This window comes from Telopea speciosissima, chromosome 8 (assembly GCF_018873765.1).
Source record: "Telopea speciosissima isolate NSW1024214 ecotype Mountain lineage chromosome 8, Tspe_v1, whole genome shotgun sequence".
Classification (NCBI taxonomy): domain Eukaryota; kingdom Viridiplantae; phylum Streptophyta; class Magnoliopsida; order Proteales; family Proteaceae; genus Telopea; species Telopea speciosissima.
The window spans coordinates 27,796,201-27,868,289 of NC_057923.1; the positions used below are offsets into that span (position 1 = coordinate 27,796,201).

The 72,089-nt window shown below is 42.3% G+C and overlaps 1 protein-coding gene across 1 annotated transcript; it reads left to right on the plus strand.

The window, feature by feature from the left end:
• The first annotated feature begins 24,477 nt into the window (after positions 1–24,477).
• On the plus strand, positions 24,478–37,613 carry LOC122671817 (serine-threonine kinase receptor-associated protein-like). The gene is made up of 7 exons (XM_043869264.1): positions 24,478–25,073; positions 25,472–25,607; positions 26,930–27,011; positions 27,567–27,742; positions 36,492–36,629; positions 36,717–36,856; positions 37,165–37,613. Exons 1-7 carry the CDS (start codon positions 24,956–24,958, stop codon positions 37,425–37,427), a joined length of 1,053 nt encoding a protein of 350 aa, XP_043725199.1. The 5' UTR covers positions 24,478–24,955; the 3' UTR covers positions 37,428–37,613.
• The last annotated feature ends 34,476 nt before the right edge of the window (positions 37,614–72,089 follow it).

Sequence of the window (72,089 nt, forward strand, 5' to 3'; positions counted from 1 at the left end):
CCATGGATGTTGGGAGAGTTCTCCCAATTGCCTAGTGTGCCTCTTGGACCTATCACCCCTGGGAGGTGATCTCCTAGGGCTTTGCTCCCGCCTCTGCTCCTGCCTACAATGATGGGTGATCGCCTTCTACCTGAGGTATTCGCGAAAGAGTCGTTGGTCGTCAAGGATCTAACGATGCAGGTCATTAATCTAACCCACAGTGGCTGGTGCATTAAGATCAGGTATTAGCTCTACGGGGGCTTCAATGGCTGCTTCCGGGTTAAGGTTGTCCACCCCCATTTGTTGGTTCTTTGGGATCTCCTCCTCATGAGAGACACTATCATTGAGCCTGTGATGTGAACTCTCTGGAGGAGGTGATCCGTTCCCCTCCCTTGGGGCATTATTGGTGGAGGGAGCGGTCTTCTTGCGTGCCATGATTGATCAGGTATGGAAATAAGCTAGTAGATACTATGGCTACAATTGTTCCCACAGACGGCGCCAATCTGTTGCGTCAAGAAATCGCTCAACGGTCCTTCGAGTGTCGTAACCTATAAAAGACCCTGGGGTGACAAAGAAGAACCGGTGTGGTTCTGGCCTAGGACTCTCCGATGCCTAAACTAGATCTCTCTGAGCAAATAGATGAATAGTAGTATTCAATATGAGTTAAGATGTCCCTCTGATGGGGTTGTGTATCTTGCCTTTTATAGTAGTGTATGGCAGTGTGGAGAGTCCCAGTTGATGTAAAGTGTTTTCCATAGGTGATAGAGTCCCTGAGTAGCAGGGCTTATCCTTGATAGGTTGTCTTCCCGTGAGATGTGGTGTCATGGTAGACCTGGTAGTCGTCTTCCTGAGAGACGTGGTGTCCTTGATAGACTTGGTAGTTGTCTTCCTGTAAGAAGTAGCGTCCTGATAGACTTGGTGTCCTTGTGGATAGACCTCATCTATGTGGTAGATGGGGTTTCTGGTGCATGAGTCCGTTCAAACTACGTGACTAAATAGGCGGCAGCCTAGAGTCCTTGGTGATGCGATCTGTGCCTTGTTGATGGCAGTGGTGACTGTCGTGTTCAAGGGAGACTTGCCCGGGGATGACGTGTTCGGGGAAGCCGTGCCCGGGGATGACATGTTCAGAGAAGGGATCCGCACCCAAGGGGGTTGGTGCCCAGGGAGGTCCACGCCCCCAAGGGGGTGTGCGCCCAAGGGTGGCCATGCCTATGGGTGTTGGTGGATGGTGCTTCACTGACTCTGTCTTAGCCCACTCTTCTGGGTCATGCCACGTGGTGATCTCCGATTGGTTGGTATGAATTTGGGTTCATCACAACACAAACTATCTAAGTCAATCACTTTCAACCTTCACCCCTATAGGTGTTTTGGCTTTTAGGACCCTAAAAGGATCACTTCAAGGTCCAACAAGACCACCAAGGCATAGTCTAAGAATTAGTTCTTAGGATTCACGGGTTTGGAATCACTTTTGGACTTTCCAATTCTAGGATGAGGTCACAAGTCCCTTAGGACAGCAAGGAGGTTTTGAGGGCATCAAGGGTAGACCTTGGCACCTTGATAGGTCAAATAATTAATATATTCAGGGGGCACTTTAGGTGGTAATTAACCCCTATTAAAATTTATTAAGTCTTACATAAGCAGCCACAATGTTGGCGAGGTTACCTGATTAGAGTTATGTTCTAAAGTTGCTGTCAAAACACATTAGCTAAGTTTAGGCCCATTTTTTAGGGTCTTTTATTTGGATTGGGTCCACGGTTCCTTCATATAAAATTTATCCCTTTGAGTCTATTTTACAACGCAACTTGAATTGCATCAATACGATATGTATAGACAAAATTATGGCCAAAATACTGAGTAGTGGTCATGCTGTAAACTGCGGACGGATTCACGAACGGATCCACTTGTGTGAGTCCGCTCGTGCATCCGTTCAAACCCTGAGACACACCCAAGACACACCCGAGGGGGTGGATCCACAGGCGGATGCATGATTGTGAGTCCGCCACTGAGTCTGTTCGCTGCAGGAATGAGTTTTTCAACTCCGAACTTCATCCAAATTGATCTCCAAGGCCCCCAATTGCTTCAAGGGCTTGTAGGGATGGTTCCTAAAGTTAATTAGTGTCCTAATAACCCTAATGACACAATGCATTAAGTCATCTATGGTCTATATCCAATTCCTCATCCCAAACTTGGGTTTTAGGGTGAAATCCCTAGGTTTTCATGGCTTGGATTGAATGGCACTTCAAAGAGAAGTGTAAGGGTTGGCAAAGGCATCCCAAAGGGACTACAATCATCTCTCCAACAAGAGCATTGGGTCCCAAGTGCAACCCAAGCTAATCCCAACCTCAAGATTCAAAACCCTAAGCTAGTAAATAAAGAAATGGAGAGGGAGAGTTGGAAGATTCACTCACCTCCAAAGGAGAAGCAAAACCCAAGGCTAGGTGAGTCCCCTTGACCTGCTTCCTCTTCTTCTTCCTTCCCTTTTCTCCTCTGCTTCCCACGTTTTGTTCTTTGGAGAAATGAGGAAAAGCTTAAGAGCTTCCTCCTCTATTTGCCCTCTTAAGGCTAAAATAAACAACAAAATGTAAACTCCCTAAACTACCCTTACCTTTATTCCCTTTCCCCTACAACAAGCCATGGTCCAACTATTGGGCCACGATTAAACCCATGGTCCTTGAACCAATCCAACTTCTCAAACCTAAAAAGAACCTATTGGCTATAAAACCAAATGGGCCTTAGGGCCAGTTTGGTTGGCAGCCCAAATCTCCAAAATCCCTTTTAACTCAAGGTGGGCCTTAGGGCCAATTTTGCTAAGGTTCTTAGGTCCAATTAGTTAGGGTATGTTTGGCTTAACTTAAGGCCCAAAATGTGTTTTAGTCTAGGTCTTATTTGGCTAGGGTCTCTTAGTTATAACTTAAGGCCTATTTGGGTAGGGTAGCTTAAAAGTTCGTTTAACAAGAAACACATCTAAAGCTAGTTTTAGAATAAAACATGGGCCCTAAGGTCCGTTTGGTTTCTCATTAAAACCTCAAGTACTAAGGTCTTAAGCCTTGTTTGGCTTGGTCCAATTAAAAGATAAACCATTATTTGTTTTAGTTAAGCCTTGTGGCCCCCACGACATAGCACAATCAACATTTAAAGGTCAAGGGTGGGGTCCACCATATTCGGGGGGATAGCCTTGAGGTTCGGGACAAAGGACGTAGGCCCCACATGGGAAAACACATAAAACTAGCATGACAGCATGGATGGATTATCGGTCGGATTCACCAGCAGTGGATCCGTTCGTGGTTCAGTAGGGGATGTGGGGCCTTGACCCGCACTTCAAGGACTTTAAGGGGAGTATGTATACCAAAAATTTAGGGTTCAAAGCTTACCCATTGTGTGGTCCAATCACCCAACAAGGTGTGAATCCAATCCTTGAATTTAAGTTTTCCCTTTGACTACTACGGTCCAAGGTCATAGGTGTTGACCGTTGGCATCGTGGCGACACTCATCAGTAAAAATTCAATTTGACCCAGGATATTAGGGTGTATCTTAGGCGCAGGTGTAACATTCCCCCAACCTTATAAGAAATTTCGTCCTCAAAATTTGACGTGTCTAGGGTTCCAAATTGATGAGGATACTCCGACTGCCTTTCGTCTTCTCATCACCCAGATGCTCCTTGATCAAAACGCTTACACCATAGTACCTTCACAATGAGACGGTATGGTTGTGGAGACTGAGCTTGTTGCACCCCAGTTTCTCTTCAGGTCCTCACCATAGGTCAAGATGGCAACAAGTTTAGGTTGTTCCCAAATCAAAACATTAGCTGAGTCTAGGATGTACCTCCTCAGTATCAATGTATGGAATACATCATGGACTCTTGTCAATTAAAGGTAATGCTAACCTTTACGCCTTTGGTTAGTGATCTTCTCAACTCTCATTCTTACCGAACCTCATCACCCATTTGATTGGCGATACCTGAAGTAACACATCGTCTCCTACGGCAAACTCCAAGTCCTCCCTTCCCATAGGGATATAACTCTTCATTGTCAAGTCCACAACAAGCTAATGTGACTCTCGAGTCAAGAGAAGCGTCGAGCTGGGAGTGTACTCTCTAGACATCCATACATGGAACACACCATAATTACCTGTCAAGGATGGTGACAGTACCAACCCATACACTTTAGCTTCACTCCTACTATTTCTCTTCTCGAATACATCTATTGACTTTAGTAACACTGCATTAGTAGGTCAGGCTTCTCTGATCTTCTCCATCAATAACGATTGCACCACTAAAGTTGTAAATGACCTAGCGGTACCTTCTATCAACAATCCAAAATCCTCTCTTTAATAAAATCCATCCTTACACCCTTACACCGGTGGCCTGAAATTCTCTGAGTTCAATTGATCTATGTTCAACATATCTAAGGCTCTGGGAGGATCGACTTCGAATAATCCTCGAGAATCAACAGATCTAACTATCTCTATATAACATGCTCAAAGTCTATATTCCTGAGGTTTTAGGTTGTAAGGTATAAGTCTGTACTAAGCTTTTTCTTACAAGGCTTTTGCTTTGAAGACTCTCACTTCTGATTCTCCAATACTTAACTCAACTTTAGAATGAATTGGAATATTGATGGAATCTCCTATTTGTTCACTCCCAATACGGAGGGAATGCATTGGTGACCCATTACTCCACTCATACCAATTGTTGAGTAAAGTCCTGTCAAATCCTTCAGTTCTAGTTTTCAAAGCCACTCAACCACACAAGACTACAAGACCAACTCCTGACAGAATATTCTACACCAACTTCCATCCCAAAAGCTGTTACCGACTTCTTTACCTCTAGTCTAGACTACCTTTTCTAACCATCCTTCGGTTGTGGGTGAACAGCCATATTAACTCTCCACTACACGCCTTACAGTCTTTCACCACCCCTCTGGAATTTAGACACACATTTGGGATCCTACAGGACAAGGTCCATGGACTAGGCTCATATACCAAGTCATTCCCAACATTTTTGATAGGGTTATCGACAAGTCCTAGGAATGGCACTCCCAAGTGACATGGGTGTCATAGGCTCACTCTAGAGCACTCAGGACCACTCCCAGTACTTCCAGTACGGTCACTAATGAGTTCTAAGAATAGCACTCCCAAAGGGACGCATGGGGCCGATGCTCAAACTCGATCGACTCACCTAAGTGATGCTCAAGGTCAGGCAAGATTTAAGAATCAGCTCTCCTGAGGTACACTCAGGGCCAATACCGAAATCTCCATCTAACAATCTTAAGCAGTACTCGGGGTCAGGCAAGATTTGAGAATCAGCTCTCATGAGGTCGCTCAGGGCCGATACTGAGATCTCCATCTGATACTCTTGAGTGGTACTCAGGCTCAGGCAAGATCCAAGCCGCTCTCCCAAGGATCGCTCAGGGCTGAGACCGAAATCTCCATCTAACACTCTCGAGTGGTACTCAGGCTCAGGTAAGATTTAAGAATCAACTCTCATGAGGTCGCTCAGGGCCAATATCGAGATCTCCATCTAATACTCTCAAGTGATACTTAGGCTTAGGCAAGATCCAAGCCGCTCTCCCAAGAATGGCTCAGGGCTGAGACCAAAATCTCCATCTGATACTCCTAAGTGATACTCAGGGTCGAACAAGGCCAAGGATAAGCACACCCAAGGGTATTCGGGGCCAATCTTAGCACTACAGATATCTCCCAAAGAAGCCCGGGCCAATCACTGAGGCCACGAGAAATAAAAGAAAAGAAAAGAACAACCCCCCCTTCTAATCGTTAGACTACGTAATAAGTCCTTTGGTGAGTCTCTCACCGACAATAAGCTACGTACTAAAGGATTCCTACAGCAACGTTTGGTAACTAAAATTGAGTTCAAAGTTCTAAAAAAAATAGAGCATAAGCATGTAATAGGTATGACCATATGCTACCTGACACAATGAACTTCATCTTAAAGTCATGTTAGCAATGTGAAGAAAATAATGCATGCCAGGCATTAGGAATAAGATACCTGTCACTACGCTCAATGGTGACTCTGTCTACTCTAGAATCATGGTGAGACGTTGCCTTGGGATCCACTGTCCTGCTGTGACTCCTCAGGATACAAGACATTCAGATGCGGCACGTACTCAACCTCATGGTATGGGCAATTCCTAATCATAGCCCCCGCTCGCTGCATCCGTAGCAAGTAATACTCGGATCACAAGCTTGAGGGGTATTGGTGGATCGTGATGATTGGTCATATGGAGTTGCATTCCATCTCTCGGGCTGCACCGGAGTTAAACCAGAGTAGGCCCCTTTAAAATTCTTATTGGGTCCCACGGGTTCCTATGGACTTGTAGGTCTCTTTTCGGATCTGGGCTGAATTACGTATTCCTCCTCTTGTCTGTCCTTCCCAGACGTATCAGGTACAGGGTGCGTATTGGGCATTGGAGGAGTCCCTGGTACAGCCTGTGCCCACTGCGCAGTGTGAAACTGTGCATTCAGACTAGCCATGAACTGTTGCTACTGATGTTGCACTGCAGTAGTTACCTCACTCATGAGTAGTTCTTGACGTTGCTGAAGGTCTTTTAGCATATCCAAGAACGTGTCCTTAAAAAATTCATCTTGGTGTCGTAGGATACTTCTTATCATATCATTCACTATAGTGGTGACATCATGAGCAGTGAGGGAGGGTTGTGTAGCAGGTGCAAGGGGTGGGTTGCCCTACACACCAGTGGTAGCAGGTTCCGAGGGAGGCACAGATGGTGGCACCTGCGATGGGAGCACTGGCTACCTTTCCCCTGCTATTGCTTGAAGCTGGCCATTCATGGTTTGCATGAATAAGCGTTGTTCTTGTTGCATAGCCCACTGATCCTGTAGCATATCTTGCAACATGTTCCCCAGCATTGCGGTAACCTCTGCATCATCTTGAACTGGAGGTGTCTCTAACAGAACCGCACCTGAGGAGTCCGCGGCCTCATCATGGGGAAGGGAGTGATTCCCACTAGAACGGGTACGGACCATTTTGAGTACCTACTCATTTATCTCCCACAACATAAATACACCAAAACATCAAAGCACAAAAGAAGAGTTTAAGTCATTGAGTTCCCACAAACACATGAATGCATAACAAGTCGCAAGTGATGGGAAAAACATAATATGAGTTAGAATTGGATTGGCCAAAGAAAGCTAGTTGAAAATTCCAAAGTTGGCTTGGACGATTGAAACGTAAGTTATAAATAGATCATACAATCGCCTGATCAACCATCCAAAATCTACATTCAAACACAGAGACTGGTAGTGATAGTAACATGGAATCCTAAGCTTAGGGTTTATAGTTCTTTTATGTTTTCTTATATTTTATGCTCTTTATATTATTTTAGTTCAAGTAGTAGTAGTTTATTTCTTTTCCCATTTATGTAAGAGAACAAGAAATTTAGATGAAATTATGACTGAATAGTTGTTTCTTCATTACTGTGCCTTGTTACTTTGTTTATTATCGATGTTATCAGCTTTCACTCCTAACTAGTCTTCTACTTAGGTTATGTACTCATCAACTTATTGTCTTGAAAGCTTTTAAGTTTTGAACCTAATTATGTAGAATAAATCAAGGGTCTTCGCTAGACTGTGCTTGGTGCAGAGCATCATGGCTCTGATACTATGCTATCACACCCCCATCCCAATAAAGGATAAAATACTATAAAAGGGGTATGATAGGATGCTTACTAACATCCTAACTACTACCAGGATCTCGATGCAATGGCTAAGTCACAGTCTTAAACTAATATTAAATTACAGTAATATCAGAATGCAGAAAGTAAAGGAATATTTTATTCCAAAAGATCATAATTGGGCGGAAAGATTACAGATACAAAGGATTCAAAGTCTACGTGATAGACAATTTAATGTTTTACATTTTAACCCAAAAGATTTATTAGAAACTGAAACAGTAGAAATACTACCAAATATATACAATACTCATGATGAACAAAATAAAAGATAAAAAAAGATATAATTGTGCCCAAATGGTACAGACCATGAGTGTATGCTATCATCAAGGTACAAAATCACGGGCTCCGATCTGTCCACATCAAAAGGATCATTAACATACATCACCTGCATACAGCTAAAAAGGGTTGCGCAACGGGGGTAAGCTCCACTGAGCCCAGTGAGGGGAAAGGGGAATGCACATACACACAATCACACATAGTCCATGATGCATGTAATGTTAAATATATTTTCAACCTAACAAACAGTCTAAGTCATGGTATATGCTACTGTGATAACTCGAAAGACACTGAGGGTCACTTAACCTATCGCCCTAGTGAAACCTCAATTATCACAAGGGAGCCTACGTCGGTAGAAGCCATCAGACCACCCAGTGGCAGACCCCGATAGCCATCACTACCCCTGACCTAGCCTCTCCCACCTCCACAGACATCAGGTGCTCAGACTATCCAACACATAAACCCTTATAGGCAAGGGTCTTAGCATAAGGGAGCATAAATCCTAGCCACAGATATATTACATGCAATTCCTATCGTCCCAAGAAGTATTCCGAGTGCATCAATGTTCCATTCCATCTAGTACCCAAATACCAGCACAGCACAATGCATACAGACCAGGATGGCAAGCAATGAATATCATAAGCATTTTGGGGGTTCCAGTACCGGCATACCCGGCATCGTAACTCGATATAATGAAATAAAGTAAACATATCCACATTTCATCAATTTGTATCCAACATAGTTTTATATGCAAGGATGCAACATATTTAGAATGGATGCAAGCATAAACACAATTATATGATCTATATGATTATATATATATAACAAGCCCAAACATCACCAAAAACCCAGTCACAGTTCGTTTGCTCGTCGTTCGGTGTATTCGGTAAGGTTTGTTTATGTGCATGCACTCCCGTATAGATTCTAAGGTCTGAGGAAGCGTGAGAACAGTGTTAGAAGTATATAGGTGGGTCCCTCGAAGGGTCCCAGTAGTTTAATTAAAGTTTGGTCAAGACAACAGGGGCGGATGCAGGAACAAAGGCAGCCAGGTGAGTCCGATCGTGGATCCGTTTAGGCCAAACCCTGAAAATATATGGAACGGACTCACGGGCAGATGTGGAACATGAATCCACTCGTGCATCCGTCCAAACCCTGAGACATTCCCAAGAGCAAACTGAGCTACGGGCGAATTTACCAAGTGGGTCCGCTCGTGGCTCCGCCCAAGGCTAAACAGCTAGGTTATACCGGACGGACTGACGGGCGGATACACGACAGTGGATCTGCTCGTGGCTCCGTCGACATTCCTTTAAAATTAGAGAGGATTTCCACCTTTAGCCCTTCATCCAAGGAACCATAGAGGTCCTAGGGTTGGGGAGGTGAGTCCAATCCTTCGTTGGAGGTCCTAAACATCTAGCCCTTTATAGGACTTAGAGGATTCAAGGGATTGGATCTAACTCTAAGGTTTTCCCCAAGTGTTACTATTCTTAAGTTTGACAAAATACAACACAAACTACCTAAGTCAATCACTTTCAACCTTCACCCCTATAGGTGTTTTGGCTTTTAGGATCCTAAAAGGATCACTTCAAGATCCAATAAGACCACCAAGGCCTAGTCTAAGCATTAGTTCTAGGGATTCACGGGTTTGGAATCACATTAGGACTTTCCAATTCTAGGATGAGGTCACAAGTCCCTTAGGACAGCAAAGAGGTTTTGAGGGCATCAAGGGTAGACCTTGGCACCTCAATAAGTCAAATAATTAATATATTTAGGGGGGCACTTTAGGTGGTAATTAACCCCTATTAAATTTATTAAGTCTTACACAAGCAGCCAAAATGTTGGCGAGGTTACCTGATTAGAATTATGTTCTAAAGTTGCTGTCAAAACACATTAGCTAAGTTTGGGCCCACTTTTGAGGGTCTTTTTATTTGGATTGGGTCCATAGTTCTTTGATATAAAATGTATCCCTTTGAGTTTATTTTATAACGCAACTTGAATTACGTCAATACGATATGTATAGACAAAGTTATAGCCAAAATACTGAGCAGGGGTCATATTATAAATTGCGGACGGATTCACGAACGGATCCACTTGTGTGAGTCTGCCCATGCATCCGTTCGAACCCTGAGACACACCCGAGACACACTCGAGGGGGTGGATCCATGGGCAGATGCACGATTGTGAGTCTGCCGCTGAGTCCATTCACAGCAGGAATGAGTTTTTTAACTCCGAACTTTATCCAAATTGATCCCCAAGGCCCCCAATGGCTTCAAGGGCTTGTAGGGATGGTTCCTAAAGTTAATTAGGGTCCTAATAACCCTAATGGCATAATGCATTAAGCCATCTGTGGTCTATATCCAATTCCTCAACCCAAACTTGGGTTTTAGGGTGAAATCCCTAGGTTTTCATGGCTTGGGTTGAATGGCACTTCAAAGAGAGGTGCAGGGGTAGGTAAAGTCCCAAAGGGACTACAATCATCTCTCCAACAAGAGCATTGGGTCCCAAGTGGAACCCAAGCTAATTCCAACCTCAAGATTCAAAACTCTAAGCTAGTAAATAAAGAAATGGAGAGGGAGAGTTGGAAGATTCACTCACCTCCAAAGGAGAAGCAAAACCCAAGGCTGGGTGAGCCCCCATGACCTCCTTCCTCTTCTTCTTCTTCTTCTTCCTTCCCTTTTCTCCTCTCCTTCCCTTGTTTTGTTCTTCGGAGAAATGAGAAAAAGCTTAAGGGCTTCCTCCTCTATTTACCCTCTTAAGGCTAAAATAAACAACAAAATGTAAACTCCCTAAACTACCCTTACCTTTATTCCCTTTCCCCTACAACAAGCCATGGTCCAACTATTGGGCTAAGATTAAACCCATGGTCCTTGAACCAACCCAACTTCTCAAACCTAAAAAGAACCTATTGGCTATAAAACCAAATGGGCCTTAGGGCTAGTTTGGTTGGCAGCCCAAATCTCCAAAATCCCTTTTAACTCAAGTTGGGCCTCAGGGCCAGTTTGGCTAAGGTTCTTAGGTCCAATTAGTTAGGGTATGTTTGGCTTAACTTAAGGCCCAAAATGTGTTTTAGTCTAGGTCTTATTTGGCTAGGGTCTCTTAGTTATAACTTAAGTCCTGTTTGGGTAGGGTAGCTTAAAAGTAAATTTAACAAGAAACACATCTAAAGCTAGTTTTAGAATAAAACATGGGCTCTAAGGTTCGTTTGGTTTCCCATTAAAACCTCAAGTACTAAGGTCTTATGCCTTGTTTGGCTTAGTCCAATTAAAAGATAAACCATTATTTGTTTTAGTTAAGCCTTGTGGGCCCCATGACATAGCACAATCAACATTTAAAGGTCAAAGGTGGGGTTCACCATGTTCGGGGCATAGCCCTGAGGTCCGGGACACAAGGATGTGGGTCCTACACGAGAAAACACATAAAACCAGCATGACAGCACAGACAGATTATCGGTCGGATTCACCAGTAGTGGATCCGTTTGTGGTTCCGTTTCTACTATCAAGGCCAAAATCAACAGTAGGGGATGTGGGGCCTTGACCCGTACTTCAAGGACTTCAAGGGGAGTATGTATACCAAAAGTTAGGGTTCAAAGCTTATCTATTATGTGGTCCAATCACCCAACAAGGTGTGAATCCAATTCTTGAGTTTAAGTTTTCCCTTTACTACTACGGTCCAAGGTCACAGGTGTTGACCATTGGCATCGTGGTGACACCCGTCAGCAAAAATTCAATTTAACCTAGGATATTAGGGTGTATCTTGGGCGCGGGTGTAACAGGTAAGGTCGACATCGAGTGGTTGTTGATGAACATCACTCAACATCAAGGAAAATGGCTCGATTGTCGATGTTTATTTTTTAAATGTCGAGGTAAGTTATATAGTAGGAATGCTCTGCTCGACAGTCAACAGGAATATATCGGTGTCAATGGAAGGTGGGGTCGATGTCGATTCGGGGTCTTTGAGTGTCGAACTGGATTTCAGTGTCGATAGGGAAGGTTTGGGCTATTTGGGTCAGGTGTTGTGTTGGGCCAAGCTTGTTCCAAGGGGTCTGGGTTAGGGCTAGCATTTCTAGGGGATCTTAGAGGGCTTGGAAGCTTTGATTTGGGCTTCGATAAGGGGGAATCGACGATCGGTAAACGGATTGGGGCAATGCACACTGACACTACATCCACAGATACAACAACTTTATACCTTGGAGGATGCTCATCATCGTCATGGGAAACCTCCAAGGAGGAGACAAAATGAGGTGTCTACACTAGCGCAACTCGGGTTTGTCATCACTAGCCGGCCATTAGTGTGTGAATGGTGGAGAGCCGGGGATGCTACCTATGGTGTTGCAGTAGCACCAAACCTGACTTATGATGTGATGTTAGGTGGAAAAGTAATCAATGCATTCATGCATCATGATATTTTTCATTCATATGTGTATGTGCTTACTTGTATGGTTTGATTACTCATTGGGCTCAGTGGAGCTCATTCCTTGAGGATACCCCTTTGTAGATGTGGATGCAGGTGTGATGGAGCCATGTGGCTCAGAGTACTTGGTTACTGAGGAGGGTAGTGAGGATTGGTGGACTCCTGAGGCTAAGGAGCACGTACCTGACTGTTATTTGTGAGATGTGTTCCTGATGAAGCATAAAACACCCCACCAATCAGAGGCTGCCACGTGGCCAACCTGAGGTCAATCTAAGAACCGAACTGAGTTGAGCAGGAAACCGGGTTGACTCGGTCTCCGATAGGTCACCTGACAGAGCCGAGCTCACACAAGTCAGCCGGGGCTGAGGCCGAGCTCACACAAGTCAGTCGGGGCTGGGGCCAAGCTCTGAGCCGAGCCCACACAAGTCAGCCATAAACTCCTGGCCGAGACCAACCTTACAGGCCAACCTCTTAGGCCGACCTCCCAGGCCGAGGTGACTACCAAGACCGACCTCCTAGGTCAACCTCCGAGGCCGAGCCCTCCTCCATAGAAGCTACCATAGCGCCCCACCGGGGATCGCGGGGCCACGTCAACACATCTCGAGAATCACGGGATGAGGATCGAGCCACGATCCCAGTGCAATACAAAATCACACTCTACATGGACTCTTACCTTAATAAGAGCCCGACCCCAAAAATAGCTCTCCACTCCGCTCTATGCGAGAGAGCCTTCTGAAAGAAGGACTCCTACCATACTAGGACTCTCCCAACCACCTCATCTCATCCTCACTCTATAAATACCCAGGTATGGAGCACCATTCCCCATCTCACTTTTTACTAGTTGTTACGCTATTGCACTGGTGATCTAACTTGAGCATCAGAGAGTCCTAGGCTGGAGCCACACCGGCCCTCTTGTGCTCATCACTTGGTCCTTGCAGGCTCATCCGTGGGCGAACCAAGCATCGGAGATTTTCGCACACAACAGATTTGGCACCGTCTATGGGAACGACATCAGCAGGTCAACGTCGTTTCTACCAATTTCATGAGCAGCAACAATGGTGCACACGAGATCAGGGCAGCATGGCTTGACTTCCCGTGCAGACGAGCTACAGCCTGTTGTGCCAGCAAGGCGATCATCGCCCCCTGAAGCCTCAAGATAGGGTGTGAACAGAAGACCCCCTCGGACAGGGGCTGCGCAACCCATCACGGGTGCCGCGGTTAATCCCATTCCCCCTACAGAGGGTGGAATTGGCGGAAGTGTGTTAGATATAGCTGCGGCTCACCGAGTACAGGCCGAGCCAAACTTGGGCGGGCAGGGCCTACCAGCACCGCCGCCCTTACCGGAGAGTTTGGACCCCGAAGCCCCGGCAAATAATCGGTAAGTTATGAACTTGCAGCTGCAGATGCTCCACACCAACATGATGTTGCGTACCTTCATGAACCAGATGGCCCGAGGCGGGCTAATGGGCCAACCACTGATCGTGTCCACTCCAGCCCCAGTCCACGCAGAGAGAAACTTGCAGCAAAATGGTGGCCGGCGTAGGGCCGAGCCTAGCCGAGCCGCATCCTCACACCCGTCTCGTCAGAAGACTCCTCCTCCGTGCCTTAGCAGAGGTGCTCGACGGGATGAGCAAGAGCATCACCGAAGCCCAGGAACAGGGCAAGAAATTGAACCAGCAGGCTCGATAGCGAGGAGGTTGGTATTCTCCGGATGGCTCGAAGAGGACGGGCAGTCGAGGAGAATCCAAGAACAGGGGAACGAGCCAAATGGGAGACGTCTTGCGAGACAAGGAGAAGTATCTCATCATAACCCCCGACGTCAAAGCTCGCCTCCCCAAGAAGAATAATAAGGGAGCCCCCGTGGGTCCAATTTCCAGGTGGAAAGAAGAACAAGGAGGGATGGTGCTGACCGAGCTGACCAGAATGGCCGACCACAACGGGAGGACCAAGCCTACTGACCTCGGGCTGAGGAGCCAAATGGTCGACCTAGGCCGAGCAAGCAAAACAATTTATACCGGGTGGATGAGCCGAATGGTCGAGCACCTAAAACCGAGCTGGAGAGGCGGCTACGAGACTTGGCAGAGCAAGTGGAGGGATTGAAAAAATAGGCGACCCCGGATGCCTATTCGCTGGTCGGGCGTCACCCTTATCCTCCTAAGATCATGACCGCGCCACTGTTGACCGGGTTCAAACCTCCTCCCTTCGACCTTTATGACGGGACGACCGACCTGACGGATCACATTAACTACTTTAATGCGATGATGACCATGTACGGGGGAACCGAGATTGTTTCTTGTCGGGCTTTCCCTGCATCCCTCAAGGGCGCGGTGACCTCATGGTTCTCCTGGTTGCCACCGAACTCCATAACAAGCTTCGCTCAACTTTGTCGAGCCTTCGTCACGCGCTTCCAGAGTAGTATGAAACACAAGAAGACAACGGCTAACCTCCTCAGCGTGAAGCAAAGGTCCAACGAGTCGATCCGAGCATTCGTCTCCCGCTTCAACAAGGAATCCTTAGACATCAAGGATTTAGATGAGGCCACGGCCCATACGACTATGAGCAACGGGCTCGCCGACATGGACCTCATCAAGGACTTGGCCCGGAAGCTGACCAGAAACCTGGCCGAGCTCTTAGAGAGGTGCAATGAATTTGTAAATATGGCCGAGGTTCTCCAGGCCCATAAGGGAAATGAAGGCCGGGCCGATAAGAAAAGGCCGACAACTGACGACCATAAGGAAGACAAACGGCCAAGGATGGATCACCGAGTTGAAAGATCGGATCGAGCTCGGAGCCCCGATTATACCCCACTGAATACCTCGCGCAAGGAGATTTTGATGCAAATACAGGACGGTGGGTACATCCGCTGGCCCCGACCAATGCAAGTGGGGTCATCTCAGAATCCCAACAAGTATTGTTAGTTCCACAAGGACACCGATCATGATACCGAGGATTGTTATCAGCTGAAAAGAGAAATCGAAGAGCTGATAAAAGCAGGCCACTTAAAACGATATGTCAAGGGAGGCCGTGAAGAGCGTGGGGATCGACGACCCAAAGATCGCGGCCAAAGAAGAGCCGAGCCGAGGCCCAAAAATAGGCGAATTGAGCGAGATGAAGATAAAGCCCAAGCTGAGAAGAAAGAGGACGGGTCCGGGCCGAGCAGTGACAAGGGAGCGCCCATATACACTATCCTCGGAGGGCCCGGACAAGAGACTACTCGAAAGGCTAAGGCAAAAGCACGATTCGACAGAGTTGCCGAGATGCCCACCAAGAAGCTCAAGCCAGCGGCGACGATCTCCTTCATCGAGGCCGACCTCGAAGGTATAAGTTTACCTCATGACGATGCTTTAGTGGTGCAGGTAGAAATTGCGAAGAGACCAGTCCATCGAGTATTGGTCCATACCGGCGCATCCGTGGACCTTATGTCGCTAGACGCGTACCGACAATTTGGCTTCGGCGACGAAGCGCTCAAGCCGAAAGGAACCTCACTTCACAGATTCTCGGGAGCTGCCACGACCATCAAGGGCTCAATCGACCTACTGGTCACGATTGGGCAAGCTCCATGCCAGGCGATGATCCAGGTCCAATTCATGGTAGTACAATCGATAGTGGCTTTCAACGCCATACTCGGCCGTCCTTCATTGACCGCTCTCCAAGCCATCATCTCCCCGACGCACTTGAAGATGAAGTTCCCCACCGAGAACGGTATCGATGAAGTCCGAGGCCACCAGAAGAAGGTGCGGGAGTGCTATGCTACTTTTGTCAAGCAAAATAAAGGCAATGTCCAAGGAATGGCAATGTCCGTCAAACACCTCCCCGAGGATCAGTGGGATGAGCTTATCGAGAGGAGAGGACGACCCGTGGAAGACCTGACCCCATTCCCCCTCAGCAAAGAGGACCGAGCAAAAGTGGTCCAGCTTGGATCATTGCTGAATGAAGATCAAAGGAATCAGCTCGGAACTTTCTTAAGGGCGAACACCGATGCCTTTGCTTGGTTGACTGCCGACATGTCAGGCATTCCCAGGCATATAGCTGAACACCGACTCCACATAGATCCAAGCCGAAAACCAATCTGACAGAAGAGAAGGACCTATGCCCTTGATCGACAAACTGCGATCAAAGAAGAGGTGGAGAAGCTCCGCCGATCAGGGTTCATCCGAGAAGAAAAATACTCGACCTGGCTAGCTAACGTGGTCATGGTCCCCAAGCCGAACGGGAAGTGGAGAATGTGTGTCGACTACACCGACCTCAACAAGGCTTGTCCAAAAGATGAGTACCCACTACCTCAGATCGACCTCTTGATCGACGCCATGGCCAGTCACGAGATGCTGAGTTTCATGGACACATATTCTGGTTACAACCAAATCATGATGCATGAGGAGGATGAGCCATACACGGCATTCCGAACTGACCAAGAAAATTTTTGCTACAAGGTCATGCCGTTCGAATTGAAAAACTCTGGAGCGACATACCAGTGGCTCGTGAACTATATATTCTGCGGGCAGATCAGAAGAAACATGGAAGTTTATGTGGACGATATGTTGGTGAAGAGCTTGAAGGCCAAACACCACTTGGCCGACCTAGAAGAAGCCTTTAACGTATTGAGGAAGAACCAAATGAAGCTGAACCCCGCCAAGTGTGCATTGGGCGTGACCTCAGGAAAATTCCTCAGCTTCATGGTCTCTGTCAGAGGCATCAAAGCAAATCCTGCAAAAATCAGGGCCATCCAAGAGATGAGCCCTCCAAGGACGATCATGTCGAGGTCGGGCGACAAGTGTCTGCCGTTCTTTAAGGCCCTCAAGAACATCCAGAACCCGAAGGACTTTATCTGGTCGGATGAATGCCAGCAAGCTTTTGAAGAGCTGAAGAAATACTTGGAGAGCCTGCCTCTTCTCAGCTGACCCGAGCCAAAAGAGGAGCTTCAAGTTTACTTAGCCGCTACCCCGGTAGCGGTCAGCGCGGTGTTGGTTAGGGAAGAAAGTTGAACTCAAAAACCCATATACTACATCAGCCACGTTCTTGTCGATGCCGAGACGAGATACTCCGGGTTCGAGAAAGTAGTATTTGCTCTTGTTACGGCCGTAAGGAAGCTAAGGCCGTACTTTTAAGCTCATCCGATCGCGGTACTGACCGACCAGCCACTCAAGAAGATATTACACAAACCTGACATTTCAGGATGACTGATCACCTGGGCAGTTGAGCTGAGTGAGTACGATATAAGCTATCATCCGAGGATGGCGATAAAGGGACAAGCCCTTACCGACTTCATCGCCGAATGCACAGGGCCCGACCTTGAAGTCGGGGAAGAAAAGACAGTAGAAGAGGCTAGGGCTACGATCGACCCGACCTGGACCATGAATGTCGACGGCTGAAGCAACTTTGGAGGAAGCGGGGCCGGCCTGATCTTGGTGAGCCCCGAGGGGTTTCTGATCCAATATGCCCTGAGGTTCAAGTTTCCCGCCTCGAATAATGAGGCCGAGTATGAAGCCCTCCTAGCCGGACTTCGAGTCAGCAAGGCAATGGGCGTAAAGTGGTTGAAGGTGCGAGGAGACTCCCAACTCGTGGTCAACCAGGTCAATGGAGATTATGAGATGAAAGACGAAAGGATGATAGCTTACCTGAGCCGAGCACGAGATCTGATTTCCAAACTTAAGCACTTTGAGATGACTCGAATACCGAGAAAAGAGAATGCCGCGGCTGACTCCTTGTCAAAGTTGGCCGAGGCCGACCTCCAATATCTGAGCCGATCAGTGTACATAGAGATCTTAGAGAAGCCATCCTTACAAGAAGAAAGCGTAAAGCACATTGAAGAGGATGGGCCGACCTAGTTAGACCCCATTGTCAACTACTTGGAGAATGACCTGCTCCCGGAGAACCGAGACGAAGTAAGAAAGGTCAAGATCTAAGCTGCCAAGTACACCATGATCGACGGAGTGCTCTACAAAAGAGCAATCTCGGCCCCTCTTCTTCGATGCCTTTGACCGAAGGGAGCCGAGTATGCCTTGGCCGAGGTGCATGAGGGAATATGCGGGAGTCACATGGGTGGCATAGCTCTCGCATACAAGATACTTCGATAAGGATTCTATTGGCCAAGAATGCAAGAAGAGGCCATGAGGTATGTGAAGACGTGCAAGAAGTGCTAGCTATTTGCACCAATCCCGAGCCAACCAGCAACAAAGCTGACCTCAATGCTAAGCCCAATCCCTTTCGCTATGTGGGGAATGGATATTCTCGGAGATTTCACCCCGGCATCGTGAAACAGGAAATACGTGGTAGTGGCGATCGATTACTTCACTAAATGGGTCGAGGCCGAGCCCCTTGCAATCATCACCGAGAAGAACATGGAGAAATTCTTTCGAGATAAGGTCATCTACCGGTTTGGGCTATCGAAAGTGCTCATCACAGATAATGGCATGCAATTCAATAACCCGGCCTTCCGAGAGTTCTGCGAACACTTCTACATTGACTTCCGACCTGTCTCAGTAGCTCATCCACAAGAAAATGGACAAGTAGAAGTGTCCAACCGAACATTACTCGTCGGCATTAAGAGAAGGTTAGATGAGGCCAAAGGAAGATGGGTGGAAGAGCTCCCAAGTGTCCTATGGGCATATAGGACGACAGTAAGAACACCAACCGGGGAGAGCCCTTTTCACCTCGCTTATGGGACCGAAGCCCTCGCCCCAGTCAAAATTATGGCATCGTCGTACCGAGTGCTCAACTTCGATGAGAAGACCTATGAAGATGGGCTGAGAGCCAACCTTGACTTCCTCGACAAAGTTTGAGAAAATGCCCTACTCCGAAACATGGCATACCAACAAAGGACGGCAAAGTACTATGACTCAAGAGTAAAAGAATGACACTTTCGTCAAGGGGACCTTGTCCTCAGAAAGCTCAGCGCATCCCAGCCAAGGCAGCAAGGAAAGTTAGCACCAAATTGGGAAGGCTCGTACATAGTCTCCAAGCAAATTCGCCCTGGGACGTATCGCTTGCAGACTCCGGGGGGCAAGAAGGTACCGAGACCTTGGAACTTGGAAAATTTGAAGAAATTTTTTCAGTAGCTTCCATAAGTATTCTGCTCGGCAAGGTTTTTGACGAGCATGTTTGTATTCGGCTTCAGCCCCAATGTTTGATTCAATTAAACAAAGTCTTTCTCCACCACTTAATGTATTTGCAAGCTCCTAAATCAAAGTCATAAGACCGGTCCTCATAGACCTGGCCGACCTCGAAGACTGACCCTCATAGGTCGGCAACCAAGTCGTAAGACCGGTCCTCATAGATCTGACCGACCTCAAAGATCGACCCTTAAAGGTTGGCAATCAAGTCGTAAGATCGGTCCTCATAGACCTGGTCGACCTAGAAGACCGACCCTCATAGGTCGATAACCAAGTCGTAAGACCGGTCCTCATAGATCTGGTCGGCCTCAAGGACCGACCCTCATAGGTCGGCAATCAAGTCACAAGACCAGCCCACAAAGGCTGGCCGACGTCTGAACCAACAAGAGCAAAGTCTCCCCTTGGTCGAGCTGGACAAAGTTTGAAACTAAGCTAAGGCATTACGCTCGGCCACGCAACCACTTATATGGTAGCCGGTCTGATATGACCGATGGGGACGGCGAATTAGTTAACCAAGGTGAAAATCACCCTAACCTCGGACATGGCATGGCCGAACCGACGACCCCATGAAGCATGGGTAAAAAACAGCCAAGTCCCTAAGCTCGGCTAGCGGAACGAGTCGTCAGTTTGGCCACAACATCAAATGAAACAATATACACAAGGAAAAGAAGGCTAAGAATGCCGAGCTAAAACACTTGGACAAATTATGACAAAAATAGATTCTCATTCAGTATAGGCTGACTGCTCGGTAGGGTTACAAGGTGGGCAGTTCGGCCCCCAAAAAAAAAAAATTTATTACATCTCAATCTCCTCGATAGTAGACTTGGAGGCGACCTCGGCAACATCCACGATGGCATGCTCGGCAAGGAGGTCTTGGGGCTCAACGTCAAAGACGAAGAGGTCAGCCTGCGTAGGTTCCTCAATGGGTAGAGCCTGGGTGACCTCGGCCCCCTCCTCATCTCCCAGCTCCCCGATAAAAGTAGTCGCATTGTCGTAAAAATGCGAGAGATTGAGATCGGGATAGGCCACCTTGATCTCGGCCAAGAGATCAGCCCGGCCTGCCTCAAAACCTTCGGCGTAAGGAGGCTTCCTGATCTCATGACACACATCAGTGTACTCCTTCGATTGGAGGTAGTCGCTGATCGCCTCGTCCCGAGCCAGGGCCAGGTCCTCCTTGGCCTTCTCCCTCACCTCGGTGAGCTGAGCCTGCAGAGCCCGAACCTTCTCCTTCTGCCTGATCACCTTGGCCGTAGAGCTCTCTACTTCGGCCTCGGTGGCAGTAAGCTACTCTTGAGTCTCCCGACGCCTCTGAACGGTATCCTGGGCATCCTGTTAAGCTTTTTTGTACTGGACACCCAAGGAGTGGTTCTCGGTCAAGAGTCGCTCAAAATGAAGCATGATCTCCACTGCCTTGGCGAAGCCCTGCAAGAAAGCATTAGAACAAAAGTCAGGTCAGGTTACACAGGTCGGACCTAATCACAAGAGCCGAGCAGGAAACTTACCATGTTGAAATCCTGAAACAGGGTGGAGAGGAGCTCGGGGTTAGACAGCGCCTCGAGCTTCTCCCTGTCAGCTGGGAGCCAACCTGCATCCAGCCATTCCTTGGCATGCGCAGTCGACATTAATGCCAAGTCCCCTGGGAAGAGGCGCAAGGTCGACCTCACCGGAATGTTGCTGGCCGAGGCCCTCCCCAAGACATATAGGGAGATGTTGGGGGGTGAAGCCACGGGCGGAAGGCCACCACTCGTCAGATTGGCGGGCTCCTCTCGCCTTTTCAGCCCTTCCCTTTCCTCGGAGACCTCGCTGGGCCCGTACTCTTCTCGGCCTCAAGGCCGACTATAGCGTCTGGCGGGCTTGGCAACACGGCCTTGCCCTTGGGGGCCTTGGAGGACTTACTCCAGGACTTCTTCTCAGCATTTTTCTTCCTTCGGTCCTCAATGGTCTCGGCCCTTAGCCGAGCTGTATCCATAGGGGGAATATGGCCGACCACTGCAAGAGAAACCAAACGTCAAAAACAAATTAAAAAAAGAAAAGAAGACTAAGTGAAGAGGTCAGCTTGGGTGGCAGAAACGGGCTCGGCTCGGGCTCCTACCAGGGGTCATGTGCCACCTTTGAAGAAACCCCTCGTCCTGAAGCTGAAGGACATCAAAGGGCGGACGCAGGGGGATCAAGTCAAGCGAGGTCAGCTCATTCTCGGTTAGGGGCAGTACCCTATTAACGTAGTTCAAGTTAATCTCCTTCCACTCGGTTCGAAGAGGGCTGTTTGGAATGGAAGCAAAGAAAAAATGAGGCTTCCAATACTTATTGAAGGTCGGCGGGCCAACCAAAAACTTGTGGCTGCCCAGGGCTGCACTCTTCCCAGATCGACGGCTGGAATAGTACCACCCCTTCTCTGGAGACTTCTTCAAGAAAAAGAGCCGAGAGAAAAGCGCCATGCTTACACCTCGGCCCATCTCGCAAAATAGGGCGTAGAAGCCGTACACGGCTAGCCAAGAGTTTGCCACCAGCTGACCGGGGGACAGGTGGAAGTGGTCCAAGATCTGGGCCACCAAGCTGAGGACAGGGAGCCTGAATGCGTACTTGAAAGGCATCTCGTACAAAGCCACCTCACCGGGCCTGATGAAGCAGGTCATCTCCCCGGGGTTGGGAGCTCGGAGCTGAATGTCCTCGGGGATAGCATAGGTCATCCTGAGATAGTCGAGGTTGGCATCGGTGATCGTGCTCGGGACGGTGCCGACACTCCCTTCCTCTGGAGCGGGGGCGTCAGTGGACGAGTTGACCGAACCAACCCCCACTTCTGAAGAATCACCCTCACTTAACTCCTCATCATCAGACGAGGACGATCCAGAGTTCTCAGCTCGGTCCCTGGCGATTGGTTGGGTGGTGAGGCCGGACTCCAGGAGCAACGGAGGCTCGGCAACCTCGGCCTGACGAGGCTCCACTACATCGGGCTCGTCCCAGGTTGAGCCCAACAAGTCTATGGTGGGAGAACGAGCTGGGGGCTCTCAGCTCGGACTCGCGCCCTCTGCCGCCCTGGCGAGCAGCTCGCCCATGTAACTACTACCAACTGACATATGGGGCAGAGAGGACTTACTGGTTGAAGAAGAGCTGAAGATGAGCTGAACACGAAGGAAGCACAGGCCGAGCTGATCACGAACCAGAAAGCACCGAGCGCTGCAGGGCTGAGAAATCCGAGCTTACCGAGAAGTCAATAACCTGGAGTAGTGAAGAATGAACAGTTAGGAGTCACCTATTTATAACTCTTGGGTTGAATTGATCCAACGGCCGAGGAGAGCTCAACATAATTCAATGGTCCAGATCAAAAGACGTTTCGAATTCCCGAGCCTACTATAATGACTCTACTGATGTGGCACTGACGCCCAACCATCGGATTGTGCAACGTCAAATCCACGGCAAAGAATAAGCTCGGCTAGGCCGCAAAAATCTTTCAAACAAGCAGACCTGAAAACTTCACTCATCAGTGCCAAGACGACCCCTGATGAGTGGGGGGGCCTGTGATGAGGCATAAAACACCCCGCCAATCAAAGGCTGCCACATGGCCGACCTGAGGTCAATCCAAGAACCGAACTGAGCTGAGCAGGAAATCGGGCCGACCCGGTCTCCGATAGGTCACTTGAAAGAGCCGAGCTCACACAAGTCAGTCGGGGCTAGGGCCGAGCTCTGAGCCGAGCCAACACAAGTCAGCCATAAACTCTTGGCCGAGACCAACCTTACAGGCCGACCTCTAAGGCCGACCTCCCAGGCCAAGGTGACTGCCAAGATCGACCTCCCAGGCCGACCTCCTAGGCCGACCTCCGAGGCCGAGCCCTCCTCCACAAAAGCTACCATAGCGCCCCACCGGGGATTGTGGGGCCACGTCAGCACATCCTGAGAATCACGGGATGAGGATCGAGCCACGATCCAAGCGCAATACAAAATCACACTCTACATGGACTCTTACCTTAATAAGAGCCCGACCCCGAAAATAGCTCTCCACTCCGCTCTACGCGAGAGAGCCCTCCGAAAGAAGGACTCCTACCATACTAGGACTCTCCCAACCGCCTCATCTCATCCTTACTCTATAAATACCCAGGTATGGAGCACCATTCCCCATCTCGCTTTTTACTAGCTGTTACGCTGTTGCACTGGTGATCTAACTTGAGCATTGGAGAGTCCTAGGCCGGAGCCACACCGGCCCTCTTGTGCTCATCACTTGGTCCTTGCAGGCTCATCCGTGGGCGAACCAAGCGGCGGAGATTTCCACACGCAACAATTCCAATGGGGGACAGTGATACTTGGCCGGGTGGCCTTATTTTGAGACTTATACTATTCTTTTGATTTCCTATCATGAATGATGTATTATTGGAACTATATGTAATATATAAAACCTGATAGGAAATGATTGTGATAACTTTTGGATAAACTGCAACAATTATTGTACTTATGATACAACTTAGCTTCTGCTACTTTGATAAGGATATTATACTATGTTGACTTTCCTTCTTGATTTATCATGTGTGGTGTGGATGAGTTAGCTTAAATTCGCATTAATGATCCTGGTGGGAGTGTGGAGTATAAGTGTACGCTTCAATCACATATTCCCGTGGTACATGGATCGGGGTGTGACATGAAGAATGGTGGTAGCTTCCCTTTGATAGATTGCCCTAGCATTTTTTATCCCAAATGATATCACTGTATATTAGTACATTTCCCATTGAGTGATAAAGGATATATTTTGCATGCATTGGGGAACAAACTTGAAACCCATTAGAGAAAATTACAATTGTCAAGCCCATTGGACCAATATGTGCAGCCTAAGGGACATTCTCTCACAAGAAATTTCAGTAACAACCGAATGCCCACCATCCTCTGCAATTTGTTCACTCATGCATGAGAAGACGTGTGTACGGGGAGTGTACGAAAATTGAATCATCCTTGGCATATAAAAGCCGGGATGCAGTATCAGTCCCTATGCGCCTGGCCCTTTTTAGTTCTTGGGATTTTTTTTTCCCCTGCTTCAATTCGTAATAATATATACATTTTTTGATCTTAGAAGAGTGGTTTTTTTTTTCTTTCTTGGATTTGTGTGTTCTCCAGACGGAGGGTTGGGGGGTGTGGAATTTGCAAAGGTGAAATCGATCAACATTCATTTCGATAAGCGTTTCTCACCTGTTAAATGCCGCCATTTCTCTGTATAAAATCATCTTTCTGTGCGAGACTTTGATCCGGATCACCAAGATTTAGGTTTTCTTCTTCATAATCTTTGCCCCTTTCTTCTGTTCTTCATCCAATAACTTGAGCAGATCGTTTATGGTTACATTCGATTTTTTGAGTGGATTGTAGAAGGTATCTTAGGGTTAAGACACTGAGGTGTTGAATTCTAGCAGTTCCGATAGGAATCAGGGTTTCTTACCGTTTCTTGATTTTGCATCAGAGCTAGTTAGTTTGGTTGGGTTTGAGTTATTTGGCTAGCGAAGGATGGATAAGAAAAAGGTGGCGGTGCCTCTTGTCTGCCATGGCCACTCGCGTCCGGTCGTCGATTTATTCTACAGTCCGATAACTCCTGACGGCTTTTTTCTCATCAGTGCGAGCAAGGGTAAGGCGGTTGTTTTTCGTGGTTTTTTTTTGGTGGGAGTGGTGCGTGGTTAATGTTTACCCTGACTTTAGTTGTCATTGTTTGTTGGATACGGTAGCTCTGTTTGTTTATATCCGTTATGCCATCATCCCTTTATTTCTCTGAGCTATGTGAATGAAAATTTAAGTAACAATTTTCCTCCACAAGCTATACTGACGCATGCCCATATGGCGATACCAGCTATGAGCTATAAACTAAGCTAAAGTTTATTCAGACCTAGTGTAGTTTTTTTTTTGGCAAATAATATTCAGACATAATATATGGAATCACCTTATTTTGAAGCTGATATGGATGTGCATTACACCTCTATACCAAAATGTTCTTTGTTGAGGTAGTAATATTGTCTTCTAATGGCTCAGATTCCAGTCCCATGCTGAGAAATGGAGAGACTGGAGATTGGATTGGTACCTTTGAAGGACATAAGGGTGCAGTGTGGAGTTGCTGCTTGGATACTAATGCTTTATGTGCAGCTTCGGGCTCTGCGGATTTTACTGCGTAACTTCTTTATTTTATGTTATCCTCATCTCAGAAGTTGCTAATGTTATTGCTCTGGGAAATGACATATACTTATGGATTTAACCTACCTCATATATTGGAGTATTGTTTGTGGATTCTAACACCTTTATACAGTGACGTAGCAGTTTGACCTTGCTTCTATGATTGTTCTGCTTCAACACATCAAAACTTAATGTGTTTAGAGATCCCTGTGCAATTGTTATTACCGTGATTTCTTTTCACATAGGGATAACAAATTTATAATTGAATTTCTTAAATTATTCGTCCATTTGCAAATCACCAAGGTGACCCATGGCCCCAGTAGATGAAAAATTGAAGGAGCATTGTTTATATGGTATAGATATTTGCAGGGGAGTCCTTTCAGTGCAGTGGTAAGGAGTGATATGATACCAATTAGAGGGATAGAAAGACCAAGAGGTAGACCAAAACTGACTTGGGAAGAACTGAAGAATTAGTGGGCAAAGATATCAATATCCTAGGTTTGGCAACTAGGATGCCTTAAATAGAGTTGAATGGCAGAAGAAAATTGATGTAGCCGACCCCATTTAGTTGGGAAAAGGCTTAATTGAGTTGAGTTGGGTAATAATAATTGTATGACAATAAATGGTTAAATTTTCTCTTCTATGTGTACGCCATATTAAGAAGATATTTGATAAGTATATCGTTGGTTTTTCATTCCACTGCCAAATGAGGTAGTATCTTTTGTGCCTATATTTTCAATAATATGCTAGAGAAGGGACATTGTTTAGCCGTTTCTTGCAAGATAGATCCTTCCATGCAACATTCATAGGTGGTTGAAAAGTTTAGAGTCCATTTAGGTGTAAAGCCTTTTTGTTGTACTGTATATACTGCTTCTCTGTTGTCGACAATTGCTTGCAGAGGATAAACATTATGCAAATTTCTTAACTAACGTATTGTTATTTGGCACTGGAGATAGTCCAGTGGTCAGATGGTGTTTTTTTTTTTTGTTTTTAAAAATGTTGACATTTTACTTGTTATTAGTTTTGAATATGCTTGGACTATTTATTATTGCTGCTATGTGTTTTGTTTAGGCTCCTCTTAGCCTATCTGCTGTAACCTTTTGAGGTTTTGGGATTTTTTCTCCTTTTTTTTCTTTCCCTCTGAATGACATTTACCTTCTAAAAAAATATTTGTGTTTGATATAGCTAGTGAATTCTAAAAGACTGTGTGTCCTTTTATTTATTGTTACAATACTCAATTTTAAATTGATGATTAATTGTGCATGAGTGCCATTCTGTATACAGTTATAGAATAATTAATTGCACCTTTTTAATCTACAGAAAAATATGGGATGCACTAACAGGTGACGAGTTGCACTCATTTGAACACAAGCACATTGTTCGTGCATGTTCATTCTCAGAAGTAAGTTGGGAATTTTTTTCCTTTTACTGTATTAACTTTATACTTCTTGTCTATGTTCTCATTGGGCTTGTTCAATCAATAATATACATTTCAAGTTTGCTCAATGGCATTATTAACTTGCATTTTGCATTTAGATTATACATTGAATAATTTTTGTTGTAAGGCGTTTCATTTGACGTCCAATGTGTGAAGCTTTTAGCTTTTTTATATGTGCAATTAATGTTTTAAGTTTACACCTATAGTTACTAATGTTTCTGAAGTGGCATACTATTTCATATAATATGGGATATATAATGTTTCATTCTCTACAATGATGGTGATCTCTTGTCTTTTCCAATTGATTTTATTTTTCTGGATAGTAAACCACACACATGTATTCTCTGACACTCCCAGCTCTGCGGGATTTGTAGAAATTATGTTCGGTAGTCCTTTGGAAGTTGTTAGTGGGGAGTTAGATGGATCGTTGCATGTCATTTCTCTCTGTTTCCACACCCACCCCATTTTATGCCATATGTCCTGTTCTTCTCATGTTGTCGTATTTACTCTTTATTGTAGGATACCCACCTGCTGCTTACTGGTGGGATTGAAAAAATCCTACGTATCTTTGATTTGAATCGTCCAGATGCACCTCCAAGAGAAGTTGACAATTCTCCTGGTTCAATCAGAACTGTAGCAATGCTTCATAGTGACCAGACAATATTAAGTTCATGTACAGACATGGGGGGCGTGAGGTATGCATTTGTCACTACTTGCAATTAAGTATTGTGGAGCTTATAGCTTATTGTGGTATTGATATTGCTTGAACCTTGACTTGGGCCATTCTCTGTGCTTTCTGTTCTTGTTGGCCAGAAGTGAGGTATAATCTCTGTACACAAAAATTTGCTTATTATATATCACCCTTTTTTTTATTTTTTATTTTTTTTATCTTTTTCATTTTGATGTGGCTTTGCTGAAAGCCTGACTTGCTCACAATCTGACACAAGTGCAGAGCCAAGATTTTCCTTTTTTTGTTTTTGTTTTAGGGGGGGGGGTTGGGAGGGAATCAATCAAAAGCATAGTTCCCCTCAGCTACTTTGTTGCCACTTTATGTTGGTCCAGTTTTTGGGTGACCGAGCCAAGTGAAACCTTCTTGTGACCCTTTTCCCATGTGATTGCTTGGTGCTTAAATTTATGGACCATACATGGCAGCCTAGTCATGTTGTGTAATCACTAAATGATTTTCATGATGTGGCAGAATAGAGCTCTGAAAATGGGTGTGACGTCAACATTTTGAAAATTGTTTGATAATGGTTTACAAATGTTATAACAATGTAACATTATATGGGGACATGTGTTTCATTTAGCCAGGCAAGGAAGCCTTGTTGAGTAACCTATTTTTAGCCACATGGAAGGATGATGGAGCTAATCCATCTAAGGTAGATGGGTCATTCTATGGATTGGCCATGTGTCAAATTCCTAAATCCATCTCAACCATCTAAGGATGATGTAGCTAATTCATTGAAGCTCCTGAGGAAAGTTGAGAGTTGGGAGAAAGCAATTTCTCTAAAAGCTTTATATAGCCTCATGCATGAAATGCTTTGAACCGAAGCTGATCAGATGAATAGAATGGTGACATGGATAATCCGTCTACTAATTGGAGTGCTAATAATGAAGACTAATCCCCAACCAGGGAAATTCCAGTGGCAGAGTAACTCAATATAATCATAGGAAATAGGGAAAGAACCAGAAACAGAAAATATCGGCAATTAGGGTTGAATAGTTCTGATTTGTCTCCAATTTCAGTCAAAGGTTCTGTCCTGTTTACAGATTCGACCTGCATAGTTCAATCAAGATCTGACGGCGGGGTTGGGAGATATGGAACAAGCCTACTGCAAATAAGTAAATTTGAAAGCAGCAGAACTGAAGCAATCGAGTGGTATTCTTATTTCTTAGGGATACAAACAGATAATCAATTGGCAGCAAAACAGGGATTATTAAAAGCTAGTTGAAAGGCCAGTAAACAGATTTAACAGAAATAAAAAAAACAGCAGCAGAAAATTGTACCAAAACCGATATGAAAAGAGTAGAATCTGTATACCTGCAGGCTGTGGCTTTGCTCAGACCTGAGTTCAGAAATTTAGTTGTCAATAACAGAGACTCAAGTGTTAATTTTGGAAGCTAACAGGTCAGCAGATATTGTGATATCCGTAACAAATCAGAGTAGCATGCGTAGACATTGCACCTAACAGAATAGGGGACAGATCCACCAAAGCATATGAAGAGAATTGATGCAATCCCGGGTCATACAACCCTGTTTTGGATCGCTATGGGCCCACTAGACTATTAGAAACCTCAAATTAAGAGTATAGGGCAATTCTGTATTTTACTTGAAATTCCGATCCAGCAAGTGGAGATAATGTAAGACTAAATTAGGTTAATTTAGTCCCAAGTAAACCCACAATACCAAAATAGAAACAAGGGCAGAATTAGAAGGTTTAGTAAATCAAACCAAATTAGCCACTGGAACTCAACCAAGCTTGGATCGAGTGATGTTTGTATGGAGTAGAAGCTCTGCTGAAAGTCTCACTGGAAACTGATGGTTGAATTGGAAGATATGGCAGCATCACAAAAGTAGAAACTATAGTTCTGCAGGCCAAACCATACACCAGTTGGGGCTCAAGTTTGGATCGAGTGTAGGGCCTATTGAGGAAAGGCTTTGCTGCAATTTTGGTGAAGTTCTGATGGATGGAAGTGAAGTTATGAAGGTGGAATAAAAATAGAAGGTTTGTGAATATGGAGGATTCTAACCAATGGAATGGGGTAGCAGTGGGGATCGAATGGAGAGGGTGGAGGTGTGGTGTTGTGCTTCAGAACCCAGCAGGGTTTGATGGAGGAATACGGAGATATCAAACTCAGATGTTGCAGCAGGAAATCCAAGTCTAAGAACAACAGCACCTGCACTCGAATGAGGAATCAGTAGAAGCAACAATCTTGGTTCTTGGTGTGGATGCAGCCTTCAAAAGGGAACTCCAGTACTTGAAGTAATCCAGCAGCAGGAAATCCAAGTCTAAGAACAACAGCACCTGCGTTCGAATGAGGAATCAGTAGCAGCAACAGTCTTGGTTGTTGGTGTGGATGCAGCCTTCAAAAGGGAACTCCAGTGCTTGAAGTAATCCAGCAGCAGGAAATCCAAGTCTAAGAACAACAGCACCTGCGTTCGAATGAGGAATCAGTAGCAGCAACAGTCTTGGTTGTTGGTGTGGATGCAGCCTTCAAAAGGGAACTCCAGTGCTTGAAGTAATCCAGCAGCAGGAAATCCAAGTCTAAGAACAACAGCACCTGCGTTCGAATGAGGAATCAGTAGCAGCAACAGTCTTGGTTGTTGCTGTGGATGCAGCCTTCAAAAGGGAACTCCAGTGCTTGAAGTAATCCAGCAGCAGGAAATCCAAGTCTAAGAACAACAGCACCTGCGTTCGAATGAGGAATCAGTAGCAGCAACAGTCTTGGTTGTTGGAGTGGATGCAGCCTTCAAAAGGGAACTCCAGTACTTGAAGTAATCCAGCAGCAGTAGCTGCACCAGGGAATCTCGAATGGTGATGGAGAGAATGGAGAACAAGAGAATTAGAAGCTAGGAGGGATAGGTGGATTAGGCTCTCTCAGGCAGGCTCCTTCAGCCCTTCAAGTCACAACCAATTGGACATGAGAATATTCGTTGCATTCAGGCAAAAATTCATTCATCAGTTAAATCGTGGGGAGGCTTCGACAGCCTTTACATGACGCAGACGTGAGGGTGTCAATTGGGACGGTTCCTGGTACTTGGGACGAGACGGTACCGGTACCGGTACCGGTACCAAAAGTGTCAATCCTAGTACCGTCCCATTTACTTAACGGGACCAAACCTAGATCCTAGTCCTGATTACTAGCGGGACGGGACGGTACCGGTTCCTAAACGGTTCTAGGCACTGTAGAAAAAGGAAGAAGTTTAATTGTTCCTAATGGAAAAATCCGATTGTGTTTTCCTCTTTGATTTTCCAAACAAAACCTTATTATCACACATGTTACTGTCACATGGTACTACTGAGTGGAAAAAAGAAAAACCTGGTACATGAAGTTGCTTGCAGGAAGAGAGAGTAGCACTGAACCAGGATTTTAAGAGGCGAGACTTCAAGAGCTGCGGCTGTCCTGTCCCTAATGCATCATAAATATAATTCTTATATCCTATTTTTTCTCCCAAAAAAAAAAAGATCTTATATATTTTTTCTTTTTTAAACGGTACTAGTATGTCCGGTACCATTCCGGTACCTTATTGGTATTTCGGTACTGGTACCGTTGGGAATCCCGTCCCAGAACCGTCCCGTCCCATTTATCATTCGGTACCAAAATCAGATACCAGTACCGTCCCATTTACTAATGGGACGGTCCGTTACCGGGTTTTAGCGGGACGGTATTGGGACGGTTCCCGGTTCCCGGTTCTGGTCCCAAATTGACACCCTTACATAGACATAATATTAGATCTGAAAAATAATGGATTAGATATGCAAAATAATAGATCAGATCTGAAATTAGAGGGTTAAAAAAAAAAGAATTAAAGAGGGGGAAAAGGTAACTGCAGGTGATGGAGAAGATGAAAGGTCAGATGAAGTGTAGGTTCAGTGGATTATGGTGTAGGTTCAAGAGAAAGAAGAAGAAGAAGATAGGTTGAAGTTAAAGGAGATAAGGGGAAGAAAATATGGGGGAGAGAAAAATGAGATTAGGGAGAGGGAAGGGATAGAAGGTGATCAAACACATCTACTGCTGACTTCCAATGAAATCCAATGTTCAATTCATTCTTCATACTAGACCAACCCGTAGGGCCAAGAACCAGCCTCAATTAAGCCCAGCCCTAGGTTAAGCTGGCCAGGGTTAGTTCCTGGGATATTATTGCTGGTGGGGAACATGAAGTTGACTCCAAAGAACCATCGGACCTGAGTTTAATTCTCTTGAAGTGTCTTTTAACATTCCAGCGTGTCTTTTCATTTTCCTAGGCTTAGTTAATGAGTTTTCTTTTTCTAGGTGCTTTAATTAGACTTTTCAGTTTTCAAGTTGGGTTTTTTAAGTTTTTATGTGGAGTCCAAAAGTTTGTGTTAAGTAATTAATTTCACCTGGTATTGGTTTCTAGGTAATTTAATGCTTTATTGAAGTTAGCTTCTAGGTGATTAATGTTGGAGTCCAAGAGTCATTTTTATTTTCTTTATATACTCATGTAATCCAACAACGAAAGGAAGATTTGAAGAATGGATTGGATATTGGATTTCATTGGAAATCAGCAAGTGTGTTTGATCACCTTCTATCCCTCTCCTCTCCTCAACGTCTTCTCTTCATTCTCTCCCCCTCTCAATCTCATTTTTTCTCCTCTCTCATGATACTCCCTGATGCAGATTTATCACCAAGAATAAGTCTAGGGTTGGGATATATATATGTTGGGCCTTTGATCCCAAGGGTTTTCTATGTAATAGGCCACGCCACTTTAAGGAGTCTAAACTAGGGGTATATAGGTTGCATACGGGATTAACCCAATATTTAATTTATTTTTATGTTTTTTAATTGAATCGGTTCAAATTGGTTGCATCCAATTGGGTCAATTTAAGTGATCATGTGACTTGGTTAAGTGGTCATGTGACAACTTAAGTGATCATGTGATGTAAGTTGGGCTGGATTAGGACTCTATAAGTCCAACCATGTTTTGAGTCTATTTCCTTTAGTATTCTAGTTTCCTAGTCAGTTTAAGTTATCTAATAAGTTAGGGATAGGGTTAGACCTTTCCATTTTAGTGTCTAAGTCTATTTCTGAGTCTTCTATATAAGTTTGTAAGGGAGGTCAGCATTGAATACGAATTTGATTAATAAAAATTAGCTTTATGCTTGCTGCCATTGCTGTTGCTCTTTGTGAGTGTATGTCCTTGTGGATCTCAAGGTGGATAGGGTGGGTGGACTCCTGCGACTCCTTGCATCGTGAAGATCGGGAGGTTTCTTCAAGTTATCAAGGTGCTGCCATTGTCTCTGCAATCTAGTAAGTTTGAATTTGCAATTTGATTTCAAACCTTTTTCTTCTAATATATCCAGCCATTCCCCTTCATTAGACCTAATCTACACCCCCCTCTATCCATCAAACCCTAACCTCCATTAAACCTGGAACTCCTACCTTAACTAGGACTCCTTCATAACTTCAGATTTGTTCATCAGTTTCAAACCAAACTTCCAGCATACATCCCCCACACTTCTCCCTACACTTGATCCTAAACCCAGCTCATAACTCCCATTCTATCCCCTCCATTCCTCCACTCCATTAAAACCCAAAACCTGCAACTCAGTTCTATCCAAAATTGCAGAATTTTAAAACTTTCCCAAATCTTATTATTTATATGCCATAAAAGCACCCTAGACCTGCACATTAAAACCCCATAAACTCCATTGCCATTGTCCAACCTTAACCTTAGTTTTGACCTAGATTTCTGAACCCTAACCTAATCGGCCAGCCCTTGTGTGTGACCCCATTACCCTGGCTCCTAGTGGGATTACCCCTACCTAGGACTACATTACTCCCTCTCATCCTCCCCCCTCGTCTCTTCTTCTCTCGTCATCCAAGATTAGAATCTGATCTTGAAACCTCGTCTTCTCCCTTTATTTTTAAATCTGATCTCTCTATTACAGATCTGAACCTTCCAACCTGCGCCAAAATAATGGATCAGATTTGAAATAAAAGGGTTAGAAAATAGAATTAAAGAGGGGGAAAAGGTAACCGCAGGTGATGGAGAAGATGAAAGATCAGATGAAGTGCAGGTTCAATGGATGATGGTGTAGGTTCAAGAGAAAGAAGAAGAAGAAGAAGAAGAAGATAAATTGAAGTTAAAGGAGACAAGGGGAAGAAAAGATGGAAGAGAAAGAAAAACGAGATTAGGGTGAGGGAAGGGATAGAAGGTGATCAAACACACCTGCTGATTTCCATTGAAATCCAATAAATCCAATATTCAATTCATTCTTCAAATCTTTCTTTCATTGTTGGATTATATGAGTATATAAAGAAAATAAAAATGACTCTTAAACTCAAGCATTAATCACTTAGAAGCTAACTCCAATACAGCTTACTAGATTAGAAAAAGAAAATGCTTGAGTTATCAAGGTGCTGCCATTGTCTTTTTCTAGATGTTTTAAAGTATCAAGGTGCTGCCATTACCTGGAAACTAATACCAAGTAAAATTAATTACTTGAAACAAACTTTTGGACTCCTACATAGAAACTTAAAAGCTCCAACTTGAAAACTGAAAAGTCTAATTAAAACATCTAGAAAAAGAAATCAACTCATTAACTAAGTCTAGGAAAATGAAAAGACACATTGGAATATTAAAAGATACTTTAAAAAAATTAAACTCAGGTTTTGTGGCTCTTTGGAGTCGACTTCATGGGCCCCACGAGCAATAATATCACAGGGACAAACCTTGGTCAGCTTAACCCATGGCTGGGATTAATTGAGGCTGGTTCTTGGCCCTATGGTTTGGGTCTAGTTCTGATGTGGACCAAAACAGCATGAGGGATCTTCTTCAGGCTTGATATTGCATCATCATAATATATAGAGCGCTATGCTTGCACCTCAAGTTACATGAAAATCGAAACTAATATTTTAGTAACTAGGATTCACTAGAATAGAAACTAATTTGCAGCAGCTGGATTCTTCTTCATGTGGACCCCACTTTATGTCCTTCACTGAAGTGGCTAAGTCATGGGCCCCACTGAGATTCGGCTAGCACTTGAAGTCAAATTTTTGTCAATAAAAATTGACTCTTATGCCCCCACGATCTGGGTTTGGGAGACTCAGCAACTCCCAGCTTTAATAGGCTAGTCCATCGATTGGTGAAGTTAACCAGCCCTTCTCCGATGAGTGCCCTTGACATATTTCTTGCCAAATAGCTTGGCATCTGCATCTGAAAAGAAATAGAGTTGAGGAAGTAACTGGAAGCAATTACTTAAGTGGTGGTATTTATGGAAAATACTAATAAGTATGGGAAGGAATAAAATAACTATGGACTGGATGAGTAATTATGTGAATTGGGATGATGGGGTTTCAGTTTATATCGCAAGGAGGTTGTCTCCAACCTCTCGATTGTGAACAGGGAATTGTCAAAAGCAAGAACTGTTAATTGGCCACAGATTAATTCAGGGATTCAAAACAGTATTCAAAGAGGAAATCTAAAGTAATTGAAGTAAACGAGGAAATCTGAAGTAATTGAAGTAAAATTAGTCAGAATCAACAGCATAAATCAGAAACTGATAGTAGAAATAGTATAACCGCAAGTTTTTAAATTGAATAGGTCTGATCTAAAACTTCTCAATGGAGAGATAGATAGGAAAAAGATATCGGGCTAGGAATCCCACCTAAGCCTCACCCAGAATCCACAGAAAAAAATACCAGCAAATCAACAGAACCCAATTTGAGAAACTGAATATGCTTATTCTCAAAATCTTGGGGAGTCCTGTAGGCCAGTACACTTATTTATAATATTCCAGAAATCAGGATTAACTTGTGAAAGGATAAGTCTATCCTAATCTGAAAAGAAAAAATCTAAATAGACCCGATAAGAACTCATCCAATCTAACAGCCAATGGGAAGCTCTAATCTGACCCCATCATAATAACAACATATGAAGAAAACACAACCAACCCAGAGCTAGAATAGAACATTCCTAATCCAGCCTAACTAAATATAGGCTTTACATGAAAAAAAATAAAAGCAAAGAAGTTGCTAGAAGACCCCACGATTTGGATTACTGATAGAATAAGGTTCATGATGTGATCAAGAATCTAGACAAAATCTGGAAACCTTCAGAAAACACTGGCTGTCATGTTAGTCACATATGATTTCTTCTTCCTCTGGTATTGCTTCTGGAACTTTGATTCTTCATCAAAGTGGGATCACGTGCTATGCATGCGCATGCCATTTTTTTTTGGGGGGGGGGTGTTGGGGAGGTTCATGAGGTCCAAGGGGAAAAAAAGACTTGAAGAGATCTTGATGAAGGGAGGAGGAGGAAGAGAAACGTGAGAGGGAAAGGGGGTCATGAAAGAGATGTGAGATGCTTTTGTTTGAGGTGTGCAAAATAAACAAGGGGCTTTTCTTTGATCATGGGTCCAACACCTCTTCTCTGATGTACCCCCTATTCGAGACTAGTGCATTGGTTTCATATGCTTATTTATTAATCTTTTTTTTTTTTTTTTTTTTTTATGTTTTTACTTTTAAGGATCTCTCGTCATGGGGGTTCACATCGCCCTTGCTCTTGTTTACGACTATGTATCTTTATTGTATTGCTTTTGCTTTTAAGAATGTCATATTGCATGTTCTTGTGTAAGTGTGAATGTATACTCTTTTCTGATTTTACCCCCAATAGTAAGCCTTTTGTACAGAGTCCTATTAGTGTTTACTGAGATCATTTAATGGGAAAAGTTTTTTGTATTTGTCCTGTTTACTTTACAGATTATGGGATGTAAGGAGTGGCAAAATTGTCCAGACACTTGAGACCAAATCCCCAGTCACCAGTGCAGAAGTCAGTCAGGATGGCCGTTATATCACTACTGCTGATGGCTCAACTGTTAAGTTTTGGGATGCAAACCAGTAAGTCAGGCTTATTAGTCTGCTATTCATTCCCTAGGTAGACTGTCTGCTTGAATAGTTTATGATATTTTTGCTGCTGAATGACAGTTTTGGACTGGTGAAGAGCTACAATATGCCATGTACGGTCGAATCTGCTTCACTTGAGCCGAAGCTTGGCAATAAATTCATTGCTGGGGGAGAAGACATGTGGATTCGTCTATTTGATTTCCATACCGGTGAAGAGATTGGTAGGTGTCCATTTTTGGCTGAAGAAACTAAAGCTACTGAACATAGTTGTTTAATTGGTTGGATTCATGACTGTTCATGTAGATTACCAGAACCTAGTTGTGCTTGCATTATTACTTGAATGGGTTACCCAAGTATTTCAGAAATAGCCCTGAAAAAATATTGCACAAAGTCATGTCACAGAGCAGTTCTTTTTTTTTTTTATGGTTTTCACTGCCAAGTGCCCTCTGTGCACATCCTAAATTGTGATCCTTCCATGGATACATCTTCTAGTTTCTTGTTGGCTCAAATCTTTACGTTGTCTATGCAGGGTGCAACAAGGGACACCATGGTCCTGTTCACTGTGTTCGTTTTGCTCCTGGAGGAGAATCCTATGCCTCAGGATCTGAAGATGGAACAATTAGAATATGGCAAACGGGGCCTGCAGCCCATGATGAGAGTGATGCCTTCTTGGCAAATGGGTCAACTGGTAAGGTGAAAGTGTCGGCTGATGAGGTTGCCCGCAAGATTGAGGGCTTTCACATTGTAAAAGAAGAGAAAGCTGAAGAAAAGGAAGAAGCAACGGATGCCTAACAAAACTGGGTATTTTGCTTTGTTTTGTTTGATTGATCGGTTGGTTGCATGCATATGGAATGTGTTTTGTTTCTCTCCGATAATTATCCTATCTTGAGAAAATAAACCAGCCCATTTTTTGTACAATTTCTCTTCGCTTGTTCTAGTGAATTTTTTTCATCCATTATAAGCTTCCGTTTCCTTCTAGCATTCTTGTCTTTTTTATCTTATACTGTAGAACTTGAGGCTGTGTTTGATATGCATTCTAGATCAATGTTGCATTCTCGGACGATATAAACAATTATTTTTATCATCTGAGAATACGAAATTGACCCAGAATGCATACCAAATTAAGTCCAACTGAAATGATATTAACAATTTCAAAAGTGATGCGAAGAATTTAGGGACTCATTCCCCGTTTTGTGGTAACCATGTAGGACCAATGGTTTTCATTGGCCTTACCCAGATTAGCACTTTGGACTTGGTTAAGCATAATCCTTCTCCAGTCCTAAACTCCTCACTAACTAAACGCAACCCTGTAACCTATGGGCTATCTCCACTCCGTGGCTCAGGGAAGAAAATTCCCCTGATGCTTACTTGTTTTGCTGCTCATCAATAAACTCTTTTCTTACCCAAAAAAAAAAAAAAAAAACACCCCTGCCACCTATGGAGGTTGAATGCAAAACTCATAACAGAGGAACCTGCTTTCTGGACCAAAAACATACTTTCCATTTTAATTCCTTGCAATCTGCTGTTTACAACAACCACCATTACCCAGCTTTATCTCAACCAAATGGAATTGGCTGCATGGATCCCTTCCCTCCAATCAGCTCTATTCGAGGTCATACTTGATACAAGGTTAAAGCTATGTATGTCTTTCTTCACTTCTCATAGGATTATTTTAGGCCTGTCTTGGCTCTTTTAGTTCTTTCAATCTGAATCAAATCACTCTTCAATATTAGAGAATCCAAAGGCCTTCGTTGATCATGGTCGTATCACCTCAGATGACTTTCTTGTAGTTTATCATGCATCGGAGTTACTCCCAAATCAGCTCTAATATGATCATTCTTTAGTTTATCTTTTTTAGTTGTGTAACTCATCCATCTCAACGTCCTCATATCCGCTACATTGAGTTTATCTATACAACAATTGAGCTTTATCCAAACTAAACGGGGTCGACTACATGGATCCTTGCAAAGACAAGATAATAACAAAATATTAGAAAAAGAAACTCATCAAACCTACCTAAATGGGGTCAGCTGCATGGACCTTAGCCCTCCAAACAGCTCTATTCGAAGTTCTACAAGGGACAAGGCCTAAACTATATATATCTTTCTTTACTACTTCTCCTAGGGTCATTTTAGGCATGCCCCTAGCTCTTTTAGCTTCTTCAATCAGAACCAAATCACTCTTCCAAACTGGTGCATCTCAAGGCTTCCGTTGAATATGGTCATGCTACCTCAAACGACTTTCGCAGAACTTATCTTGAATCGGGGCAACTCCCAAGTCCGTTCTAATCTAGTCATTCCTTACTTTATTCTTCCTAGTTTTGCTACACATCCATTTCAACATCCTCATCTCTTCCACATTGAGTTTATTCATATGATGCTTTTTAAGTGCCAAACATTTCGCACCATACATCAGTTGGTCGTATGACTATCTTATAAAATTTCCTTCAAGTTTTAAAGGAATATGTCGATCACACAACACTCCACATGCACTTCTCCATCCCATCATTCTATTTTAATTCTCTGTGAAACATCATTATCTATATCACATTCTTTATTTATGATTGAGCTCATATATCTGAAATAATCACTTTGTGGAATATCCCTGTCATCAAATTTGACCACCACATTATTCGTCATAGTGTGACTAAAGTTACACACTAGATATTTAGTCTTCGTTTTGCTTATTTTAAAATATTTTGATTCCAAGGTTGATCTCCAATACTCCAACTTGATGTTAATCCTTGCTTTTGTTTCATCCATCAAAACAATATCATCAGCAAAAAACATACATCAAGGAACCTCCCTCATCTTGGATCATTCACTATTGGGTAGATAAAATCTTTGGTTGGAGATACCTTGAAGCTTTAGATCAAATTCATTTTTAAATCATCCATGATAAGTGCAAACAAATAAAAGTTTAAAGCTAATCCTTGATGTAATTCAATTGTAATTAGGAATTCACTATCTTGACCCCAACAATTCTTACACTAGTCACCTCACCATCATACGTATCTTTCCTTATGTTCACATATTTACTTGAAACACTCGTAGGATCGAATGCAACACCTAAGACGGGAGGGGGGTTGAACTGAGTGACAACGCTTTCTTGCAAAATGTAACAAACAATTATAAGAAGAAGAGATAGAGTAAGAGATGCAGACAATAAGAGATAAGCAATTTAGAGTGGTTTGGATTCACTAATCCTATGTCCACTACCCTGGCCATATAGGCCAAAAATTTCACTATCAAGGATCCCTTTCCAAAGTGACAAGAATCAAGCCTGACACACAACTCAATCACAGTCCCTCAGATTGAGCACTCGGAACACTCTCTTGTTCAAGGATTTCTTTACCGAGGTCGTACAGACCAAGGATTTCCACCTGGATCACACAGAACACGAATTTCCTTCTCCAGCTGTAGAAGACATCTACAAGCACATACACAAAGCATAATAATAAGACTTTTTACAAGCCTGAAACTATACCAATTAAGATTAAAATGATTCTCACAAGATTGCCTTAGCCCTTTCTCAAGATGATATTTTGCACAAGTTCAGTAGTTGTGTTTTCTAATGATTCAAGCCTTTATATAGGCAACAAATTAATTGTTAAAGTCAAGCATGGTTTTTTCTCAAAGATATGAAGTGTTCAATCCATTTTGGTCTTCTGATGAAATGATTAGTCGAAAAAGGATTCCGAATCCTTCTAGATGTGATCTTTACCATGAGGTTGTTGAGTCGTTAAAACATCTTTCTAAAATTGCAAATTTTCTTTGGTGGTGTGGGAAGCCTACATAAACCAGTTTGGAACTTCATGGCAGAATCATTCATCGATTCAAAAGATGGCAATATGGTGGAGGAGAAAAGCTCGCAGTTTATCTCTCAAAGGTGCATGGTGTGCAAGTTTCATTGTTATCCCCTATTTCCTTTGGTTGGAAAGAAACTATAGAAGCTTTGAATGGCGGGGTAGGTGCAACAAGTTTTCAAGATGATTTTGAATGAGATCAGAACAAGACCCTCCCATTCCCATGGTTCGGTTTCATCAGTTACAGATTTGGTTTGTGATAGAAGCTTAGGCATTCCAACAACTCCTCGGAAGCCTTCTATGCAGTTGGAGATCTTTTGGTGCCACCCTCATAGAAATTGGGTAAAATTGAATGTGGATGGTTCTCTTGATAACCTAGGGAGGTCAGGAGATGAGGGAATTTTTCGTGATGAAATACTAAATAATCCACTCATTTGGTTCGTTTGTTGGCCATTGTACAAATTTTGAAACAAAATTCTTAGCCCTAATGGTCTGATTTTTTCCAACAATTTGGGAGTTCATAAATTGTGGGTGGAATGCGACGCGGTGGCAGTGGTGACCTCAGTTTATTTCAAATATATTCCTTAGTGTGTGCGACAAGTGAGATTAGTCATATTCAGATTAGTGGTGATGTTTAACCATGACTTTATTTGCATTTTATGCCTTTATGCCCTCCAAGGTTTGCATATTTAAATGCCTTCGTCTATCACCCGAATTTCTTGATTCATGGTATTGAGTACTTGCACTTTAGATCTCGTGACTCGACCTGTAGACGGTGATACCGCCACCTTCGGAGACGTGATCTTCTCTTATTCACTTGTGCTGGTGGCTGAGAGGTTCTAAAGATGCATGGTCATGATGTTTTTGACCTTAGATTAACTTTGTATATTGTTTTACAAGACCTTATTTAGAGAGAATTTGTGAACCTTAGCATCTAATACAAAGGACCGGCTCCTCAGGGTAGAGTGGGGTACGTAAAACCTTCCCATCTCCATAACCTGACTGCTTACCCATTCTTTGGCTAGATCATATGGAATCAATTGTAGTCCTATCCTCTAACCAGGGTTTGGGCTACCTATTCAGGGTTCTAGGCCCTTCACAACCTAGGTGGCGACTCCCTTCTGTTATTGTGTTTTCCCCGCACACCCATCACCGGTTTATAAGAGTGAACCATAACACACCCATTGGCCAATTCAAGTCGTTAAGGAAAAAAGGGAATCCCAATGCCATGGGGCATTGCCCCAGGTTGCTAAACCCCTACGAAGGTTGGTTGTCGGCGTGATCACGATGTTTTCTACCTAACGAAACCTCCGAGGGGAAAGACAAAATGAGGTGTCCACAGTTGTGGACCAAGAAAAGTAGGCGGCATAGTAGGATGAATAGTAGATGTATAGGGGATAGCTGGATGTGATGGATCTTTCGCTGCTTCACTTGGAGGAAGTGGGTTCCCTTATGATCGGGTTACTCTTCGCATAATTTTGATTCGTGTTAAGGGATTAAACCATCAAACATAGTAATTATGACATGAATAAAATGAATAACAATGGTGGTATGCGTGGATGATGTGTCCATGCATGAGAGAGTATGGTGCATAAAACAGGGTATGACAGCAAAACCACCAGTTGATGTCCATCGATCGACCACCCAAGACCATTGGCCGATCAAGCAGGAGCTTTGATTTTCAGAGTTAAGCAACCAATTGATCGTCACCGGCAAAATGATAGCTTAGCAATTCCAGTTTTCCTAGAAGTTTATTATTTTTTCAACTATGTGGTTCTCTTTTCTTTCTAATTCAGTAGTGTCATTCTGTGTTTATGTATTTATTTGATCTCAGTGTAAAGTCTGTTATAATTCTCATTTATCAATGAATGACTTTCACACCTATCTAAGGCATCCCTACTTTGTTTTCACTATTACACTTGTTTGTTGATAAGATTTTTATTAACCATCCTAATGCAAGAGTAAGATCAGGAATCCGCTAGACTGTGAGTTAATGCAGAGCATCATACTCTGATACCACTCTATCACACTCTGCTCCCAATTACCTAGAGTAGTGTGATGCTTACCGACATCCTACTAAACCTCCAGGATCACAGATACAGTACATTAACCTCACAGTCCAAACCAATAATAAAAAATTAGAGCAGCAGAAGATAGAAATATAATAATAAAATTTGGATTTGAAATCTACATTGTATCATATAATAATTGTGTGTCGTTTGTCCTCCATGTACAAACCAATGATCTCAACAAAACATAAGTATTATATATATCAACAGAATATACATCAAAGAAAAATATCGGGCCACACCCAAAAATACATCAAAATGTAATGTAACAAGAAGAGTAATGAGAACCACGTCCTCAATTATTGTGCCTCGTAGGCACATCACAACTACAATCAGATCCTTGTTCCCTGGGCTCTAAAGTTCACCAATCGTCACCATAGTCGATAGCAACGAAAGTATCATTTGTGCCCATCTACACACTAAGACCTGCATCACAATCTAAAAAGGGGTATCCAGGTGGAATGAGCTTCACTTAGCCCAGTGAGGAGTCAGAACATGCAAGCATATACACATAGTCCATGATGCGGTGCGTGAATTCATTTTATTGATTTTCACCTGACAAACAGATGCCTAAGTAATTAGTATTCATGTTACTGCAACACAAGTGGTACCCTTAGGCTTGGAAAATGCCTCGTCTCCCAGTGATAGCCTTAGTTATGGAGGTAGCTTGCCAGTCCTGGAATTTACCATCAGTCACCCAACAAACCCCCATGATAACCCTAGCCCTCGTCCGTTCCCAGAATTACCATCAGTCACTCGGGTTTGAGAATGGTATTTCAGAATTACCATCAAACCTACCATCGGTTATCCAACACCTTACCCTTGTTGGCAAGGGGCGTAGTAAAGGGTTGATTATCTTAACAACTATTCAATCTATGTGACAATGCATGACTACATGTGGAAAGGTATAATCCACGTCCCATACCACAAGTATACAAATACACATGATAAAGACAATTATACCAAATGCATCATGATAGTGGCGCATGGATATGCATATACCAGAGGTTGAGAACATAGCATCGAAATTCCCATCAGCCACACTATCCTCCCGTCTCCTCTAGTGTACACATACACACACATACAATAACTACGGTGACTACGGTACTGGAATCCTCCATCGGCCACACTGCTACCTGTTTCCAAAGCCTAGTCTAATGCACATGACCTACTTAGTAGTATGGCGATCACGAGCTCGACATTTCCCTCGGTTCCCGGATCCCATTTCCCACGCTACCATCACAACTATCATAACATATACAATTCAAAGCATATAAAATAATTTCTAAAAATTTAAACACTTAAGCATACATAGTGAAGATTAGGAAAAACATTAAAACACAATAAGCATGGTGAGTGATATGTCCTAGTTTATACAAGCATGGCGAGTATTGCAATCTAAATAACAAGCATAGTGAGAGTTATAAGGTAATAAACACAACATTCATAGTTAGATTGATCATACATCATTTTAAAAAAACATAAGCATTAGGTGCACATACACAAGGTCCATGCTATAAACACTCTGTAAATTAAGCCAAGGATCCAACCCACTCACCTTGTCTGTTGACTCGGTGAAATCTCAAGTAGAAATACCCATTCACACCTTGTTCGTCCTTACCGGATGTCTTGTTTCTACTCTATGTCCATGTGTGAAAATATGTCAATAAAAATCCCCGAAATACCCCTCAAAGATTCCCCCAAAAGTCCAAGGGTTCAGTCACAAATAAGGTCCCAATTTGACCTTGTCGGTTGATGACAGCGGGTTGACCACCTATATCAGCCAGTTGATGAGGCAGCAAGGTTGGGTTTTGGGATTTTTATAGGTTGTTGATCACCCTGTGTCAAATTGGCCGACCGCCAGTGATCTACCTATTGGTCCAAGAGATGTATTTTAGCTTAGATTTTGGTCCAACTCTTTCCCAAACTTAATTTTGCTCCATAGGGGTTATGGAACATCACTCACACATCATTTTCAGCCTAATAAACACAAGGGTAATCTCCTAATTAGAGTTGTAATCAACTTATTAATCGGAACTTAGAAAGCTAAGTTTTGCATAAAAAATTTAGCAACTAGTTTTGGGATTTGGTTGCCAATGGGCTGGGAGGGTGAAATGGAGTCTAGAACTCTAATTAGATGGTCAATTAGGTTAACCAAAAGTGTGGCTTAGGTTTCCCAACCAAAATCCATCGAAGAACCCCAAACTTTAAGTTACAGAAACCCCCAAAAATGCAAGGATAGAGAGAGAGAGAGAGAGAGGGAAAACAAGCAAACTACCTTTGGTTGAGCTTGGACAACAAGGGGGCAGCTCCTAGCTCCTCCTTCTACTTCCTCTTCAAACCCTCTCCATGTTTTTGGCTTGAGAAGAAATGATAGGAATGTTGAGAACTCATATCTACTTATAGACAAGCCCTCAACTAAGGCCCTTTTGGCAAAGTGCATTATTCTCCACACCAAAATGCATTAATATGCCAATAGAGCTGCGTGGGCCCATTTTCAAGGTACAACCAAGGTTGTGATGACATGAGTACACATCACCCTTCATGGGACCATAGGGTAATGGGTCCCACTCAAAGCATGGTAGGAGCTACAATCATTTAATCCAGTTTTAATAACCCAAATAGCCTGACCCCTACTCACTGTTTTGGTCATAACTTGATCGATACATATCAAAACAATGCAATTCAAAATATGTTGTAAACTAGGCATAAAGGGCTATATTTCATATGAACAAACTTTTGACCCATTTGGAGTGTAAAGCTCTTAATAGTAGGTTCAAACCTGCCTGATGTGTATTGATAGTTATATTCGGATGGAATTTACTCTAGTGTTCTTGCCTACTTTAAGGATGTTTAAGTAGGGTTTATGAGCAACAATATGATGTATTTCTACCATGCATTGACAGGTTAAAGTAGCATGGTATAGTTACTTACCATCGAACATCTGAAAGTTTATGTGAATTCCACAACTGCTATAGCCCAAGGTCATCGGTGTCGTCAATTGCCAGAGCAACAACTATTATGAAAAGTTCAAATTAGACCTGGATTTTGGGCACGGGTGTAACAATTCATACCATGGATCATGCTTAAATTCACAAAACTGTCATTAATCAATACAATACTATAACCATAAACAAAATAGAAACAAAACAGTGTATACAATCAACAAGAAACAGATATATGATAACCAAAAAAATATTAAAATATGTATAAAATTCAATATAAGATATATTATTAATCTACCTTCACATTTGAGACCCCTCAAATCTTGTATGGCCATTGCGAATAAGTAATCTCTGAATTCCTCTGTCTCATATAGTACATTAAAATTCTAAACTAATAATTTGGGGTATTATAAATCTAGAGAAAAGTAATTATTTATAGATAATATTCACCCTTCAAGAAGAACTAGAGGTTCCGATTTGTAAATTCCCTACCCATTACCTGGGTGTGAAAATTTTGAAAGGAAGAGTGAAAAATAATTTTTTGCATCCCATGATGGAACAAATTAAAGACCGATTGTCAGGATGGAAAGGTAAACTTTATCCTTGGCAGGAAGAGTGGAACTGGTTAAATCTATTATCTCTAGCATCCCTTTACATAATTTCTAAGTATATTGGTGGCCCTCTTCTATGATTTCTTTGATTGAAAAGTGGATTAGGAATTTTATCTAGTCAGGAGATATTGCCTCCTCCAAATCTGTTGTAGTCATGTGGGATACTGTTTGCAAACCCAAGCAGGAAGGAGGAATGGGCATTCAAAGGCTTCATGATGTTAATAAATCTGTACTTTGTAAACTTGTGTGGCATATTAAACATGAATATTCTATTCTGAGCAAGTTTTTCAAAGCTAGATCTATGGACAGATATGGAGAATTGAAGAAATCTTATTTTTGATCTTCAATATGGCAAGGCTTACAAAAAGTATGATTTTTTTGTATCATCCCATGAACGTTGGATTTTGGGAAATGGTAAAAAAATAAAATTTTGGAAGGATAGATGGATCAAGAAATTCACGATAGAAGAAGCTTCAGGGTTGGATGCTTTGGTATTTGATAATGTGAAGTGCAAGGTTTCAGATTTTATTGAAGATTCTCATTAGTAGCTTCCGTTAGCTACGTCAAACTTTTTTACTTCACTGACTGATACCATTCGGTATATAAATTTACCTCTCTATGAATTGGAGGATTACTGTTACAGGACTCTATCTCCTTCGCCGAGGTTCTCTACGAAATCAGCTTGGGAGAATATCAGAAGAAAAAATCCGAAGGTTGCCTAATCCTTCTATTATTTGGGATAGTAATATTATTCTAAGACACCCTATGTTTGGGTGGAGGTTGATGCATGGTAAAATTTCCATTGGTGATATAACTACTAGCAAAGGGATCCCAACGACTTTTAGGTTTGATCTATGCTTAAAAGCTTCAGGGAGTTTTACTCATATCTTTATTAACTGTGATGTTACCAGATCGATTTTGTATCACTTTGCTAATTGGTTTGGTGCTTCTTGGCAATATCATAATTCCATTATAGATTTGTTTCAGTGGTGGAAGAGGAAAGACCAAGGCATGTCCTTGAAAGGGGCTTGTCTCTTAGGCTTTATGTTGGTTCCTTATAACCTGTGGTTAGATAGAAATTTCAGACACTTTGGGGGTGGCAAGAGGTCTGCAGATTTTATCTTGAAAATGATCCTTCGAGATCTTCAAGAAAGTGGTCCTAAATGAAAGGGTTCTGTGAAAAATTTTACCGATTTGACCATATCTAGGAGATTGGGCATTGATAGCCGGCCTTCACCTACCAAGAAGATTACAGGTGCACTACTGTAAACCTGATCAAAGATTCTATTTTTAATATGGTTATGATTTCTTGATTTTTTTTCTTCTCAAAGTCAAGATTCCTTTTATGGATGCTTGCACATGGGTGGTTATTATTCTCAAGACATGAGTTGTTAATTTTGTAACAAATTTTCCTTGATGATTGGTTAAATTTAGTATTCTAAAAAAATTAAAATTGTACCCAATACAAGGCAATCAAGCATGGGGCATGGCATGCGGGGATGGAGTTCACGCTTCTCAATACCCTTGCACACCATGCGCCCTACCCCTGCCCACCGCCCACACCCTTGTTGCCAGTGCATGGCTTGCGGCCAAGCTGGCGCGCGTCTTGCAGCGCTCGCTGCATACAAGCTACGCGTGCAGCCTACAGTGCTCGTTGCATAAAAGCTGCGCGTGTGGCCTGCAGCACTCGCTGCACACGCGTGGCCTGCAACATTGCGCACAAGCTGCACGTCGGGCCTGTGCACCTGGCGTGCACGATGAGCAGTTGCAACAGGGCAGCGGCACAACACCACGTGCTCGCGATTTACCTTGCGCAGGCTGCACGCGACCTGTGGTTGCTGCCCACAGTGTGCATGTGTGTGCGCTACCCAGTGTTTTGGCAGCGGGGTTTTTGTTCCTCCAGAAATTAAAAAAAAACACAAAAAACGTAATTGAATTTTTATTTTAATTTGTTTTGGGGTTGGAGGAAGATGGGTGAAGAGATTTTTCTCTCCATCCACTTGGAACTAAAAATTATTTTTTTTAATTTCTGTGGGCTTGGGTACATGTTATCACATGTAATGTGGTGGTGTAATTTTTTTGATGGAATCTATATGTTTTGTTTTCTTGATTGGTTATGCCCATACATAATGTTGCATTGGCTATGTGATTATGGGATTGACTTTCTAATAAAATGGATGGCTATGTTATGCATGTGATGTGTTGGTTTATTTTGTGGGTTATGGATGGATGTGATCTCTCTCTCTCTCTCTCTATCTTTTTATATAAACAAATGTACTCCACCTCAAGGCAGCCCAAATGGTGGGTTGGTTTCTCCATGGGGGTTTCTTTATCTTTGAAAAAGAAAATATATAAATTTTTCCTAGGTTTTCATTGTAATTTTACCGGAGTTAGATCTCCTAGGTCATATTGATGTTGATCCACATGTGGCGTTCAAAGATTATGGAGATGCAAATACCAACTTTGAAAAAGAAAGTGTATAAAATTTTTTCTAGATTTCCATTGTAATTTTACCGGAGTTAGATCTCCTAGGGCATGTTGATGTCGATCCACATGTGGCGTTCAAAGCTTATGGAGATGCAAATACCAACTTTGAAGACTTGATCGGGCGGAGGAGATGGACAAGGCATGACATTTGGAACATCCATGGTATGATGATGTGCCTATGATTTATAGAAAGTTATTAGGTTATTTAATTTTTTATGGGAGGGTTTAATTATCATTTCTATTTTAAATTGGTGTTATCCCAAAATCACTTTATTATTTTGCTAACTTAACATTGCTATCCATGTAATGATGTGAGAGTTGTTATTATCCCTCTTTAACGGTAATATATATATGATGTGAATTAACCTAATCTGGTAGATCAAATCCATAATCTCCCATTGAGGATAATGTAGAAGTTTTGTAATATAGCTTTGCTAATGCCGACAGGATAAGGTCCGGTTTGTATTACTTAACTATCTATATTCATTTCCTTCTGGATAAGTTAGGGTATGGATAGTGAGGGTGCATTGCGACAGTGGGCCATTCTTCATGTTTTCATGATTCCAATCAATGTGATGGGTATGTACATGACTTGAGTGTATGTCAGCTAATAGGATTTGGACATGGCACTCAGGTGGCCAAAAATATTGGAAGCCCTAGGAGCGGACAACATAGTGCACATTGCTAAGGTGTGTATAATGACTTTCGATAAGGTAAGTTGTATATACAAGGGTAATAGGTATCCAATTCACTTTACAAGTCATTAGGGAGACTTGAATTGTGTGAGACCATTGATGATGTTTGCTCACTTATCTTTTTTATTGATGGTTATTAATTCATGTGATCAAACTTGTACATGTTTAGATTTAAATTAAGAATGTCTGTCGTGAATTCAAGTTTATTAGCCCTTATTAATGACTCAAAATTGACTAGACCCAACTACATTGACTGGTACCAGAGCATTAAGTTGCTCCTAACTATAGAAGGACTCGTCAGTGTTCTTGATGAGGAATCTCCCCAAAAACCTCACTCAGATGATGGCCCTGAAACATGTAGTTTTATCAAAACTTCATTGTGAGGGATTCCAAAGCCTCACTGTACATTCAGGGATCCATTGATAAGTCATTAGTGGAGTCTATCAAAGACATAAGGATGGATAGGGGTAAAATGGACAAGCTCGGAGAGTTGTTTAATCGATAACTCACTCATGCACACTATGATGTGGTGAGCCAGATCCATAATACTCGGATGTCCCAAGGGACCCCAGGAATGGATCATGTTATAAAAATGATATATCTGTTTGAGAAACTGGAAACCATCAGGACAACATTCGATCTTCTTTACAAGACGAATGTGATTTTGAACTCTCTACTAAGATCATATGCTCCATTCCGAATGTAATATAAAATTAGTAACAAGGAGTTGGAGCTGACTGAATAGGCCAATGCTTTGTTTGAGGTAGAGAAGACCCTTAAAGGGAACAAGCCTGAGGTTAACACTACTGATGCCAAGCCATCTTCCAAAGAGAAGAAGAAGAAAAAGGGCAGCACTTGCAAGACCCTGAAACCCAAGGGTGGGGGTGCTGGCAATAAGAAAGCACGTGGCAAGTGCTTTTATTGCAAGGACCATTGGAAGAGGAACTGTCATGCATTCCTGGTTACTGTGAAAGACAAGAAGTTAGAAGAATTGAACACTCCTAAAGAAGGTACATTTGATATAAATGTTCTTTAGGAGTCGATTTTGTATAGTGAACTATCTAATTCATGGTTGGTGGACTCTAGTGCTACTATCCATGTTTGCAATGTATTGCAGGGGTTCAGGGAGACAAAGAAACTGGAAAGAAATGAGGTGTCCATGAGAATGGGCACTAGAGCTGAAGCCATGACGATTGCTGTTGGAACTTTTAATTTAAGTTTTAGTTCTGTTAATTTAGTTTTAAAGGATTGTTACTATGTACTCTCTTTTAAGAGGAAGATTATTTCAGTTTCAAAACTTGTTTTGGAAGGATATTGTTTTTCCTTTAATTCTAAATTAGTTATTCGTTTTAATGATTCTTTTGTGGCATCTGGTTATTTGCAAAATGGATTGTACTCTAGATTGCCCTATTAAAATGAATATAGTTTCAAATGTTGAACTGAAATGGAAATTAGCTCCAGTGAATCAAACGTACCTATGGCATCTAAGATTATGTCACATTAATATGGACCGAATTGATAGGCTGGTAAAGGATGGACCTCTAGAGAGTCTATCTTTCCTAGATGTGAGTCCTACTTTCAAGGCAAAATAACCAAGAAACCCTTTAACAATAAAGGTAATATAGTCATTAATGTTTTAGAGTTAATACACACTAAAGTGTGTGGATCCATAAACATACAAGCTAGGTATGGATTTGAGTACTTTATAAAATTCATCTATGATTACTTTAAATATGGATATGTCTACTTGATGCATAGAAAATCGAAAGCCTTTGAGGCTGAAGTCAAAAGATAATTGGATAAACACATCAAGTCCTTACGATCAGATAGCGGAGGAGAGTAGTTATCGGATGAGTATACAAAGCATCTCACATCAGAAGGGATTGTTAGTCAGCTAACGAATCCTGGAACACCACAACAGAATGGTGTATCCGAAAGGGGCAACCAGACTTTATTGGATATGGTTCGGAGAATGCTCACTTATAGTGAACTCCCTCTATCTTTCTAGGGGTTTAGCCTAGAAATGGCAATCTATATCTTGAATAGGATTCCAACTAAAGCTGTAGCTAAAACACCTTTCAAATTATGAAAAGGGCATAAGCCTAGCCTACAACATCTTAAGGTATGGGGTTGCATCGCACACGTGCGTAAGCAACTGACAAATAAGCTGGAATCCAAGACTTCAAGATGTTATTTCTTAGGATACCCCCAAGGCACGATAGTTTATTATTTCTATGACCTCGATGACCAAAAGATCATTGTAAGTAAACATGTTACATTCCTTGAGGAGGAAACACTCACCAAGAAGTCAGAACTTGTAGTTATTGAGGAATTATTGGATAACTCAGAAACATCACTCTCTGAAGTGAGACCAAGCAACCTACCCACTGAAATCCCAACACCTCAAGAACCTCGATGCAGTGGGAGCAAATCTAGACCACCCACAAAGTTTACTTATCTCATAAAATATGAGAAAACAGTGGAAGAGTTTCACATGGTGTCAGTTGAGTTGGATGATGATTCGATAATATACTATGAAGCTCTTAAGGATGTTGATGTCATTAAATGGTTGGAAGCAATGCGCTTTGAAATGGATTCAATGCATTCCAACAAGGTCTGGACTCTAGTCGATCTACCAGTTGGAATAAAACCCATTGGATGTAAATGGATCTTCAAGAGGAAGAAGAGCCCTGATGAAAAAGTTGAAAGGTTCAAAGTGAGACTGGTGGCAAAAGGATATACCTAGAAAGAGGGTATTGACTATGATGAGACCTTTTCCCTAGTGACGATGATGAAATCTATCAGGATTTTATTGGCAATCGCAGCGTACTTTGATTATGAAATTTAGCAGATAGATGTACAAACCACATTTCTAAATAGATTCCTCGATGTGGAAATCTGCAACAACCATGGGGATTCTTTTCCTTGGAGGAAGAAGGAAAAGTATGTAAATTGCAGCGGTCTATTTATGGACTGAAGCAGGCTTTCAAAAACTAGAACATCAGGTTTGATCAATTAATCAAATCTTTTGGTTTTGATCAAGACATAGATGAACCATGTGTTTCCAAGAAATTCAGCGGGAGTGTAGTATATTTTCTCGATCTTTATGTAGATGACATACTACTCATTGGACATGAGGTGGGGTTTCTTACATTGATTAAGTAGTGGTTATCCACTACTTTTTTTATGAAAGATCTTGGAGAAGCCACCTACATCCTATGGATTAAACTCGTAAGAGATCGCCAAAGATAAATGTTGCGCTTATTACAAGTATCCTATATAGACAAAGTTCTGGCCAGATTTAGTATGGAGAACTCCAAGAGAGGAAGTGTTCCTTTTCGGCATGGAGTCAATCTTTCCAAATCTCAATGTCCTTAGATCCAGACGAACATTGAAGAGATGAGGATGATTCCTTATGCTTCCGTGGTAGGGAGTATTATGTATGCTATGTTGTGTACGAGGCCAGAAATTTTCTATGTAGTAAGTATTGTGAGCCCTTACCAGTTAAATCCTCAACGAGAGCATTGGACTGTTGTGAAAAACATCCTTAAGTACCTGAGGAGGACTAGGATTATTTCTTAGTTTTCAAATGTGATCAGTTATCGGTTCTGGGATATATTGACTCAGATTTTTAAACCGAAAAAGATGATAGAAAATCCATGTTTGGGATGGTTTACCTAATGGGTAGTGGTGTCATTGTATGAAAAAGTGCAAACAAAAGTCCACAGTAAATTCCACTACCAAAGAAGAATACCTTGCAGCCTGTGATGCAGCAAAGGAAGGTGTTTGGCTAAGGAAGTTTTTATTAGATCTAGAGGTGGTCCTTGACCTTGTCAAATGCCCTATTCCCCTGTTATGTGACAACAAAGGGGAAATTGCACAAGCCAAGGAGCCTAGGGCTCATCAGAGGAACAAGCACATGCAGTGGAAGTATCACCTTATCAGGGAGATTATCCAACAGGGCGACGTGAGTATCTCCAAAGTGAACACTACTGAAAATGTGTCGGATGCCATGACAAAGGGTTTATCCCCTGGAGTGTTTGAAAAACACATGGAGGCCAAGGGTTTAAAATGCATGGGTAGTTGGCTTTGATGTATAAGTGGGAGATTGTTGGATATGTGTGTCCATCAAATCCGATTAAATTCGGTTCGACCCAATTTATTATGTATTAAATATTTTATACATTTTGGTTTAATATGATCACATGCAATATAAAAAATTTTGAGCAATGTACATCCATAATTTTTACTTTAAATTGGTAGTCGCGACTAGGGTTTGGGCTGGGCAATCTTTATCATATGGTCGTCGCATTGGGTATGCCTAGACATGTTGATGTTAGGGTACGAATGCGAGTAAGCACATGGGTGTGTAATAACAAAGAATCTTATTTGGTCGATTCCCTCATGTATTACTGCTAGATGTAGGTTGGGGATAGACATCTTCATCGAAACCTTGTACCTAACAGGGCCTTGTCACTGCATGATGTGAACGTATTCTTGGTTCACCAATGATTGCGGTTGAAGAAAACTAAATCTAGTATTCTGGGAATGCGTAAATATTATGTGAGTGAAAGAGTCACTCAACATTGTCTGTACTGCTTGATTGAGGAATATCAAGGGGAGTTAGTCTATGGATGGTCGGATAAGAATCAGGATCCTATACTAGTTTTGTAAATGGTTTTAAGGAACATATTTTCACATAAAATTATATATTATATTTATGTTTTGATTAAATGATGTAATCGTGTTTTGTAGATTCTGATCACGTACACAGATGCTCTAATATGTACATGTACCATGGAATGGGGTTTGGCACTTTGGCAGTACTAAGTGTACATGCCCTAGATTTTATGATGATGATGTTGTTTAGTGGAGGGTTGGTGCATAATAGTTATGAAGGGGTATTTTTGGGATTTGCTAATTAATAATTAATTTTTTTAATCTTAACTAGGCTTGATGCAATTTTTAATTAAAGGCCCAGTATAGGTTAACTATAATTATTTTATTTCCCTTTTAGATTCTACTTCTTCACTAATTAGAAGTCCATCAAGGAAAGCCCATTAGAGTTTTAAGTCAAATAGGAGAGATAGTGTCAGACTTTGAAAGGATTGAGGGGGCTCTTTAGGGCCCCATCTATTTAAACAGACTAGGGGGGATGACCAGCATGCTTGGGCAAATCCCCGCCCTCTGGAATTTGTCTCTCTTTTCCCCTGATCTCCTGCTCTCTTGAGTTGTGAGGCTTGTTAGGGTTTTGGAAACCCTAAGTTTTTGGATTGGATCATGTTCTTGGAGACGAAATTCTACTTTGGCTTGAGGATCTTCTACTGCATGAAGGAGATTCAAGTTTGAGCTTTCCTGAAATGCTCGTTAGGGGAAGAACCATTATCTGGAGGAGGAGCAACACTTGAGGCTCTACCGGGTAGTAGATCTTAATGTTTATTTTATTTATTAAGCATTATTAATTATTTAATAATCATAGGATGTAAAAGAAACCCGAATCGATCTCTTTCCGCTGCACATTCGGGTATGAGATCGATCCCTCTTTCCATGGGATGCAAAAGAGATGTTTATCTCTATTCTATTTGATACCATAATTTTTTGGTAAAAAATTTTATACCAAACCCTAATTGGTTTACAATTGGTTTCCCATGGGCAAGCATTGGGGTGACCTAGAGATTCCAATTCTTATGAACCCAAGAGATGATCCCATGAGTATTTCTACATAAATTAGGGTTTATCAAAGTGGTCTAAGGTTCCACTAGGGGTGTCAATACCCAACCCGAACCGATGAAACCGGCCCAAACCAGCCCGAACGAGCCCGGACCACACTGGACTGAACTCTTAATGGTTCGGGTTCGGTTTGTGGATCCAGAGAGGCAAACGGTTTGGTTTGGTTTCGGCTAGCCCGACGGTGCACCGGTAGCCCGAACCGTTAGGCCCGAACCCAAACCGAACCGACCTAACTCGATAAATAAGTAAATCAATAAATGCCTAATGCCCCATTGCCCCCTTAATGTGTTGTGATAGTTTCCCACTTTATCTCATATCCTTTGTTAGTGATTACCCAACCAATTGTATCCATAGGCCATAGGACATAGGATACAAAGATGCATTGTATTTGAAATATTTTATGTACTTAAAAGAGAAAGAGAAGAAAAATTAGCACTAACCGGACCTTACTAGTTATATAAAACCGGTACCAAACCGAATCCAAACCGATATCAACCCGTTATCATAAATCGAAACTGACACGAAACCAAACAGCACCGAAATCGAACATTTCTTAATGGTTTGGTTTTGATTTCTATAAAAGTCACACCGAAACCGAAACCGAAAAGCCCAAACTGAAACCGGCCCAAACCGGCCCATTGACACCCCTAGGTCCCACAATTAGATTAGGAAATACAGCAAAGTGCACTATGAATTAGCAAAATATATGCATATTAACAAAGAGCACATACTGCTCTCACACAATATTGTACAGTCATTATCCTTTCTTGTTTAATATATATGTTTTATTTCCCATAAAAAAAAGTTACACCCTCAAGTCGATTGGGTGGTTGATGGATTCTGATCATCCGCTCGATCGACGTCAGGTATTACATGAGCAGTTTTAGGGCCTCCAGTTGATGGGGCGGTTGATGGTGTCTGACCGATTGCTTTATTGACCGGTCAAGCATCCGAAGCTGTGCTTCTCATGCTTTGATCAATATTGGGTCTAGGCTATAGGGGGCTTCAAGAGGGCTAATGTACATCATGTACACATGGTCTTAGTCATTTAATCACCAATGATACACTCCAATTCATGGGAGATGGTTTTAACCTAGTTTTCACTCATAGAAACCCTAGTTTAGGTTTTAAAATCCCAATGGATTTAAGAGGAGGTGGACAGCATGTCCACGACCGTGGGGAGGTCTTTACTACACTAAGATCAACTCACAAATGAATGGGAGCATGAGGGGATTTCGGGTAAGGCATGTGCAAGTCAGGTTTGGGTCAATTTCACCAATGGGTTAGTGAAATACATGGGTATTGGGTGTGGGGAGGTGCACATTAGCATGCATATCAAGGGAGATGCATGGGGGAGGTCATGGCATCTACCATAGGCTTTAAATACCTAAAATAAATTAGTAAACCCAAAACCTTAGGTCATTAAGCAAGGAAAATGGAAGGACATTTAAGGTTGGAAGGTTTACCTTGATTGAAGCTTGGAAACCAATGTGGGTGCCCTAGCTCAGTTCCTTCCCTCTTCTTCCTCTCCTTCCCACGTTTTTGGTTGGAAGGAAATGAAAGGGGCTAAGGAAGCTCATGTGTCTTTATAATTTTAAGTGGTCCTTAGGGCCGGTTTGGCTGGAAACTAAAACCCAAGTTTAAATAACATTAATCCTCATGCTTAGCCAAGGGAACCCACCATCAAGCACTAATAGGGTATGGTTGGTATGGTGGTCATACCTATTTTACAATGCCATGAGGGACTGGGATCCACCCCAAGGCCTAGTGGGGCCCATAACATGCAAAAGGCATTATTCAGTTCTACGGCCAATGGGACGGTTGATGATGCTTGATCGATCGCTCGATCGACTGCAACAACTTAGACAACAATCTTTGAGATCTAAATGCTGCTGTCCAAGGCCAAACATAAGGGGACTTGTATGGGGGCCTAGGTATGGTGTTGACATCATATATAAATGCCATGGAAGGTATGTGCATGATAGTTTGGGACACATACCTCCAATCATCCGAAAAAGGAGGTTTCGTATATTTTCTACGATGTGCTTCACTCCCTTCACTTGTATCTAGAGAAAGATCACGTATCCTCCAACCATCGACAAATCTTCCCTGTTCCCTATCAAGGAACCTTTCTTCCACAGGTTTATCCATCGATCAGTATATAATCTTGTACGTTGGTTTGACTGTTATAGTCCAAAGGTCCCCGATGTAGGCAAGTTCCATACTTACACACAAGTTCAAATTAGTACGGGTTTGGGAACGGTTGTAACAATTAGAGTAATGATTACTGACCTATTCATATAATTCATAGAACACTCATTCTTTGGTGGGAATTTGCATCATTATAAAGTTTCCTCAAACGCAACAATGGCATAAAATTAGGGAAATTTTCATCGACACCCCCTCCGATGCACCGTTGAATTAATGCCACCCATGTAAGGGTCAATATATCAATTTTGGCCCAAAAACTAATAGAAAAAGCCTTTTAACTGTTAATTAGTGATGTCAACATGTTAGTATTTTTGTAAAGACTATTTTACCCTTTATATCGTTTTTTTAATTTTTTTTAATTAATCAATGGAATAAGGAATCAGAGAGGGAATATTCCCTCTCCTTCTTCCCCAAATCGCAAAACAAAGATGGAGAGAAACCCATTTTAGGGTTTGAAAACCCTACTACTACCTTTGGCAGCAGTTCAAGGGAGGGCTGACAGCCTTGATGTTACCGGCGAACAAACCCCCCACTCCAGCGACCATAACCCCGGCCTTAGTGGCCAGAAAAACCCAACGGAGATAGAGATTTTGTGAAAATAAAAAAAAAAATCAAGGTTTTAATAGAAAAGGATCTCAGTCCATTATTTCCCTTCTCAATGATCCTGCAATTGACTCATTTGTTATCACTCATGCCCTCCGAAGTGCTGCCTCATTAAATTCAGCCCTTTCCCTCATTGAAACCCTAAATACCCTCCCAAGATTTTCACATACCCAAACTACTCTTCATGCTACTGCTAAAATTTTATCCGAGACTCACCAATGTGCTGAACTCCAAACCCTTATTGACGCCATTAATGCTGGAGAGTTCAAGAATATTGCACGGGTCAGATTTATGGATCGATTAAGGTGGTATGCAGCTACTGCTGACCTTAACTCAGCAATCCAAGTTTGGAATGAGTTGAGACTTGCTCTCACTGATGGAAAGAAGCATCCTTGTACTGAGTCTGACAACATCCTTATGAATCTCTTTGCAAATAAGGGTAAAAATTCAAAATCTGTTTAGATGTTCCACCAGATGATTAACAAAGGTAAAAACCCTAATTCAAGGACATACATGGACCACGATTGTCATCGAGAACCTTGTGGGTTCTGGGAAGTTGGACTCAACAATGGAGGTTTGCCCTTGAACGTATCCCAGATTTTCAGTGGAGGTGGATGGAGGGGAGAGAGGAAGTCGGTGCGAGAGGAAGGCGGAGAGGTGCAATAGCGCCAGTCAGTTGCAGGCTTGCAGCAGGTGGGCACAAGGGTGAGTAGGTTGAGAGAGAGAGCAAGAGTGGTTGAATGGTTGGGATGCCTTCCATTTTATCCAACGGTCTAAAAGATGCTAGTGGGTATAGGGTATTTTAGTCATTTTCATTGCACTTAGTTAACCCAGTTAGTTTTTGGGCCAAAATTGATATATTGGACCTTGCAGAGGTGGCATTAATTCAACGGTCCATCGGAAGGGGTGTCGATGAAAATTTCCCTAAAAATTAAAGGGTAAAGCTATTTGTAACCAAGCCAGTTACAAGTGACTGTTGTAACCATTGTTTTTATTTTTATCCATGGTTACATCACTTAACCTCTTGAAATGAGGTTATTTTGTAATTTTAGTGTCCTCCCCTACCCCTTTTTATTCTTTGTTTCCTTCTTTCAGAATTGGGACACTATTCCACCTCCATTGCTGTGACTATCGCCACTGTCTTCCACCTCCACCTCCGCCAGTAGCTTTCAACGTTATGGATATTTGATGCCGCAATGTATATAAATTAATAAACCCAATTGTTCCAAAAAAATATGCTCCTTCGCCCCTTTCATAGTTTAGAGTTCAGATGTAGAAGACTGTCTGTGCATCTCAAAAACTGATTTGGTTCCAACAGCAACACCAACAGGAAATCTGGAGAATATGGATCGATCATACTCCGAAAGGCCCAATACTATCAGGTTAAAGGAGAATTAGGCTGCTGGCATCAAATTCCAAAAACAATGCGTGAATGAGTTTTGTCAAACTCTACTTGGCTTCAGGTGCCAATGATGCACTCCAGCACTGCTTTCACTAGCTGTTTGATCCGGCATTTTGTCTCGCATAAAAACAAAACATTTGACAACCAATGGTCCCTAATTCCATATCCAAGAGGATAAATCTGTTTGGGAACTAGGGATCTCACTGCCCCTTTTCTTTTTTTTGGTTCTCTTAAATTATTTTCCTTAGAGAAGGGGGTTGTTGCGTCAAGAAATCTCCACCAAGAGTCCTCCTGGGCTAGGACTTGCACAAGAGAACAAGATGAATACCAAAGAGCCCGTTTTCACTAGTGGGAGACTCTCCGATGCCTAAGTCAGATCTCTCTTGGAAACAATTGAGAATAGTGAAGATGGTTTATAAGGGGCTATACCTTTGAGTATGTATGGTGTTTATCTAGATGATAGGCGGTTCTTATGAGAGTCCCAACATGGTAGTTTCTGTTCTTTGAGAATATCTTGAGTGAGATCTCTTTAAGAGCGAGATCTTCTCTTTCCTCTGTCTTGATTTTCTCTTTAGTAGTTTCCTTTCGGGAATGGGGGGTTACGTGGTGATCGTGTCGTTATGTGATAAAAAATAAAACCATAATTAAACTAATTAGAATAGTAGTAAATAGGGATGGAGTCCACGGGGAACTGAAAGGCGAAATTTACTAAAATTGATGTGAATGTTGTTTAGAAAATCAAATTTGCAAAATTCAAAACTAAATTAAAACTAAGTAAAAACTAATTAACAAAGAGATGAATAATGAGAAGAAACTATCCTTAGGCTTTGAATCCGTTTTAGCATTATTACATAATTTTTTGCGCATACTTCGGTTCACTAGAACTACAAGTTCTAATGCAACCACAAAAAGAAATATGATTCTAGGCTACCCTAAGTATAACCTATCCTATCAAGTACTATTGTCTATCGCTTTCGCTTAGCACGCTTAGTTTGATTGGTTAAAGGCTATTGTCGGTGTTTGCCAAAGATCACAAACAAAGAAACCGTTGTTTGAATAGAACAAGTGAGTCATAAAGACAAATATTGTAAACTGATTTAACTATTAAAAATCATCCACGAGGGAAGGGGTCTTTAACATCAAACAATCAACTATGCTTTACAACCAGAAATCTAATAATAATAAATCAAAATTTCATCTAAACCTAAAGATAGAAAGGAGACTTAGCCGCTCATGGTGCAAATCAGCAGGAGGACGCTTTGGAGATGATGACCCATGGAGTCAAAACACAAGAGGCTGAATTGATGTAATGAAGAATAATGGTGGAAGATGGAAGGTCTGCTATGCTAGATTATGGATTGAGAGGAGAGTGTAGTCCATAAGAGCCTACTAAGGGTAAAAAAAAGGAATAAATAAAAAAGTAAATAAAAATAGGGAATGAGAGAGATGGAGAGATAGAGGAGTTGGGATTTGGGGATAGAGAGAATCGTGTGGGAATTGGAGAGAGAAAACGTGAGATGGGTGAGATAAGATCACAAAGTGCTTTGGGGAGAGAGAAAGGAGAGATAGAACCCGAGAGGGTTTAGGGAATCATGTATGGGTTTTTGTGAAGGATGTGAGAGCCGTGGGGAATTAGAGAGAGATTTGAGGCAAGAGATTATTTAGGGAAGAGAGAGAAAATAGGAAGGATTTTGGAAAAAGTGAGAGAGAAGAAAGAGAAGAAAAAAAAGAAAATACAGAGAGGGAGGGAGAAATGTGAGGGAGAGAGGAGAAGCGGGTGTCTTGGAGAGAAATTCTAGGAAAGGGGGAAAGTTGCGGCTAGCCTTCTGCGCATAGCCTATTCTCCAAATGTAATTCCCTATATGCCCCGTTTGTAACAATTTTGTTTTTCCTTTTTACCCTTGCACATAAGTTATGGGTTCATATGAATACATTAAAGCACCAATCTTTTAAACTGACTCAACTTCGTCCGTTTGGCATCAAATACGCGCAAGTCCTATAACACTCTGCAATCACAATTAAATAGCAAAATAAAATTAATTAAACCAAAGATATTAAATAAAACCAACAATTAAGTAAAAATTCAATGCATAATTACAGCCCTATCACGCTCCCCAACTTGTACTTTTGCTCATCCCGAGTGAAAGAAAACAAAAACTACTCTGCCTATCACTCTTTTAGCTTAATTTAACCACTCAGAAGCAAGTAAAATCATCATCAATGAATCAATAGCAAGGACCCTTAAGCATGTCAATAAAATCCAATAGAAATCTAAACAAAGAACAAGAAACTCTTTCAAGTTAGACAACTCCTACTCATGCATTCAAAATTACTCGTCTTAAGCTATGTCATAATGTCCAAGTGTTACACAAGCCCACTATTCATTATCATGCTTTATTTTTTTTTACTTTATTTTTTTTTTTTTTAACTTCTTCAATCAGTGCAATGTCTTGACCCCTTAAGCTTTCTAGATGGATCATGTAGCAAGCTTTGGGTCAAATACTCTCAAGCCAGAGGGCTTTAAGGAATTAGGTGCAAAAACACCCCTCGGACTTATTTACTCAATCCAAATAGACTACAAGTCAAGACTGGATTAAAGAGTCAAACCTTTTTTTTTTCAACTTTCCAACCATTTTACGCGAAGCTCAATGTTTGTGACAAAGACACCCGGTTACTGAGTAGGAAGTTTTTATTTTTATTTTTTTATAGACATTCCAACTGTTTGACGCGAAGCTCAATGCTTGTGACAAAGAGGCCCGGTTACCAAAGAGGAAGTCATAAATGCATGATTTTGGAAATTTTCAACCACAAAGGCTTGCATAGTTACACATGAATCATCATAAACATTCACTAAAGCTGAAAATATATATCTCAAGCAAAAATTTAACAAACAATGGAAGAGAGAAATAATGTTCTAAGTTTAAATAACTGGTAAAAACATCACCAAACTCTAGAATCACCTGCTATAACTCCTGATAACGCCATTGAATGCTCTAGATTGGAAAATTTTTTAGCATGAATTCGCAATAAAGATCAGAGTTCAAAGTTGTGCCCTCCCCAACTTAAATGACATTGTCCCCAATGGCATGCAAAAGAATAGAGCAATAGAAAACAAAGGAGAACAAATAAAAACAAAGGAAAGGAGCAATACAACTTTGTAAAGTGTAGCGCTACGACCATCAACCCGCTCCTGCCATGGCTATCTACTGTCTACCTGAAAAACTAAGAAAAACAAAAATTAACGTAAAATGGTGGGTTGCCTCCCACAAGCACTAAGTTTACTGTCTTCAGCCAGACAAAGAGTGGGGACTCAGGAAAATTTATAAATCGGGTCAATCAAATCAACAGACTCAATGACTAGCCCATTTGTAATACCATCCACAGAGGGCTTCAGATGCTGCCCATTAACCTGAAAAGAGTACCCTGTTTTAGGATTTTGAATGGTAATAGCACCATGGGGCGACACTTTCAAAGGGACCATCCCATCGGGAACACAGCTTATAGGGAAAGAGGTGCAATTTAGAGTTGAAAAGCCAAACTTTCTAGTTAACCTCAAAAGACTTACGGACAATATGTTTATCATGAAAAGCCTTTGTCATAGCCTTATAAATATGTGCTCTCATACGCATCATTGTGCATCTCTTCCAACTCTAAGAGTTGAAGACGACGGGTGGAACCAGCTTTGACCATATCAAAATTAAACTGTTTAACGGCCCACAAAGCATGGTGTTCCAACTTGATAGGTAACTGACAAGCTTTTCCAAATACCAATCGGTATGGGGACATGCCAATGGGAGTCTTGTAACTAGTACGGTAGGCCCACAATGCATCATCGAGTCTCAATGATCAGTCTTTCCTATCCGTCCTAACTATTTTCTCAAGAATGCGCTTGATCTCCCTATTGGACACCTCTACTTGACCACTGGTCTGCGGATGATAAGGCGTGGCAACCTTATGAGTAATAGAATATTTCCGCAATAAAGCCCCAAAAATACAACACTTAAAATGGGAGCCACCATCACTAATGATGGCACGTGGAAATCTAAAGCGACTGAAAATATGGCTCTGCACAAACTTAACCACCACCTTGTGATCATTGGTTCTAGTGGCCAATGCCTCAACCCACTTAGACACATAGTCTACCACAACCAAAATATACTTAAAGCTGAAAGACGAAGGAAAAGGTCCCATGAAATCTATACCCCACACATCAAAGATCTCAATAACTAGAGGATTAAGGGGCATCATATCTCTACTAGACATATTTTTGACTTTTTGACACTGAACACAATTGCGGCCAAACTCATGGGCATCTCTAAAAATAGTAGGCCAAAAGAAACCACTTTGTAAAACCTTGGTAGCAGTTTTCTTGCCACTAAAATGCCCTCCACATGCAAGAGTGTGATAAAAGGTAAGGATACTATGAAACTCACTCCCGGGGACACAGTGGCGGATGACTTGGTCAGGACAATATCTGAACAACTCCAGATCCTCCCAATAATAGAACTTAAGTTGTGAGAAGAAGCGGTCTTTCTCTTGCTTAGACCAACCAACAAGAATCATCCCAATAGCTAAATAGTTCACTATATGAGCAAACCAAGGAGAAGGAATACGAGAAACTGCAAACAATTGCTCATTAGGGAAGGATTCTCTAACCAACTCAGTGGTGGATGGAGACTCAATTAAGATCCTAGATAGATGATCTGCTATCAAATTTTCAGAACCTTTTTTATCCTGAATTTCTAAATCAAACTCCTGTAGCAAAAGAATCCATCTAATTAATCTAGGTTTGGTGTCTTTCTTAGCAAGTAAATGCCTAAGAGCAGCCTGATCAGAATACACCACAACCTTGGATCCTAAGAGATAAGACCGGAATTTATCGAGAGCAAACCCAACTGCTAGCAACTCTTTCTCAGTCATGGTATAATTCAATTGAGCTTCTGAGAAGGTCTTACTAGCATAATATATAACAATGGATTTCTTGTCGACTCTCTGTGTTAACACAGCTCTAACCGCATAGTTAGATGCATCACACATAATATCAAATGGTAGCGACCAATCTGGGGACTGGATTATGGGTGCAGTAGACAATGAAGCTCTAAGGGTATTGAAGGCTTGGAGGTAGGCATCATCAAAGACAAAATGTGCATCCTTGGCAAGCAGATTGTACAAAGGGTCTAGATATATGGCTGAAGTCTTTAATAAACCGCCTATAAAAGCCAACATGGGCTAGAAAGGAACGGACCTGTTGAACACAAGGGGGGGTGGGAGGTTGGCAATCGATTCAATTTATCTCTATCAACCTCTATCCCACGTTGAGACACAATATGACCAAGCACAATCCCTTGTTGAACCATGTAGTGGCTCTTCTCCCAACTCAAAATCAGATTTGTCTCCATGCAACATTTTAGGACTTTAGTCAATTTTAGGAGACAATCATCAAAGGACGATCCAAATACAGAGAAATCATCCATGAAGACTTTGAGAAACTCCCCCACCATGTTAGAAAAGATAGACATCATGCATCTCTAGAAGGTAGCAGGTGCATTACACAAACCAAAGGGCATCCACCTAAAAGCGAATGTACCATAGGGGCATGTGAAAGTGATTTTCTCTTAGTCCTCTGGGCACACAGACACCTGATTATAACCCGAATAGCCATCTAGAAAACAGTAATGGCTTTGGCCTGCTAATTTTTCAAGTATTTGGTCTTTGAAAGGGAGAGGGAAGTGATCCTTGTGGGTGACAACGTTCAATTTCTTATAATCAATGCATACCCGCAACTTGTGGTTGTATGAGTAGGGACCTTGTCACCCTAGACATTCTCAACAACAGTGATGCCTGATTTTTTAGGCACAACTTGAATGGGACTCTCTCACTTGCTATCAGAGATGGGGTAAATAATGTCTACATCTAACCATTTCACCACCTCTTTCTTGATAACTTCGCATATGTTAGGATTCAATCTCCTTTGCGCATCCCGTAAAGGTTTAGCCCCATCACCACAGTAGATATGATGCATACAAATCGATGGGCTAATACCCTTCAAATCAGCCAAGGACCACTTGATGGTAGCCTTATGTTCTTTAAGAACACCCAACAGTTTGCTTTCTTGATCAGATATCAAGCTAGAGGCAGTGATGACAGGTAATGTCTCATTTGATCCTAAGAAAGCATACTTCAAAGAGGTTGGCAATGGTTTAAGCTTTAACACTGGTGGGGACCCAATATAACTCAATAGTGGCTTCGCAGCCAGGGGAGGAAGTGACTCATACTTGACAGTCCATGAAGGATGGTCTGGAGGAGTTGGGGCATCTGATAACGCATTGACATCAGCAGTATATGCATCCATATCAAAATCATCACCTCCAGAGAAAGCCAGACACTGCTGCAATGGGTCATCTGCTAACATCACTGGTGTGCACCCTGCTACTTCCTCATCTAAAACATCAATGGAGAAGCACTCTTCCTCACGTTGGGGCCCTAAAGAAGCATTAAAGATGTTCAATTGGAGCTTCTTATTAGCATAATAAATATCCATTGCACTTGATCTACAGTTGATGCAAGCATTGGCAGTAGCCAAGAATGGACGTCCTAAGATAATCGACTATGGTTTTCCATTAGTTTGTGTTTCCATGTCAAGGACTGGGAAATCCACAGGAAAATAGAGCTCATCTACTTTAACCAATACATTCTCAATGAAACCTCTAGGCACTTTAATGGAACGGTCAGCAAATTGGAGAATAACCTGTGTAGGCTTCAATTCTCTAAACCCAAAATGATCATAACTGAGCTAGGTAAAATATTAACACTCGCCCCTAGATCAAGAAGCACTCGCTTAATGGCAAGGTTTCCAATGGTGTAAGATATAAGAGGGTCTCCTGGATCTTTAAGCTTAGGCTGCACTAACCTGCATAGTAAGATATCTAAGGAATGTGTGTCTTCAGCTTACTCTTTTGAGTGCATAAGTCTTTCAAGAACTGAACATAAGCTGAAACTTGCTTGATGGCATCTAGGAGGGGGAGGTTGATCTGGACTTGTTTGAACAATTCCATCATCTCTTCCATTCTTGCACCCTTTTTGCCAAATGCAAAAGAAGATGAAGATTCTAAACAAGAGGGAAAAGGGGTTCTACGCATGTAAACATCAGGGTTGTCACCCTCCCCAAGCTGTTCAATCTCATGGTCCTCGAAAGCTTGGGAAGCTTTAGGACTGGGTTCTAGACTCACCTCTTTCTCAGAATTCTCTGTAGGGGAACATTTTTCAGGGGTTCTTACCTCACAACCACTCCTTAAAGTCATAACTGGCTTAGCTTGCTCATGGAAAATTCTGTTGCTAGGCTGACTGTTAGGATTACCTACAACTTGACTTGGTAGTTAACCTTCCTCTCTTCTACTGATGGCATCAGCTAATTGTCCCAACTGAGATTCTAATTTAGTGAGAGATTGAGTATGGGAGTGTAAGAGCTGTGTGTTCTGGTCCACCCCATTCAAGGCATGCATCACCTTTTCCTCTACTGATGAACTCATAGGCAACGGAGGAAGTGGTTGTTGCGGCTTTCTATAGGCATTCTGTTGATTGGAAAAATTCTGCCTATAGGATGGAGCCTAGAATCCATTAGGTTATTTCCAACCAAAGTTTGGGTGGTTCCTCCAACCAGGGTTATAGGTGCTAAAGAATGGATCATTACCTGTTTAGAGAAACTCTGTGCAGTCTGGGCTTGTTCTTGAACATATTCAGAGAATTGCCTAGCTAAGGGACACTCACTCATATAATGAGAAGGATTGGCACAAAGAGTGCACACATCCTGAAAGGTTTGAGGAGAATTTGTTGGCCTAGGAATCTGCCCTATAGATAAAAAATAATTTAACTTTTGAGAGAGCATGTCCACTTTGGTGTTTATGGCCACAGATTGACATACCTCATAGAGGCCACCTTTTCTTTGGGCTCCAGTCATGGGAATTTCAGTCCTAGAGGCCGACACATGATGCAATAAATTCTCACTAAGGGTCTCAAACAATTGCTAAGCCTCATTTTCACTCTTATGCATGAATGTACCTCCACAAGAAGCATCCACCATCTGTCTATATCTATCAGTCAGTCCATCATAAAAGCATTGAACTAACTGCCACTTAGGTACAGCATGATGGGGACACTTTCTAATCAAGTTCTTAAGTCTTTCCCAATTCTCATGAAATTGCTCACCATCAATTTGCGAAAAGTTAGTGATGGCTCGCCTAATCTGATTGGTCCGACCTATGGGGAAATACTTTTTCAGAGGGCATCTTCAGAAAAATTCTGGATTTTAATAGTTGAGCATATCTCTAAAAATTCATCCAGATGTTTGTAGGGTTCCTTGTTGTTAAGTCCATAAAAAGATGGGAGCATTTGAATAACACTGGACTTAATCTCATATTGGGCTGCCTAAACAGCAGGAACTCTAATGCATGAAGTTGACGTATAGGTCGAGGGAGTGAAGTGCTCACTCAATGGGCGTTGGTTTGGTTCGTTCTCTCCCATTCTTTTATTTTTTCGAATTAAACGTAAAGTTCTCTCAATTTCAAGGTCTAAATCAATCAATGTAGGATGACAGGAATGACGACCAAGCATCACCTATACTAAAAACTATAAAAAAAACTAACGACAAAAAGACTCACAACCAAGAGGGGAAGACGTCATAAAATTAAACTAAGCAAATCAAATAGAAGAGATAGGATATATACCTGAAACACTTAGCTCCAATGAAGATCGATCTTCACTTGAACTTTGCTGCATCCAAGAACGAATAACCAATAAAAAGAAAATTACACATATGATCTTAAGGGGAAGGGACAATAAAATTCTGTTTTAACAATGATGAGAACAAAATAAAAGAATGGGAAAGAAAAAAAATGTGTGCAAGGGGGTGAATGCAAGTTCAATAAGTTGGGCTGAAAATGGCGCACTCGTCCTTGCTTTGCAAACGGGGCTGCTTGCAAAACAAAATAAAAGCAACTTAGACTGAACTACAATTAAACTGAAGAAGAAATTAAAAAGAAAAATTTTGATTGTGTTTTGTTTTGTTTTTTTTTTTTTTTTAAATCTAAAATTAACAAAAACAAAATAGAAAAAGAAACAACTAAATCAATCTTAGCAAACCATGCTTTGGTTCCCCGGCAACGGCGCCAAAATTTGATTGTGTTGTTATGTGATAAAAAATGAAACCCTAATTAAACTAATTAAAATAGTGGTAAAAGGCTAAATTTACTAAAATTGATGTGAATGTTGTTTTGAAAATCAAATTTGCAAAATTCAAAACTAAATTAAAACTAAGTAAAAGCTGATTAATAAAGAGGTGAATTAATGAGAAGAAACTATCCTTTGGCTTTGAATCCGTTTTGGCATTATTACCTAATTTCGGGAGCATACTTCGGTTCACTAGAACTACAAGTTCTAATACAAGCACAAAAAAAATATGATTCCAGGCTACCCTATGTATAACATTTCCTGTTAAACACTATTGTCTATCGCTTACGATTAGCATTCTTAGTTTGATTAGTTAAAGGCTATCGTCGGTGTTTGCCAAAGATCACATTCAGATAAACCATTGTTTGAATAGAACAAGTGAATCACAGAGACAAATATTCTAAATTGATTTAACTATTAAAAATCATCCACAAAGGAAGGGGTCTTTAACATCAAACAATCAAGTATGCTTTACAATCAGAAATCTAATAATAATAAATCAAAATTTCATCTAAACCTAAGGATAGAAAGGAGAGTTAACCGCTCATGGTGCGAATCGACAGGTGGACGCTTTGGAGACGATGACCCATGGAGTCAAAACGCAAGAGGCTGAATTGATGCAATATTAATCGATGGTGCTCAATGGAGGCACTGGATGGAGGTGTGCTTGACGATCTCTACGAGTTGCTATCCAAGAAGAAAACGTTGGAAGAAGAAGAAAGGGTTTGAGAAGAGAAGAATAATGGTGGAAGATGGAAGGGCTGCTATGCTAGATCATGGATTGAGAGGATTAGAGTCTAGTCCGTAAGAGCCTAATAAGGGTAAAAAAAAAAAAGAAAGGAATAAATAAAAATAGAGCGTGAGAGAGATGGAGAGATAGAGGAGTTGGGATCTGGGGATAGAGAGAATTGTGTGGGGATTGGAGAGAGAAAACGTGAGATGGGTGCGATAGGATCACAAAGTGCTTTGGGGAGAGAGAAAGTGAGATAGAACCCGAGAGGGTTTAGGTAATCCTGTAGGGGTTTTTGGGAAGGATGTGAGAGCCGTGAGGAATTAGAGAGAGATTTGAGAGAAGAGATGATTTAGGGAAGAGAGAGGAAATTTAGGAGAGATGGGAGAGAGAAGTGGGTAACACATGGAAGAAGCTGGAGAAATTTTAGGAGAGATGGAATTTAGAAAAGATGGGAACGTGGAGGAGTTTTTGGAAAGATAAGAGATTTGGGAAAAGGGAGAGAAAATAGGAAGGATTTTGGAAAAAGGGAGAGAGCAGTAAGAGAAGAAAAAAAAAAATGGAAGGAAAGAGGGAGAGAGAAACGTGAGGGACAGAGGAGAAGGGGGTGTTTTGGAGAGAAATTCTAAGAAAGGGGGAATGTCGCGGCTAGCCTTATGCACACAACCTATTCTCCAAATGTAATTCCCTATATGCCCCTTTTGTAACAATTTTTGCTTTTCCTTTTTTGCCCTCGCACCTAAGTTATGGGTCCATAGGAATACATTAGAGCACCAATCTTCTAAACTGACTCAACTTCGTCCGTTACGTAAGTCCTATAACACCCTGCAATCACAATTAAATAGTAAAATAGAATTAATTAAACCAAAGATATTAAATTAAAACCAACAGTTAAATAGAAATTCAATGCATAATTACAACCCGATCACGTGGCCTTTGAGGCTGTGCCTGGTGTTTTCTTCATGGATGTGGATCTTGGGTGTGATCCACTGGATCTCAGATCCTTGCTCCTTGGTGAGGTGGCATGATCCCATTGGGAGGTTATATTTTTGGTATTACATAAGCCCCCCACTCCAACAGACCTACCAAGGTTTGTTGGGGGTAAGAGATGTAGTACCGTAAGGTTCCTTGAACTTTTGTCCTTATCTGACCGACTCGATGTCTTCTGTGGGTGTCCCTTTTGTTTTAGACCGCATGTGGGTTATTCTTTTCAATTTTTCCTTTGTCCGGGTGATTTTTCCCTTACGTATCTGTAGTTGTGGTGCAAGTTCTATAAGATTTTCTCTTGTGAGGTGACTGCCTAGTCTAAGTTTTGGGTTGGACTCCAACTTATTAGTCTAGGTGTCTTGGAGTTATGGTGTCTGTCGCTTCATTACCGTTGGAGCCATCGCATGGGGTTTTGAGGGTTTTGGCTAGGCCTATGGGGGTGTTATAGGTTGTTGGGCACACCGCTCGATGTGAGGGAGTGAAGGGTTTTTGTCTCAAATTTTTGAATCCTGTCATTTCAAGTGTGCGTCTGTTCATTTCACGGGCGCGAATTTTGTGGCATATTTAGTGAGCCATGTTCATGTCTCATTGGTTTCCTTCTTTGATTTAAATCTCTTTCTCTTTTTGATTTCTTCTTTTTTATTTTCTGCAGCGTTCTCTTCATTCTTGGGCGATTTTTATGGTGCTCTGCTTCTTCTTCCTCTTGCTTCGTTCAATCATTCCTGCGCACAGTAAGGTTTTTCTTGATTCTCCTCATCCTTCTTCTTTTCCATATTTGTATAGCATTTCTATTTTGTTTTTATTATTTCTCAGGTTTCTTCAAGCTCTGAGTTTGCGCTGCTCTTCTTCTCTCTTGTGAATTTCCAACTACTAAGCATTTTTCTGTTAATGGCTTCTCCTCCGTACATCGTCATCATGGTGTTGACGTAATTGATGTGATCATGTAGGTCTGACTTGCCATCGCACTTGTCAAAGCTTGGAGTTTAGAAGTTTGGGGGAGTTCCGCGTTCATGATTGTCACAAAGTAGGGGTGGCCTCTCGGAATGAGCATTGCCTCTGCAGTGGACCAATGGTCTAGGCTTTTAAGCTTTTCGTCGATCTCCTTGAGTTTCTTTTTGAAGTCGTTCATGACTCCACGTTTCTTCCCCTGTTGCTCTGTGGGTTGTAGGTTGAGTATAGGTCGGGCGTGTCCCCTGCCCCTAGTCTGTGTGTTTGGAGACTTGCTTGAGTCATGCCTCCGAACTCTGTCCGGCCTAGGAGGGAATCCTCCGATGGTCCAACGGATTTGGTTCGTTTCGTCCCTCCTTTCAATCGTTCGCTGATGCTTTTCAATTGCTTGCATCTCACTTCGTAGTGACTGACAGGTGTGACTCCTAGACTGGTCGGTGCTCCTTTCACTATGGTAAGTTCTGGTCCTTTTGGAGGAGATCCGAATAGGTTCGTCGAGATAGTGCGGCCTTCCTCAGGTCTTTCTAAGAGAGTGTCCAGTCTCTGTTCTGGGAACAATGATTGATTCGTGCTAATAAGGGTGGGACAATCCTATATGACTTTCCACTCTTTCGAGCATGGACGGCCGTCGTGACCGGTCCTGGTTTGTCTTTTTCGGCCGGGCTTGTGCTTTAGGTGGTGGTACGCAGTTCGGCGGTGGAGGTAATGTCGCTGCCAGGCAAGTCCCCTGACTAGTTCGTTGGTTTTTAACATCTAGAGCTGTAGGTCTCTGAATTGGGCATTCGTGACCAGGTGCATTGGGTTCCTGGAACTGGGGTACCGGCGGTGGAGGCGGCAGCTGTTCCTCAAGTGGCCTATCGCCAGTTGGGTCTTGAGGCATCATTTTTGGCGGTGCTTCTGGCAATGGAGCGCTCTCCCGATGACGACGAGAATGAGCGTCGGGTGTTTACTCCCAGGGAGGTTGAGATTTTCCTCCTCGACCCCTTCTTTTTCCTCTACACGAGGT

Excerpts from the sequence above, each read along its gene's own strand:
- LOC122671817 (XM_043869264.1), top strand. The coding sequence starts at position 24,956 with ATGGATAAGAAAAAGGTGGCGGTGCCTCTTGTCTGCCATGGCCACTCG. Across the intron at positions 25,074-25,471 it reads TCTCATCAGTGCGAGCAAGG|ATTCCAGTCCCATGCTGAGA; the intron begins GTAAGGCGGTTG and ends CTAATGGCTCAG. Across the intron at positions 36,857-37,164 it reads CCATACCGGTGAAGAGATTG|GGTGCAACAAGGGACACCAT; the intron begins GTAGGTGTCCAT and ends TTGTCTATGCAG.